Source organism: Oncorhynchus mykiss, chromosome 13 (genome assembly GCF_013265735.2).
Source record: "Oncorhynchus mykiss isolate Arlee chromosome 13, USDA_OmykA_1.1, whole genome shotgun sequence".
Taxonomy (NCBI): Eukaryota; Metazoa; Chordata; class Actinopteri; order Salmoniformes; family Salmonidae; genus Oncorhynchus; species Oncorhynchus mykiss.
The window spans coordinates 59463377-59535465 of NC_048577.1; the positions used below are offsets into that span (position 1 = coordinate 59463377).

Consider the following 72089-nt stretch of genomic DNA (forward strand, 5'->3'; position numbering starts at 1 on the left):
ATTTAGCAGGGAGAGAGGGACAGTGTGAGGAATAGAGAGCGTGAAAAGGAAACGGAGAGAGAGAGAGAGAGATAATGGAGACGGAGAGAGAGGCTGAAACGAGGCGGAGCAGATGCACTGTAAATTGCTGACATCTCCATTTATAAAGAAAAGCTGTTACATAAATAGTTGCACTTATTTATTTATTTCTATTTCACCTTTATTTAACCAGGTAGGCCAGTTGAGAACACCTTTATTTAACCAGGTAGGCCAGTTGAGAACACCTTTATTTAACCAGGTAGGCCAGTTGAGAACACCTTTATTTAACCAGGTAGGCTAGTTGAGAACACCTTTATTTAACCAGGTAGGCTAGTTGAGAACACCTTTATTTAACCAGGTAGGCTAGTTGAGAACACCTTTATTTAACCAGGTAGGCCAGTTGAGAACAAGTTCTCATTTACAACTGCGACCTGGCCAAGATAAAGCAAAGCAGTGCGACACAAACAACAGAGTTACACATGGAATAAACAAACGTACAGTCAATAACCCAATAGAAAAATCTATGTACAGTGTGTGCAAATGTAATAAGATTAGGGAGGTAAGGCAATAAATAGGCCATAGTGGCGAAATAATTACAATTTAGCAATTAAACACTGGAGTGATGGATAGTGCAGAAGATGAATGTGCAAGTAGAGATACTGGGGTGCAATGTAGCAACAACAAAAAAATAACAATATGGGAATGAGGTAGTTGGGTGGGCTATTTACAGATGGGCTGTGTACAGGTGCAATGATCGGTAAGCTGCTCTGACAGCCGATGCTTAAATTTAGTGAGGGAGATATAAGACTCCAGCTTCAGTGATTTTTGCAATTCGTTCCAGTCATTGGCAGCAGAGAACTGGAAGGAAAGGCGGCCAAAGGACGAGTTGGCTTCGGGGATGACCCGTGAAATATAACTGCTACGGGTGGGTGCTGCTATGGTGACCAGTGAGCTGAGATAAGGCATGGCTTTACCTAGCAAAGACTTATAGATGACCTGGAGCCAGTGGTTTTGGCGATGAATATGAAGCGAGGGCCAGTCAACAAGAGCATACAGGTCGCAGTGGTGGGTAGTATATGGGGCTTTGGTGACAAAACGGATTGCACTGTGATAGACTACATCCAGTTTGTTGAGCAGAGTGTTGGAGGCTATTTTGTAAATGACATTGCCGAAGTCAAGGATCGGTAGGATAGTCAGTTTTACGAGGGTATGTTTGGCATCATGAGTGAAGGATGCTTTGTTGTGGAATAGGAATTCAATTCTAGATTTAAATTTGGATTGGAGATGCTTAACGTGAGTCTGGAAGGAGAGTTTACAGTCTAACCAGACATCTAGGTATTTGTAGTTGTCCACATATTGTAAGTCAGAACTGTCAAGTGTAGTGATGCTAGACGGGTGGGCAGGTGTGGGCAGCGATCGGTTGAAGAGCATGCATTTAGTTTCACTTACATTTAAGAGTAGTTGGAGGCCATGGAAGGAGAGTTGTATGGCATTGAAGCTCGTCTGGAGGTTAGTTAACACAGTGTCCAAAGAGGGGCCAGAAGTATACAGAATGGTGTCGTCTTCGTAGAGGTGGATCAGAGAATCACCAGCAGCAAGATCGACATCATTGATGTATACAGAGAAAAGAATCAGCCCGAAAACTGAAGCCTGTGGCACCCCCATAGAGACTGTCAGAGGACCGGACAACAGGCCCTATGATTTGACACACTGAACTCTATCTGACAAGTAGTTAGTGAACCGGACGAGGCAGTTACTTGACAAACCAAGGCTGTTGAGTCTGCTGAAAATAATGGGGTGTTTGACAGAGTCGAATGCCTTGGCCAAGTCGATGAAGACGGCTGCACAGTCTTGTCTTTTATCGATGGTGGTTATGATATCGTTTAGGACCTTGAATGTGGCTGAGGTGCACCCATGACCCTCGTGGAAACCAGATTGCATAGCGGAGAAGGTACAGTGGTATTCGAAGACTTTAGAAAGGCCGGGTAGGATAGATATAGGTCTGTAACAGTTTGGGTCTATAGTGTCTCCCCCTAAGGAAATTGTCTCACTAAGGTAAGACAATCCCTTGGAGGTTCAGAGCCAGGGTAAGAGAACAGGGTCACATTGAGGACGACGTCTGGGTGGCAGACAGGCAGGCAGGCAGTATAACTGAACAGGGAACAGAAATAAGGGGGAGGACGGGAGACAGAGGGGTACAACAGTCTGTTTGTGGTTCAGTGTCAGATAAAACCAACACCCAGTCAGCCACAAAGGGCACCTCCCAACAGACTGAACCCCCCTGTCCCTGATGTCCCCAGCGTATGACATATGACACTGTGAAACAGGTGCTGACCTTGACCAGTGCCAGGCTCCACGTGTCTCGCAATCACGAACAACAAAGAGGGAACCACCAATCACCTTTGATGTAGTGTCCCGACTGGCCCTGTATAAAGCTCTCATTCAGAACAGAAATGGGTGCACCGTTCTGCAGCACATAAACAACACAGCATAAAGGTGTTTACATTAAAACCACATAGGTTTACTAAGTGAAAATGAACAGCCGTACTGTCCTTATTACTGCTGCCTGTGTTGCGAAACTGCCGTTAGGTGACCTTGCTGCATCAGTAGAGGACCGATAGATTACAATTATTCAAATGGTCACCCAGACTATTGACATTGACCCCCCCCACACCTTTGTTCTACACTGCTGCTACTCGCCTTTTATTATCCATGCATAGTCACTTTACCCCTACCGTCAAATGACCTCGACTAACCTGTACCCCCTGCACATTGACTCGGTACCGGTACCTCCTGCACGTTGACTCGGTACCGGTACCCCCTGCACGTTGACTCGGTACCGGTACCCCCTGCACGTTGACTCGGTACCGGTACCCCCTGCACATTGACTCGGTACCGGTACCCCCTGCACATTGACTCGGTACCGGTACCCCCTGCACGTTGCCTCGGTACCGGTACCCCCTGTACGTTGACTCGGTACCGGTACCCCCTGCACATTGACTCGGTACCGGTACCCCCTGCACGTTGACTCGGTACCGGTACCCCCTGCACGTTGACTCGGTACCGGTACCCCCTGCACGTTGACTCGGTACCGGTACCCCCTGCACGTTGACTCGGTACCGGTACCCCCTGCACGTTGACTCGGTACCGGTACCCCCTGTACGTTGCCTCGGTACCGGTACCCCCTGTACATTGACTCGGTACCGGTACCCCCTGTACATTGACTCGGTACCGGTACCCCCTGTACATTGACTCGGTACCGGTACCCCCTGTACATTGACTCGGTACCGGTACCCCCTGTACGTTGCCTCGGTACCGGTACCCCCTGTACATTGACTCGGTACCGGTACCCCCTGTACGTTGACTCGGTACCGGTACCCCCTGTACGTTGACTCGGTACCGGTACCCCCTGTACATTGACTCGGTACCGGTACCCCCTGTACATTGACTCGGTACCGGTACCCCCTGTACGTTGACTCGGTACCGGTACCCCCTGCACGTTGACTCGGTACCGGTACCCCCTGCACGTTGACTCGGTACCGGTACCCCCTGCACATTGACTCGGTACCGGTACCCCCTGCACGTTGCCTCGGTACCGGTACCCCCTGCACGTTGACTCGGTACCGGTACCCCCTGCACGTTGACTCGGTACCGGTACCCCCTGTACGTTGCCTCGGTACCGGTACCCCCTGTACGTTGCCTCGGTACCGGTACCCCCTGTACATTGACTCGGTACCGGTACCCCCTGTACATTGACTCGGTACCGGTACCCCCTGTACATTGACTCGTTGTTGTTATGTCATTTCCTTGTGTTACCTTTTGATTACATTTTTTTACTTTAGTTTATTCAGTAAATATTTTCTTAACTCTATTTCTTAAACTGCATTGTTGGTTAAGGGCTTGTAAGTCAGCATTTCATGGTAAAGGCTACACCTGTTGTATTCGGCGCATGTGACAAATAACATTTTATTTGATAGAGAGGCCATCAGTAAGGCAGAACAAGAAAAGTCCCAGCATATGTTAAAATGTTCCACTGCATAGAGAGATCAATATCAATACTGCTTCTGACTCTCTCCATGCCATGCTAAACAAATACACAAGACTGGATATCATGTTACATTTAGCCATCACTAAAACATCTCAATCTGTGCTTAACTCCTGACAGCCAGGCAATACTGGAACGCTTAAGGAAAAGTACTTTCAAGTACTACTTAAGTCGTTTTTTGGGGTTTCTGTGCTTCACCATTAACATTTGTGACAACTTATACTTCACTACATACATTTTTTTAAATGATGTAGTTTTTAGTCTGTACAGTTTCGCTGACACCCAAAAAGTACTCGTTACATTTTGAATACTTAGCAGGACAGTGAAACTGTCCAATTCACTCACTTACCAAGAGAAAAGCCCGGGTCATTCCTACTGACTCTGATCTGGCGGACTCACCAAACACACATGCGTCATTTGTAAATGTCTGAGTGTTAGTATGTTCCCCTGGCTAGCCAAAACGTGCTGTCTGGTTTGCTTAATATATAGAATGTGAAATGATTTATACTTTTACTTTTGATACTTAAGTATATTTAAAACCAAATACTTTTAGACTTACTCAAGTACTATTTTACTAAGTACTATTTTACTATTTTACTATTTTACTGGGTGACTTGAGTAATTTTCTATTAAGGTGCCTTTACTTTTACTCAAGTATGACATTTGGGTACTTTTTCCACCACTGAAAGCAATCACATAAATCACAACCCATTCCCACAGATGTGCAATCCCCGCCTTGCAACCAGCTGGTCACGTACCTTTCAGCTGGTCCGCCACCACGCTCTGTCCAACCCTCTCAGTGACCCGTCCGTTCTCCCGCTGGTACCGGTCATCCAAAAAGTTGGCGGTGGCCTCTGATAGGTGCACCTTCCCGGCCACGCCCAGTTGCTCCATCAAATTGGCCAGGTTCACGTCGTTGGACCACACGTCGAACTTAAATCGCTTCATCCCGAGGATACCGCACAGGACAGTGCCCGTGTGGACGCCCACCCTCATGTTAACCATCTCGCTCTTCTCCTGGCAGAACTGTTCGATGGCTTGGATCATGCCCAGCCCCATCTCTACGCAGCAGTAGGCATGGTCAGCCCGAGGTTCAGGGCAGCCTGCCACGCAGTAGTAGCAGTCCCCGAGGGTGCTTATCTTCTCACAGCACGTCAGCTCACACAGCCGGTCAAAACGTCCAAAGAGGTCATTGAGGAGCCCCACCAAGGCGTGGGCCGACTTGTTGGCAGACATCTTGGTGAAGCCTACGATATCCGCAAAGAGGATGCTGACGGGCTCCATGCGCTTCATGTTGAAGGGTCTGAAGATGATCTGGCCTCTCGGGATTGAGGTCTTATTCCTCTTGTTGTTCTTGGGACTGGAGATGACGGCCGCCGCGCCGCTGCTGGAGTAGCGCTTGGCCGAGCTCCCGCCCGCCAAGCCTTCCTCGTCGCCCTGCTTCATCAGGTCGTCGGCCACCCTCCGAGGCATCACCGAGTGGATCATGCGTTCTTTCAGCGCCTTCTCCACCTCCAGGTCCTTGCCGTGCATGATGGCCTGGCCCACCTTGAGGAAGGTACTTCGCGATCGCACCTCAGACATGATGAAAAGGTGGATGCCGATGGCATGGGCGCACAGGTGGAGCAAAGCTTTGGCTGGCCCCAGCCAGCGTAGAGTGTCCCAGTCAGACCCCTCCATGGCCTGGCTCCAACCATCCCCAGCAGCCTGGGTGAGGTGAAGCCATCCCAGAGCCTCGAAGAGCACAGAGTAGAGAAGTCCCAGTAGCACCGAGGCATAGAGTCGGACGTGGAGGACGCTGTAGAGTAGCAGCAGCACCTCCATGCCCAGGGAGAAGGTCCCTACTGGAGATAGGCAGGCGCTGCCCGTGGGTAAGTCCCGGTTGAAGGTCACATTTCTGGGCTCCATGCCACTGAAGTCCCCCACATCCTCCACCACATCCTCAGGAGGGAGGGTCTCCAGGTCCCTGAAGCCGGCTGTCTGGATCTGGGGTGCCAGGGTGAGGGCAAAAGTCACCACGATGAGCAGCAGTGACGCCTGGTTGTAGCAGCGGACGTAGATCCTTGTGAACGTCAAAAGGAAGAGGAGGAGGCAGAAGAGGAGGAAGCAGGCGGTGGGGACGAGGAAGGCAGTTCGGTCACACCGGTCGGGGTTGGCACTGAAGTACACCCCCCAGAGGAGGCTGGCGGCGAACAGGTAGAAGAGGACGTAGCGGAACCTCCGCTGGGTCTGGGGAAAGCACCTCTCCCTGCATGCCTCCTCCAGGATGGGAGAGTCAAACTTTGGGTCCCAGAAGTGCCCCGCAGACCTTTCGAACAGCTGGGGCATCTTCCTCTGGGTTCGCAGCCCCTTAACCACGGGCCTGAGAACCCCGGACTCTCCCGAGCTGCAGCTAGAGGAGATGCTGTACTTGCAGTGTTTGGACCCACTCCCCATGAAGCCTCCTCCCATGCCACCCAGCGCCCCGGCTCCTCCTCCGTGCTTGTGTTTGACACTACTGCTGATCCTCACGGAGACGCTGCCCTCGCCGCTTGAGTCACAGCTCACCTCTGTGTTGTGAGGCAGCAGCTGCTGATGTTGGGGGGATGCCATGTTGCTTTTTAATCTAACAGAAATTCGACAACAATAGAGCGAATTGCTATTTGCAAGGCAATGTAGGCTATGAATGTATTGAGTGTGGTACCCTCTAGACTAGAACAAATAAATTATGCACTAACAGAAAACATCTCCAGAGAAAAAGTCTGACAGTTAGCCTGTACTGAATTTTGATCTGTTAATTATTGCCCCTCATGACGTCAATACTCACATTCTTATACCTTCCCCTCTGTTTTGACGCACTTGTGTCGGCACAGTTCATTCTGTTCCAGTCCAAGTACTAACAACTGTTTTTGACTCATTGAAAAAGATTTGGGGAGAAGTCAAAATCTTACATAACATAATTATGTTGACTGTAGAAACCTAGTTGTGTAATACTACTTTAGTAGTATTCAGTAGCATTTCAGTAGTATTTCCAAGGCTCTCCCCTGACTAAATAGCCGACTGTAGACTACTGGTATATTGGGACAAATTCTTCAGATAATGACAACTGAAACCTGGATCAAATTCCTTCATGCTCTCACTACTTGGCTGCCTGCATAGCCATTCTTTGTACATGCACTGTCAAAATAATCCTCCATTGATTTTAGATCCCGTCTGCATTTATATTTGTCTCTACAGAACTGTAGCCTCCTGCCTGTCCTCTCTTATATGTTCTATATTACATGGTAATGCTTTTAAGCAAGTAGAATATAATGCATTCAGAAATTGCTTCCAATTTACAGTGATATATGAGAAAAATAATAATTTCAAACTTCACGCGTGAACACTTAGTGTGTATAGAACTTTATCCCATATTCCCCAAATGAACCCAAGCACCGTCGTTGTAAAGGCATTGCAAGAAAAGCCACAGTTACGGAACTATTGTTTGACATGTGCTGGGTTATTTAAGGCGGAAATGTCTTCCCATTAACAAGAAAGAGAAAACAAACACTGACGTCTAATGCCCATTATCCTTCTTTACCCACATGCTCTTGCTGTGATTGGGAAAAGGCCTATTCGTAAGTATTTCCATGGATGGAGCCCCGTCCTTTCCTGAGGTCCCTCTCCGGAATTTCCAAAGCTGCGCCTCCAATTCCCGGGGATCCACGCTGACAGAAGTGGGCAATTTTAAGAGGACAAGTTGGCAGAGCAAAAAGCTGCAAAATGTAGTAGACCTACAATTTAATTGGAGATCAAGTGTAAGCCTACACGCGCAAATACCTACTTTATTGGATCCATCCCATGCTCAGTCTGTGTTGAGTAAATATTGTTTTGATAATACAAGAACAGTCAAGTCAACATAACATTTATTTGAATTTCCTGATAACTGGCACTGATTTCTCCCATAATTCCACGAGTGACCGGCAATTGAATTGTCAGTAAACTTCAGTCTGCCATCCATACAGGGCCACGGCGGAAGCCAGTCTTGGTTGTATGTAGCCCCTTTCCGTCCTCCTTTGCTCGTTTGATGGAAACTTTTCCCACGCCACTATTCTTCCCATTGAGTCGCAGACGAATAGCAAGTGGAGAATATGGGCTAATTACCAGCTTTCTCCCTTCCTCGTATCCCCCGGACACCGAGTCCTCCCTGAACAGACAAGCGGCTCCTTGATCCCCCACTTTAACTCAATTGCATGAAGAAGCAGACGTCTGTTTCTTCTGTCCAAATACTTCAATTGTATTCAAGGCAGATTTGCGGGTTTCGCTATTTAAACGCACTTCCCGTCCGATCCTCTCTATCCCTTTGAGATGTTCTTCTATTCCCCGTTGTCTGGCCATTCACCGGTCTTTCTTTCCAGAAGAGGCACAATGGATACCGCTGTAAAGCGTTATGTGAGCTATCTAAGCACAGTTAAAAAAACAGCCCCGGTACCACCATCTTCACGGAGATTTCAGAATCCGCCGTCCACCCGCATGCATGTGTATAAATGTGTGCGACTGACTGTGGGTCAGAGAGGGACGAGAGTAGTGACAGGGGGGCGGACGTGTTTAGGTGCGTGCACGCAAAAGCGAGAAAGGGAAAGACTGGAGGGTGGCGAGCACGTATTCAGGGATAGGTGGGGTGTCCTTTTCTTTTTTACCCGCAGTGAGCGCGTCGGAGCGCGTCGGAGCACGCCCTCACCTCGCCAGCCACATTCTCGAAGAGATGTGGGCTTTTCACTCACTATCACAGATGACCACCGGTGTTTTTATCCGTAGTGTGGGTATTCGTGGAACCATGACAAAGTGAGTATGGAGGCGTGCTAGGGCGGGGTGCAGCCTTGAACAAAGACAGCAGCAACCCCCAGGGAGAACATCTCCCTTATGATATTATTAACGGTGCCATGTCCCCAGGCTTCAATATTAGGAACAAACTATTACAATCAAATGTCATGGGAAATGTTAGCCCACTAAATCTATTAATATCACCTGTCATTTCTATTGCTCTATTTATTCTCTATTTATTATGCACTCCTCCCCATGCATTCATTATAGACTTAGAAAGTGACATTGGAAGGTTTGTATAGGCTACTGTATGTAGGCTTCAACTGTAGTCTAGGAGTGAACTTTACAGTTGAGTATTGCAGTGGTGTAAATTACTTAAGTAAAAGTACTTTAAAGAACTACTGAAGCCGTTTTTGAGGTTCTACTAATATTTTTGACAACTTTACTACAATCCTGAAGAATATCATGTACCTTTTACATGTTCCCTGACACCCAAAAGTACTCATTACATTTAGAATGTTTAGCAGGAAGGAAGATGGTCCAATTCACACACTTATCAAGAGAACCTAGTCATCCCTACTGCCGCTGATCTGACAGACTCACTAAACAGAGAACATCCCTAGTCATCCCTACTGCCTCTGATCTGGCAGACTCACTAAACAGAGAACATCCCTAGTCATCCCTACTGCCTCTGATCTGGCAGACTCACTAAACAGAGAACATCCCTAGTCATCCCTACTGCCTCTGATCTGACAGACTCACTAAACAGAGAACATCCCTAGTCATCCCTACTGCCTCTGATCTGACAGACTCACTAAACAGAGAACATCCCTAGTCATCCCTACTGCCTCTGATCTGGCAGACTCACTAAACAGAGAACATCCCTAGTCATCCCTACTGCCTCTGATCTGGCAGACTCACTAAACAGAGAACATCCCTAGTCATCCCTACTGCCTCTGATCTGGCAGACTCACTAAACAGAGAACATCCCTAGTCATCCCTACTGCCTCTGATCTGACAGACTCACTAAACAGAGAACATCCCTAGTCATCCCTACTGCCTCTGATCTGGCAGACTCACTAAACAGAGAACATCCCTAGTCATCCCTACTGCCTCTGATCTGGCAGACTCACTAAACAGAGAACATCCCTAGTCATCCCTACTGCCTCTGATCTGACAGACTCACTAAACAGAGAACATCCCTAGTCATCCCTACTGCCGCTGATCTGGCAGACTCACTAAACAGAGAACATCCCTAGTCATCCCTACTGCCTCTGATCTGGCAGACTCACTAAACAGAGAACATCCCTAGTCATCCCTACTGCCTCTGATCTGGCAGACTCACTAAACAGAGAACATCCCTAGTCATCCCTACTGCCTCTGATCTGACAGACTCACTAAACAGAGAACATCCCTAGTCATCCCTACTGCCTCTGATCTGGCAGACTCACTAAACAGAGAACATCCCTAGTCATCCCTACTGCCTCTGATCTGGCAGACTCACTAAACAGAGAACATCCCTAGTCATCCCTACTGCCTCTGATCTGACAGACTCACTAAACAGAGAACATCCCTAGTCATCCCTACTGCCTCTGATCTGGCAGACTCACTAAACAGAGAACATCCCTAGTCATCCCTACTGCCTCTGATCTGACAGACTCACTAAACAGAGAACATCCCTAGTCATCCCTACTGCCTCTGATCTGGCAGACACACTTATCAAGAGAACATCCCTAGTCATCCCTACTGCCTCTGATATGGCAGACTCACTAAACACAAATGCTTTGTTTGTACATGGTGTCTAAGTGTGGAGAATGCCCCTGGCTCAGTGGCGACCCATCATTCAGGGCTGGTGGGGCAGAGTCCCACCTGGTTTGAGCCCTGCCTGTTTCAACATGTTATTTTAGCATTACTGTGTGACACATATCAGTTTGCAAACAATGTAAAAACACATTTGCAGGTGTTTCAGCCTGGTTCAGTGCTTTTTGTGGTGGAGGGGCAGCCAGCGGAAAATACAGAGTGTAGGGGTTAGTAATCTTCTATAGTTGTACCATGATTGGCTCAGTGTTCCGTCACTCATGGGGACACTACATCACTGCCAAATCTACAGGGAGAGCTAGAAAGTTCAAGCCCCTTGGGCACTGCCATAGATTTACATAGAAGTGCCCATCCAAAAAGGCTCAAGGTCGTTGGCCACAGATAAAATTACGTCAAATCACATTATATCTACCGTAGCTTTGATTGTACATGTCAACATCATACTTTCAAAATCTTAGCTAGCAAGTAAGACAAGTAGTCATCATCATGAATCACATTGACACTGGCAAATCGTTTTCAATCCTTGTCATATGAAGAGAAATTCTAGATAAAACCTATTGGTGGTCATCGGCCATTGGACATAAACATTACACAACAAGTTGGAAATTGCAAATTCAACAATGAGTGGGTTGGAAGGAATCAGTGTCAACTGCAAGTGTTGCAAAGCAATTAGTATTTCGCTTCCCCTGCCTGCTATTCCCCTGCCTGCTATTCCCCTGCCTGCTATTCCCCTGCCTGCTATTCCCCTGCCTGCTATTCCCCTGCCTGCTATTCCCCTTCCTGCTATTCCCCTGCCTGCTATTCCCCTGCCTGCTATTCTCCTGCCTGCTATTCTCCTTCCTGCTATTCCCCTGCCTGCTATTCCCCTGCCTGCTATTCCCCTGCCTGCTATTCCCCTGCCTGCTATTCTCCTTCCTGCTATTCCTCTGCCTGCTATTCTCCTTCCTGCTATTCTCCTTCCTGCTATTCCCCTGCCTGCTATTCTCCTGCCAGCTATTCTCCTTCCTGCTATTCCCCTGCCTGCTATTCCCCTGCCTGCTATTCCCCTGCCTGCTATTCCCCTGCCTGCTATTCTCCTGCCTGCTATTCCCCTGCCTGCTATTCCCCTGCCTGCTATTCACCTGCCTGCTATTCCCCTGCCTGCTATTCTCCTTCCTGCTATTCTCCTGCCTGCTATTCTCCTTCCTGCTATTCTCCTGCCTGCTATTCCCCTGCCTGCTATTCCCCTGCCTGCTATTCTCCTTCCTGCTATTCTCCTTCCTGCTATTCCCCTGCCTGCTATTCCCCTGCCTGCTATTCCCCTGCAAGCTATTCCCCTGCCTGCTATTCCCCTGCCTGCTATTCTCCTTCCTGCTATTCCCCTGCCTGCTATTCCCCTGCCTGCTATTCTCCTTCCTGCTATTCTCCTGCCTGCTATTCCCCTGCCTGCTATTCCCCTGCTAAAGTTTCCAAGATTTGCCCACAAGAAGGACTGCCGCACCACCTTCCTGTTCAAGTGAGCACAGCACAACGGTGAGTCCAAAAATGTATTGTATGTTGCTGCATAAGTGATGTAATATGCCAAGGAGAAATGTATACTGTAGCCAATAAAGTAATACTAAGTGTATGTTATTTAGTAAGCTGTTCGTAGCCCATGTGCCTCACCTTAATTATTTGGTCTCTTTCCCCCTCATAACTTTAGCCTACTGTTCTGACTGAGTGGTGCACATGTAGCCTATAACCTGTTTTAGAGAAACGTCATCATCAAGTATTGTAAGAGCTTTCATTGTCTGCTTATATATCCCCTGTACTTATCCTACTGTTCTGACTTGGTGGTGCACATGTAGCCTATAACCTGTTTTAGAGAAATGTCATCATCAAGTATTGTAAGAGCTTTCATTGTCTGCTTATACTGTATATCCCCTGTACTATAAGATCTGGAATCCTACAATGTGATTTTCTGGATTTTTTTTCTCATTTTGTCTGTCATAGTTGAAGTGTACCTATGATGAAAATTACAGGCCTCTCTCATCTTTTTAAGTGGGAGAACTTGCACAATTGGTGGCTGACTAAATACTTTTTTGCCCCACTGTATATTTTAGCAATTACATTTACTTTTGATACTTAAGTATATGTAAAACCAAATACGTTTACTCAAGTAGTACTTTACTGGGTGACTTTTACTTTAGTAATTTCTTTACTTTTACTCAAGTATGACATTTGATTACCTTTTTCCATCAAAGGAATATTGAGGCCATCCGCTTGACGTGCGAAGGGAAGTCCAGTTTTGAGTAACTTCCTGCTCCTTCCGGTTGGATTCGTGGGAACGACAAATAACCTGCCCTGCGCTTTGTTGTCAAGCACTGTATCCCAAACATAGAGACAGAAGAGAAGGGTGCCAGGCTTTCAGCCACGGCTATATAAAGAATCTCTAGGCAAACTAACACAGCAAACAACGGAGGGACATCTGACAGCCAGGGATAGGCCGTTGCTGCTACCAGCTCTGTCTCACATCACAACATGGGTTGCTCCTCTTTATTATTAAGAAGATAACTCTCATCTGCGAACACTTAATATGCCATGGGTGCAACTTTCACTGGGGATGCAGTTTTGTCCCCCCCAGTTTTATCATTGGAATGTGATACGAAACGAGGCAACGGTGTGCTTTAGGACCATGTGGACGCCTCCTATTGGTCGGGTAGGCTGTTTGGAGTGTTAATCCGACTGGATTACAAATTATGCCCCCCCCCCCCCCCCCCCCCCCCCAAAAACCAAAGTTTCACCCATGGAACATGCTTTAACCAACATGAAATGTATGCCCTTTGGGGCACCATATTCCCTATAAAGTACACTACTTTTAACCAGAGCCCTATGGGCCTGGATCAAACATAATGTACTACAAAGGGAATAGGTGCCATTTTTGGATGTGGTTAATATGACTGTATTATGCCCTGGTTTATTCACAACCACTTCTCCTGAGTTATCTTCCATCTCAGGAGATGTATTCTAGATATCCCCACTAATGTACACCCACCCTAAATGTAGGGCTCTATTAAATCTGTAAAGCTCATGCGTTACAGATTCCTCAATGATTGAGCCCTTAATGATTGAGCCCTTAATGATTGAGCCCTTAATGATTGAAGTTGCAGTATGTGACACACACTCACCTCACACTCCAGTAAAACCCCTGCTGAGTCAGCCCTTCACTGTAGACTGATGACTCAAATGGTGTGTGTGCGTGTGTGTGTGTGTGTGTGTGTGTGTGTGTGTGTGTGTGTGTGTGTGTGTGTGTGTGTGTGTGTGTGTGTGTGTGTGTGTGTGTGTGTGTGTGTGTGTGTCAGGTTGAGAGATCAGGCTGGCAGTGGGATTACTGTCTCCTGTTTGGTCTTTCCAGTCTGTAGCCCTGTAGGGTTGAGGATATCAGAGAGGAAGAGGGTGGATTATATTAAACAGAACAGAGGAGGACACCTTTAGAGCTCACCTGAACCTGGTCAGGCTTTATTTAGTTATTATTTCACCTTTAACCAGGTAGGCCAGTTGAGAACAAGTTCTCATTTACAACTGTGACCCGGCCAAGATAAAGCTTGGAGATGGATGAGGATTAGAGAGAGTGCTTACAGACACACTTGGCTAGTGTATAATAACATGTAAAGGTGGTAGAGAGATCACACATGGATGCAGGTACAAGTACGCACACACACACATGCACACAGAGACACATGTACAGGCAGTCAGGTAGCCAGACACACACAGACAGACAGGCATGCAGGTTATCCCCTCCTAACAGAACGAGAGGAAAATCCTCAGCCTGTCCAGCATGTTCACACCAGTAATGAGTTCAGACATTCTCAGACGTCAGAGTATTACACATTCCAGGGAGAGGAGATGAAGGAGAACGACAGATGAGGGAGGAAGAGGAAGGGGAGGGAGAGAGAGTCAGGACTTGAGAGAACTCAATCTGGAGGTGACTTGAGATGTGAAGAACTATGAATATGTATGTGTGTGTGTGTCTGCATGCATTGTGTGTCTCTTAGTTACCACAGTAAACGTAAACAACAACTACAACCAGAAGGCACCTTGACACTTGTATCCCCTTTCACTTTCCCTTTCATCAGAGAACAGTGAACCAAACTACTGTTGTGTAAATATACCTGTGTTCACGTCATTGGGCTTACCTCTCTTTCAAAGTGGGGAGCTATGATCTCACCATCAGGCTAAGCAGAATATATGCACAATGTAGACATGCTGAAACTGAATCATGCAGATACATTATGTACTGTCAGCTATTGTACTGAATTATGTGTACTGTCAGCTATTGTACTGAATCATGTGAACTGTCAGCTATTGTACTGAATCATGTGAACTGTCAGCTATTGTACTGAATTATGTGTACTGTAGGCTGCTGTACTGAATCATGTGAACTGTCAGCTATTGTACTGAATTATGTGTACTGTCAGCTATTGTATTGAATCATGTGAACTGTCAGCTATTGTACTGAATTATGTGTACTGTCAGCTATTGTACTGAATCATGTGAACTGTCAGCTATTGTACTGAATTATGTGTACTGTAGGCTGCTGTACTAAATCATGTGTACTGTCAGCTATTGTACTGAATCATGTGTACTGTAGGCTACTGTACTGAATCATGTGTACTGTCAGCTACTGTACTGAATTATGTGTACTGTCAGCTATTGTACTGAATTATGTGTACTGTAGGCTACTGTACTGAATCATGTGTTCTGTAGGCTATTGTACTGAATCATGTGAACTGTCAGCTATTGTACTGAATTATGTGTACTGTAGGCTACTGTACTGAATCATGTGTTCTGTAGGCTATTGTACTGAATCATGTGTTCTGTAGGCTATTGTACTGAATCATGTGTTCTGTAGGCTATTGTACTGAATCATGTGTTCTGTAGGCTATTGTACTGAATCATGTGTACTGTCAGCTGTTGTACTGAATTATGTGTACTGTAGGCTACTGTACTGAATTATGTGTACTGTAGGCTACTGTACTGAATCATGTGTTCTGTAGGCTATTGTACTAAATAATGTGTACTGTAGGCTACTGTACTGAATCATGTGTACTGTAGGCTACTGTACTGAATTATGTGTACAGTAGGATACTGTACTGAACCATGTGGTCTGTGTAGGCTACTGTACTGAACCGTGTGTACTGTAGGCTACTGTACTGAGTCATGTGTACTGTAGGATACTGTACTGAACCATGTGTACAGTAGGATACTGTACTGAACCATGTGGTATGTAGGCTACTGTACTGAACCATGTGTACTGTAGGCTACTGTACTGAGTCATGTGTACTGTAGGATACTGTACTGAACCATGTGTACTGTAGGATACCGTACTGAACCATGTGTACAGTAGAATACTGTACTGAACCATGTGTACAGTAGAATACTGTACTAAACCATGTGTACTGTAGAATACTGTACTGAGTCATGTGTACTGTAGGATACTGTACTGAGTCATGTGTACTGTAGGATACTGTACTGAACCATGTGTACAGTAGAATACTGTACTGAACCATGTGTATAGTAGGATACTGTACTGAACCATGTGTACTGTAGGATACTGTACTGAACCATGTGTACAGTAGAATACTGTACTGAACCATGTGTACAGTAGGATACTGTACTGTACCGTGTGTACTGTAGGATACTGTACTGAACCACGTGTACAGTAGAATACTGTACTGAACCATGTGTACAGTAGAATACTGTACTGAACCATGTGTACAGTAGGATACTGTACTGAACCATGTGTACAGTAGGATACTGTACTGAACCATGTGTACAGTAGGATACTGTACTGAACCATGTGTACAGTAGGATACTGTACTGAACCGTGTGTACAGTAGAATACTGTACTGAACCATGTGTACTGTAGGATACTGTACTGAACCATGTGTACAGTAGAATACTGTACTGAACCATGTGGTCTGTAGGCTACTGTACCACATATCTCTCTCTGCTGGACATGCCCTGTAACTACAGTTAACTACGAGGTCTACAAACGCCAAACCAAACGTGTGGAACACAGTGCACGGAGAGCAGAGCTGACAGAGGCACAGTATTGTACACATGCTTTATTTAGGGGAATCCATTTTTTATTACTGCAGGAAAATTCTCACTGATTTTTTTCTTCCTTTTTTCCCTTTTTTGTAATAAAACATTGTAAGGCCCTGTTGATCAACAATGGTCAGTGAAGGTTAGGAAGAGAGGGTGAGGATAAGTGACTAGTTTGTTAACAGAAGGGATTGGATGTCTAATGTTAGTGGAGAATAAAATGATATTGTTCAGACGAAGGCTGTTGCCAAAACGCTCTGCTGCTAAAAAAATACATTCAAACTTCAAGAATATTTCAGTGAGTGCAGATTTTTCCTTTTGTCCAGTACTTTTTGCCTTTTGAACCCGGCACCCAAAATGATTTTTGCTACTACAAACTTTAGAGTTGAGGACACCAATTACTCATTCTAATGTTGTTCGTGAGCCATGCACCTCCCATGCAGCATCAGAGGCCTGTTCAAGAGGATGTAATGTTCCAGAACGTTCAGATAGAAATGTTTTGAGTAGAACAAATCTGATAGAAATGTTTTGAGTAGAACAAATCTGATGGAAATGTTTTGAGTAGAACAAATCTGATGGAAATGTTTTGAGTAGAACAAATCTGATAGAAATGTTTTGAGTAGAACAAATCTGATAGAAAAGTTTTGAGTAGAACAAATCTGATTGCCTGTCAGATAGAACAGGGAGTCATATCAGCTCTATTCATTCTACTTCGATCAACAACATTTAGAATGTTTCACATCACTGAATAGACCCCAGTTGATCCCCACCTGGCTGTAGCAGGAGAGGAGTGACCTCAGGTCTGGAGTTCAGCTCAGCAGCCTCAGCTTAGAGTAGGATGAAGGTGCACCTAGACCCTGATCTGAGGTCAGTGTTGCATTCTTCTCCCTGATGGTTAAGGTTAGGTGAGGGTAAGCTGATCCTAGATCTGAGCCTTTGGGTGACTTCTACCCACAGCCCTCAACTCTCACAGAGGTCAGGGGTCAAAGGGCTGCCAATAGTCATGAATCTGTTCACTCGTCCCTTGTAGTTCTCTTCTTTACCTCTCCCTAAAGAGCAGAGGAAGTCCCACTGTTCTAGAGTGCATGAAGGCAATAAATTAAACTTGAACTAAAGGATGCATCCTCTGAGAGGGAGTTACTCAACAATCTTTCTCACAAAACCCAATACAACCTCTTGGCACTAGTTTGTGTGTGTTGCAATGTGTCATTATACTGTGTAATAAATATATAACTGTGTAACAATCTATGTTTTGTAATGATTGGCTACTCGTGTAATGTTGAACTATGTACAGTGGGGATGAAAGATACATAATTATTACAAGACCTGTAAATGGCTCGCTAACCTGCAGAAGAAATGGATAAAGACATACATGTCACACTCAAACACACATCATTTGGTTTATTTACTGTCACACCATGAGAAGGTTCTCCATCATTCATGTAACCTGTTTCCCTTTTATATCCTGTTGGTCATTCAGCTAAACAGCTGGCAAGCGTATCATTTTAAAGGAGAAAGAAAACTTTGAAATACAGTATTGAATTCCTATCAGACAATGGAAGATTCATGGATGGGTTGCCAGACTTGTTTGTGCTTTAGCCAACTCTTCTCTGTTTGTACTTTGTCATGCGATATGATAGAAGGGCTAAAGCACAAACAGACCTGGCAACTAAGCTAGCAAATGTATATACTCAAACAACAGCAAAGTAAGCATAGTTAAGAAGTGAATCAGAGTACACCCAAACCCCTACCCCATCACCCCACCCTACCACCAATAGGATGTGAAGATCATGACCCTGACATCTGCATTCAAGACACTGCTCATATCAAAGATAGTGGATAAATGAAGATGTCCCACTCAGGCCTTTTACCATTGAAAAAAATGGTCACAGTTCCGGTCTGCTTAAGGGGTGTTCTCCCATAGACACCAATGTGATAACAGCTGGGTCTGGTCTACTTAGTTCATGGACTGCATATGAACCAGAAAAAATAAGGGAGTAGGATGTCTCGCTTCCTCATTCGTCTCTGCTCATATCACAGGCTGTCAACAACCTGAGAGCGAGAAGAAGCATATAAAACAAAGATGGCCAAGAGAGTGGACCATCTTACAGCACCGTACATAGAGTTTGTTGGGACTGCACCATAAGGTTTGTCAGTTGTTTAAGGGAACATTGAGAAAGGTAAATACATGCACCTATGATATCATCAGTTATTAAATAAATACCATCTGTCATCTAACATGCAGTGTTAAAAGGCATCTTGACAGTGTTATTACACCTAAAGGCTGAGCTTATAATGCCTTCATAGGAGAGAAAAAAGATCCAGATCTAATGTCTGTGGAAAGGACTGAACCCAGACTTCAAAAAGAAAGACAAAGAACGTCGCAGAGAATTGAGACCTGCTGCAATGCATTTTTCAAATAAGATTTTGTAAAACAAATTGGCAACTCCTGTTTCCAATTTCCCATTTTATTCACATACAAGGGAGCTGGTGGTAGACTGTTTCAGTCTCACCATTTTGTATTTTTATACAATTTTACATATTTTTCCTGCAATCACAGACAGTTCATTGTGGTTGTGCAAGGGAGAGAGGAGGGAGATGAGTTATTCTGTAATCTTCTCATCTCTCCAAGCAACTATTATTCTCAGCTGCCAAATCATACACACAAACCCTTCCTCCCTCCATCTCTTCCTCTCCCCAAACCCTCAACACACCACCACCTCTTGTTCTCCTGAGAAACAACCCTCTAAATGAACCCTTCCCTTCTCTGTCTCCTCAAACAACAACATTACAGGCTTCTGACAAGACCGGGGGTCTGACCAGACCGGGGGTCTGACCAGACTGGGGGTCTGACCAGACTGGGGGTCTGACCAGACCGGGGGTCTGACAAGACCGGGGGTCTGACCAATGTCACCGTTCCGCTTTTTCCTTTATCACTCCTTCACACCTCCTCTTCTTCCTTTATTCTCTTCCCTCCTCCTCTCTCTCGTATTCTATCAGTTTTTCCGATAGCGGTTCTTAGGCTTGTCTCCGCATCCAGTGGCCTCGCAGGAGGACAGGCCGGGGGGGGCCTTGCCTGGGTTGATGCTGCTTAGAAGACCCGGCAGCTCACTGGTGATGGCCTTCTCGATCTTGTCCAGCAGGCAGCCGCCTGAGTAGGAGCACTGGGCGGACAGGGACTTGAAACTGCCAATCGGATTCACACCGAAGAAGTCCTGGTAGGCTTCACGGTTGGGCAGGTCGAACTTGCTCACGTTGGTCTTGGCCAGGATGGACTTGAAGATGAAGAACTTGTCCGGGTCGTCCACGATCTCCTTGAACACCAGGTCCGGGTCACTGAAGTAGCTCATCTTGTCCTTGAAGGTCTGAACGTAGCGGTCCACCAGAAGTGCATGGATGCGCACCCGGATGGCATGCTGGCGGATGAAGGCGATCTTGTTCTCCATGCGGTTCTCGATCACCTGGTTTAGGTCTTCCAAGAGGGAGATCTCCTCGCGCTTAAACAGCTCGCGACTGGTGTCGGGTGCGTAGTCGAAAGGCCAGAAAGAGCTGACGTAGACCCTTGGGGGCTCTGTGACGTTGATGAGGGGTGCTAGCGACCAGAAGAGGGCACCGTAGACACGCATCAAGTCCTGGGTGGCCAGGTTGTCTGCCTTGTTGAGGATGATGCGGATCTGGGACTCACGGCCCTTCAGCTGGCGGAAGAGCATCTCCAGCTCCAGGCCCACGTCCAGCTTGGTGGGGTCAAAGGTCACAAAGATGAGGTCGGCACGATCGATGAACCACTGGCACACATCGTTGAAGGGATAGCCTGGAGGGAGGAGGTAGAAACAGGGTCATTTAACATCAATGTCTTGAACAGTCAGGAGTCATGGTTGCATTCCATTTAACACCAATGTCTTGGACAGTCAGGAGTCATGGTTGCATTCCATTTAACACCAATGTCTTGGACAGTCAGGAGTCACGGTTGCATGCCATTTAACACCAATGAGGCTAGATTGATTCTAAATGTCAATTTTTCTATTTTAGGCATTTATCAGACGCTCTTATCCAGAGCGACTTACATCTTAAAATGAATGTAGATTATTATTACATAACACTCATTATTATTTATTGATGTAGATAGATGTATAGGTCTAATTGTGTAACATAAATCTTAGAGGTTGACAGGTTTTTAGGGGTCACCACTGTCTTAAAATTCCTCGGTCTATCTGATGATAAGAGGTGATCATGTTTAATATTTCATGTTCATGTGAATTTGAACGGAAGATACTGTAGCGATGAAACTTAGACAAACAGCCATGGCAAAGCTGTTGGACTGACAGTCGCAATGACTTGTGTTTGAGCCCCGGTCGTGCTGCCGCCTGAATTTGCTACAAGATCTTCAGCTCTCCTGCTCTCTGTGTGCCTTACCTCTCTCCTGCTCTCTGTGTGCCTTACCTCTCTCCTGCTCTCTGTGTGCCTTACCTCTCTCCTGCTCTCTGTGTGCCTTACCTCTCTCCTGCTGCTTGCGGTTCTCAATGATTCCAGGCGTGTCCACGAAGGTGACGCGCTCCAGCAGCTTGTGGGGCATCTCAATGCCAATCAGCTTCTCAAGAAAGCTCTGCCCAAACTTCTCCAGGGGCGAGAAGGAGCGCGAGCTGTCGGCCGCCATGACGATACCCTCTATGGAGCGGGTCTTCTCGCCGTGCATGATCACAGTGAACTCAGAGGTAGTGGGCTCAGCACCTGGCATACAGAGGGAGAGAAAAACGGGAGAAAGATGTGAGAGAGGGAGATGGAAAAGGGGAACAGGAAAGAAGAGAAGATGCAGAGAAGAATGAGAGAAGATGATAGAGCAGAAGAGGAGGAGTAAGTAGGTAGAGTGAAGAGTTAAGTACATCAGAAACCAGGTGAAAAACCTAAATGACTTCAATTACCTCAACTAACCGCACATTGACTCGGTACTGGTACCTCCTGTATATAGCCTCGTTATTTATATTTTATTGTGTAACTTTAAAAAATACTTTATTTACTAAATATTTTCTTAACTATATTTTCTTAAAACTGCATTGTTGGTTAAGGGCTTGTAAGTAAGCATTTCACAGTAAGATCTACTACACCTGTTGTATTCTGCACATGTGACAAATATATTGATTTGATATGAAAAACAGGTACATCAGAAACCAGGTGAAAATACAGGTGCATCAGAAACCAGGTAAAAAAACATGTATATCAGAAACCAGGTGAAGTTTGAAGGGGCTTACCTGTGTACAGCTGGTAGGGGCTATCCTTCAGGCCAAGCAGGTAGTTGATCATGGAGGACTTGCCTACACTCCAGGGCCCAAGGAACAACACCATGGGCTTGGAGGTGATCTCCCCATCTGTCAGGTAGAGAGAGGAGGTGGTGATGCTGGTTAGAGCCGTGGAGGTTCACTGCACTCATGACGACATGGAAGACCAGAGACATAGAGCCACTCCAGTACGTCTGAAACCTAATCTGATAAATCACAACAGCCTGTTCACCGGGAGTGTATTCAAATGGAAACAACCGCTGGCATACTGTTACCTACAATTACACTCAAATAAAGAGAATGAGACGCTTCCCTGAAAGTAAGTCGATGTTCATAAGATGGTCAACGAAAACTTGAGTTGTTCTAAGCTGGCCAGCTGACAACGTAGAAAATGTTTTGCAAAGGTTCCAGACCTCTCTGTGTCTGAGAACATGTTTCTCAACTGTAGGGGTCAGGAACCAGTGCAATGGCCAATGGGATGCAGGCTTGATGCTTCCTCAACCACAGGCTGCATGGTGCACATGCTTGTAGGTGACAGACAATAAAGTAGCATATGACAGCAAAGCTAGACCACGAGCAACTATAGAAATTGTAGTTTTTCACCGGAGTTGCTTTCATTAGTTTGATGGTGATGCAATTTCTATACAGAATGTTAGACATGCCCTGCATTGTGGCATTCCCATTTCTATGTCTGGCACAGAGCGCAGGCATGCACTGAGTGGACAAAACATTAGGAACACCTGCTCTTTCCATGAGAGAAACTGACCAGGTGAATACAGGTGAAAGATATGATTCTTTATTGATGTCACTTGTTAAATCCACTTCAATCAGTGTAGATGAAGGGGAGTAGACGGGTTAGAGAAGGATTTTTAAGCCTTGAGACAATTGAGACATGGATTGTGTGTGCGTGCTATTCAGAGGGTGAATAAACAAGACAACATATTTAAGTGCCTTTGAACAGAGTATGGCAGTAAGTGCCAAGCACACCGATTTGAGTGTGTGAAGAACTGCAACGCTGCAGGGTTTTTCACAGTCAACAGTTTCCCATGTGCATCACAAATGGTCCACCAACCAATGGACATCCAGCCAACTTGACACAACTGTGGGAAGCATTGGAGTCCACATGGGCCAGCATTCCTGTGGAACGCTTTCAACACCTTGTAGAGTCCATGCCCTGATGAATTAAGGCTGTTCTGAGAGGAAAATGAGGTGCATCTCAATGTTAGGAAGGTGTTCTTAATGTTTTGTACAGTCAGTGTATTGTACTTTGTCCTCAGTAGTGCACTATATAGGGTGTAGGGTGCAGATGCATCCCAAGTTTGTGCTGGGCAGAGGATTCACTAAACATAGTAAGACAGCCTAGTTACTGGACAAAAACTAAATATATCTTAGCAGCAGCATACTGCCAATGATCTCAGACAAACACAGAGGAGCAACATGGAAGAAAGAAGCAGAACAGCAACATGACAGACAGAACAGCAACATGACAGACAGAACAGCAACATGACAGACAGAACAGCAACATGAGACAGAACAGCAACATGACAGACAGAACAGCAACATGACAGACAGAACAGCAACATGACAGACAGAACAGGAACACAGACAGAACAGCAACATGACAGACAGAACAGCAACATGACAGACAGAACAGGAACATGACAGACAGAACAGGAACACAGACAGAACAGCAACATGACAGACAGAACAGCAACATGACAGACAGAACAGCAACATGACAGACAGAACAGCAACATGACAGACAGAACAGGAACATGACAGACAGAACAGCAACATGACAGACAGAACAGCAATATGACAGACAGAACAGCAATATGACAGACAGAACAGCAACATGACAGACAGAACAGCAACATGACAGACAGAACAGCAACATGACAGACAGAACAGGAACATGACAGACAGAACAGGAACACAGACAGAACAGCAACATGACAGACAGAACAGCAATATGACAGACAGAACAGCAATATGACAGACAGAACAGCAACATGACAGACAGAACAGCAACATGACAGACAGAACAGGAACATGACAGACAGAACAGGAACACAGACAGAACAGCAACATGACAGACAGAACAGCAACATGACAGACAGAACAGGCACATGAAAGGGTGAGTGTGAGTGGACATAGTGTTTGTTGGGCTGGTCAGGGTCAGGATGTCCTGTCTGTGTAGATCTATTTGTAATTCAGTCAGAAGTAAAAAGACTTAAAAAGTGTAAAAAAATAATAATAAAAAAAGGGAAAAAAGAGACTAAAAAGCAGGACGTTTTGTAGAAAAATGAACCCACTGTCTGTCGAATGTGTTGCGAAACTATTCTGCCACTCACAGTGGATGGAAAAGTTTAGTCCAAAACATGGGAGTGTTGCTGAATCTCCTCTTTTCCTCAGTTCGCTCCTCAATTCATGCAGCTTGGTTGGAAAGCCAGGTAATGGTAGTGATCCCTTCCCAAAACATGGGAAAGAAGTAAAGAAATGGTCAATTTTCATTCAAGGAGGGGTACTATAAGATTATCCAGTGATGACCAATTATACCCATGACGCCATCCAATCACAGTTTTTCTAAACCTCTTGAAAGCATTTCTTGGAATAACATTGTCCGATTGTCAGAACGGTGAACACAAGATATAGAACTGCATTTTAAATGCATTTTCAAAAACGAGTTTCCGATTCAAAACAGTAATTACATTCAGAAAAACGATATGAAACACTCAAAACTGCAAATGCATTCATCAAAATAACATAATGCCTGATTAAAGATGAGCACAACCTTCATATGTCTTCCGCCATGCTGACAAAACAGAACGTTAGTCTGTCTTTTAAAAGATTCCAGAAAATCTATGTATTTCTTTGCAGTCACTTGATAATATTGAGGCCTGATTCATTCCTTGGCACGTGTATCATCGCAGTCCAATTCCCTGTATTCTACCTGAGGCTGTTCTGCTGCCATAGACTGGAGAAGGTCTGGTGACTGTTCATCGCCAAGCAGAAAAACAAGCCCCAGCAGTAAAAAGGCAAGGTGAACACAGAGGTGGATGTATAACCTATGAAAGGAATGGATCGGCCTTCAACCAAACCAAAGCAAGCTTTGTAATGGGAGGTTGTCGGAGATGACCACAAAGTCACTTAGAAGCAACCAGATGTTATTGTCTGTATCTCTGCATGTCAGAATTACAGAGAGAGTCTGAAAGTTGATCAGATCTTTAGTATAGAACTTTCCCCAGGTTGTATAGGATTTAATACTGATGGTGCTTTTTACAACCTTGTGCCCTAGTATTTGTTCATTGTCAGAAGCACCCTTTCCCACCCTTACCTGCTTATTTTGCTTAAGCCAGTGCTGCACATGCACCCCCCCCCCCCCATTGCACCAACTGAACCCCGACCCTCCCCCAGACATGTGCATGCCCGTTGTTTACACTAAAGGCATGTTTGAATGCTGTAGGACTCTTTACATCTTTGATCCAATGGGGTAGTGCCTTTAAGCATCCCAATTGTAATGGACCAGACCTCAGGGAATCCTTTCATGTGTAACTGCAGATTGAGGATCTCCCCTTATTAATTGATTAGTATAGAATTAAAATACTGAGTTAGAATGGTATACTGTATTTACTTAGTATCAAGGGGAAATATGTCCCTCAATTGTTTTGTGAACGTTCAGTCATATAATCAGATTCATAAAATGACCTCGTACATTACTTTCATTTTCCATTACAGTAGGTCTTTGAAATGCAAATGATTTCTTCTCAAGTTTACAGCAGTTCAAAGTGATGTGAATGAAAATGCCTTTGTCACAACTGATGACAATTGTGACATACAGGATCATTTGTTTGCGCCAAACAACCAAACTGGTCCATACCAAGGACCAATGGCTGGGGTCCTGGGAGTGTGAAAGAGGGGGGTGAGCACTTCAGCCAGTGCCATGCTTCGGCAAAGGTCCCCCCACTATACCAACCTGTGTTCCCATCCCCCAGTGTTCGTCCGCCTGTTAGGTGAGGTGGGGATGAGGTGGGGATGAGGTAGGGATGAGGTGGGGATGAGAGAGGGAAAGTGAGAGGGAAGGAGAGATGTCGGGGCATGATGATGTTTAACTGGAAGTGTCAAACATGCAGATCTATAATGGATGAAGTTGAAGGTTACTGGACAACAGGTGGCGGGGGGGGGGGGGGGGATCTGTGGATCCAGATCAATCATTCCTTCCTGTGCACTGCACTCCACACAGTTCAATTCATTATGTGTTCCTTCCTGTGCACTGCACTCCACACAGTTCAATTCATTATGTGTTCCTTCCTGTGCACTACACTCCACACAGTTCAATTCATTATGTGTTCCTTCCTGTGCACTGCACTCCACACAGTTCAATTCATTATGTGTTCCTTCCTGTGCACTGCACTCCACACAGTTCAATTCAGTATGTGTTCCTTCCTGTGCACTGCACTCCACACAGTTCAATTCATTATGTGTTCCTTCCTGTGCACTGCACTCCACACAGTTCAATTCAGTATGTGTTCCTTCCTGTGCACTGCACTCCACACAGTTCAATTCATTATGTGTTCCTTCCTGTGCACTGCACTCCACACAGTTCAATTCATTATGTGTTCCTTCCTGTGCACTGCACTCCACACAGTTCAATTCATTATGTGACAGTTAGTCAAATTACAGTAAAGAGAGAGAGACAAAGCAACATCTTCAAGGAATTTCTCAGTCAAGGGAACAAACCATTGCTTCGATAACACCTGGCTCCCTTTAAACCTTTTTAACACAGTATCTGAGTATTCTGGGATGGCTTAGCACTTCCTATAAAACCTTTTATTCTGATTATGTCAGGAGGTTCAGTATTTGTATGAAGGTTAAAGACCATGCCAGGCCACAAGAGGGCGAGCTTTGCTTCAAGATGGGGAAGTGCAGTTGGGTCTGCACAGGTTGACCAAGGAAGGAGGGAAAGTCATCCCCCCGAAGACATGTTATCAAAAATAACATTAACACCTCCTATGAATATCCTGTTTATAATGCATTATAATGCATTTTCTAACGCCTTATGGGCTATGCATAATGCATTATAATGCACAACATGGGTTATAATAACTGCTTAGTAACATCTGTAACAATACTGCAATAAGAGTTATATTAAGGTACTTAACTTTTAAACCCTTAAAAAATCTTTAAAACAAAAACAAAAAAGTTGAACATGCCTACACTCAGTCACCATGTCAACCCAAACAAGGAAACCACACACACACACACACTTAGCCTGATCCCAGATCTGTTTGTGCTATCATGTCAACTAATAAATGAAAAGGTGACATGATAGCACAAACAGATCTGAGATCAAGCCAACACACACTAACAACCTGAAACAGTGTGCTAAGCAAAGCCCTCCCTGTACCTGAGATCTCATGTGCTCTGAGCTCGTTGTACTTATAGGCCTGTTCCATGGGCTTGATGGCTGAGTGGTAGATCTTACGTAACTTCTGAATAGCAGCTGGAGGGGGAGAGAAAGAGAATGAGGGGAGGATGGTAAGAACAGGGTTCAAATTACAGTGGGGGAGAGGAGAGGCTGGGCATCCCCCATAACAATTAGGACCACCATATTAATTTAAATATCAATGTCAGCCCCCCCCATAACAATTAGGACCACCATATGAATTTAAATATCAATGTCAGCCCCCCCATAACAATTAGGACCACCATATGAATTTAAATATCAATGTCAGCCCCCCCATAACAATTAGGACCACCATATGAATTTAAATATCAATGTCAGCCCCCCCATAACAATTAGGACCACCATATTAATTTAAATATCAATGTCAGCCCCCCCATAACAATTAGGACCACCATATTAATTTAAATATCAATGTCAGCCCCCCCATAACAATTAGGACCACCATATTAATTTAAATATCAATGTCAGCCCCCCCATAATTCTCAAAAAGATCAATGTCGGGCACCCCCAAGTGGCTTCGGGCAACCCCAAGAGTCTATATATTTTAAGTGTGGTATTGGGCACCCCCAAGAGTCAAAGTATTTGAACCCTGGTGTCCATGGTAAGAAGGAATGTATATGGAATGAGATAGAGGGAGGGAGGTAGAGTTGGTTCATGTAAGAAGAAAGGTAGAATGGTGAGAGAAGATAAGAGAAGATAAGACACGGGTAAGAGAAGGTAAGACACGGGTAAGAGAAGGTAAGACACGGGTAAGAGAAGGAAACATAATAAGATGATAAGGAGTGTAGAGGAAAGAAAGGAGACAGAGAGGTAGAGTACAGGAGTTTCAGTTAAACAGGAGAGGAAGAACGGTAAGAAAATGTTAGATTAAATAACCAACAAGTCATTATAGAATGAGAATGAGTTGGAGAGTTCAGAGAGAGAGAGAGGGAGGGAGAGAGAGGGGAGAGAGAGAGAGGGAGGGGGAGAGAGAGGGATGGAGATAGAGAGGGAGGGAGGGACAGAGAGAGAGGGGTGGAGAGAGAGGGGAGAGAGAGAGAGGGAGGGAGAGAGAGAGGGATGAGAGAGAGAGAGAGGGGATAGAGAGAGAGAGGGGAGAGAGAGAGAGAGGGGATAGAGAGAGAGAGGGATGGAGAGAGAGAGGGGAGAGAGAGAGAGAGGAGAGAGAGAGAGAGGGATGGAGATAGAGAGGGAGGGAGGGAGAGAGAGAGAGGGGTGGAGAGAGGGAGGGAGAGAGAGAGAGGGGAGAGAGAGAGAGGGGAGAGAGAGAGAGGGATGGAGAGAGAGGGGAGAGAGAGAGAGAGGAGAGAGAGAGAGGGGAGAGAGGGAGAGAGGGATGGAGATAGAGAGGCAGGGAGGGAGAGAGAGAGAGGGGTGGAGAGAGAGGGAGGGAGAGAGAGAGAGGGGAGAGAGAGAGGGGAGAGAGAGAGAGGGATGGAGAGAGAGAGGGGAGAGAGAGAGAGGGGAGAGAGAGAGAGGGATGGAGAGAGAGGGATGGAGAGAGAGAGGGGAGGGAGAGAGAGGGGAGAGAGAGAGAGGGAGGGAGAGAGAGGGATGGAGAGAGGGAGGGAGGGAGGGAGAGAGAGAGGGGTGGAGAGAGAGGGAGGGAGAGAGAGAGGGGAGAGAGAGAGGGGAGAGAGAGAGGGGAGAGAGAGAGAGAGGGGAGAGAGAGAGAAAGGGGAGAGAGAGAGAAAGGGGAGAGAGAGAGAAAGGGATGGAGAGAGAGAGGGGAGAGAGAGAGAGAGAGAGAGAGAGAGGGGAGAGAGAGAGAGAGAGAGAGAGAGAGAGAGGGGAGAGAGAGAGAGGGGAGAGAGAGAGAGGGGAGAGAGAGCGAGGGGAGATAAAAGGAAAACAGATTAAAAACAGAAGATTTGGGACTCGTTAACACTAACGATGTTACCCATTAGCGCTAATGGAGAAGAGGTCCATTAAGGCTCTGGCACCACGTGTTTCTTTCTCTAACTAAAGCTATAGGCTGCGTGCCAAAAACCACCCTATTCATTATATAGTGCACTACTTTTTTTACCAGAGACCTATGAGCCTGGTGAAAAGTAGTGCACTATATACGGACTAGGGTGTAATTTGGAACGCACACATACACAGGCAAGTACCCACAGACCCATAGAGGATCACCCATCATTACTTTCTAAGATGTGCTTCATTAACCCATAGATTAGTATAATGACACATCAGAGCAGGACAGGGAACATACTGAGTACATTTATCGAAACAGAAATATTCATTTTTCTCTGTAATAACACTACTGGTGTTTGACAGGTAATTAATAGACACGACAAATTCAAAACCAAATCTGCATCCCGAATGGCATCCTATTCCCTATTTAGTGCACTACTTTTGATCAAAGCCATATGGGCCCTGCTCAAAGGAAGTGCACTACACAGGGAATATGGTGCTATTTGGTACATGTCCCATGTCACACCAGGTGCAAAAATGTCTTGTGAATATCTGCAAAGTGCTCTACTGCATGTCTTCTTGTATCTCACAATATCTTTGTAATAATGCTAATGCTCAACAATGACATTTGATAACGTCAACAATATCTAAAGCTCTATAGCCTATTAAGATGTGATCATACTTGATATTTAGGGACAGGAGTTTTTCTTTACCATGTGACCTGACCAGGAACAACTGTAAGCCTCAGTAATATATTTAACCTATTATTTACCATGATAGTTTTCTGCTGCGTTCTCCTCAGAGGCCAGCCTCAGTGTCTCGTCGATGTGTGATCTGTCTCTCAGGATGTGGCTCAGGACATCCTCCACCTCCTCCTCTGTGGAGAGAAACAGCAGATCTGAAGTCAGTCTCTGCTAGTGAATCTTTGCACATTGGACTGGATTAACTGGCATGACAGATGAGGCTGGTAGGGGGGAAATGGGAAAGGTTTGTATGTGCTAAAACATTATTTGCAATCACAGCCCAAAAGTGGCATAATTTACTGGTATGACCCCCCTCTATGGCTGCTGCCTCCCAAATGGTTCCCTATTCCGTACATAGTGCACTACTTCCTGAGATTGTAAATCCTGTTTTAGGACAAAACATCTATATCACTTGCATTGGCAATGTAAACATATGTTTCCCATGCCAATAAAGCCCTTTAAATGTAACTGAATTGACAGAGAGAGAGGTGCTGACTGTTGTGTCGTAAACGTTCCAGTAGAGGCTCTACAGTGGCCAATTACCACCATGTTACATCAAGGGTCTTTTCAATCAGTAAACGCGCTATTGCTGGGGTCTACAGGGATGGGTGGCAATCTAGAAATAAAATGACCAATGGATTCTAAAGCATAAGAAACAACAACTACGAAATGAACAACTGTGTGTCAGTCAGTGGCACCATACAGTATGTGAATAACAAAGCCAGAGGATGAATAGAAGTGATATGTTCTGTTGTATAAACTGAGGAAAACAACCCTGTGTGATGTCAAATCCAATCAAAATCAAATGTTTTGGTCACATACACATGGTTAACAGATGTTATTGGTCACATACACATGGTTAGCAGATGTTATTGGTCACATACACATGGTTAGCAGATGTTATTGGTTACATACACATGGTTAGCAGATGTTATTGGTCACATACACATGGTTAGCAGATGTTATTGGTCACATACACATGGTTAGCAGATGTTATTGGTCACATACACATGGTTAGCAGATGTTATTGGTTACATACACATGGTTAGCAGATGTTATTGGTCACATACACATGGTTAGCAGATGTTATTGGTCACATACACATGGTTAGCAGATGTTATTGGTCACATACACATGGTTAACAGATGTTATTGGTCACATACACATGGTTAGCAGATGTTATTGTGAGTGTAGAAATTCTTCTGTTTCTAGATCCAACAGTGCAGCGGTATCTAACAGGTCAAATCTAATAATTCCACAACAAAACCTAATATCTAACAAATTCCACAACTAAACCTAATATCTAACAAATTCCACAACTAAACCTAATATCTAACAAATTCCACAACTAAACCTAATATCTAACACATTCCACAACTAAACCTAATATCTAACACATTCCACAACTAAACCTAATATCTAACAAATTCCACAACTAAACCTAATATCTAACACATTCCACAACTAAACCTAATATCTAACACATTCCACAACTAAACCTAATATCTAACACATTCCACAACTAAACCTAATATCTAACAAATTCCACAACTAAACCTAATATCTAACAAATTCCACAACTAAACCTAATATCTAACACATTCCACAACTAAACCTAATATCTAACACTTTCCACAACTAAACCTAATATCTAACACTTTCCACAACTAAACCTAATATCTAACAAATTCCACAACTAAACCTAATACACACAATCTAATAAAGGAATGGGATGAGAATATATAAGTATAAAATATATAGATGAGCAGTGACAGAGTATAAAATATATAGATGAGCAGTGACAGAGTATAAAATATATAGATGAGCAGTGACCGAGTATAAAATATATAGATGAGCAGTGACAGATGAGCAGTCGGACCAAAATGCAGCGTTGTGATGATTCATGTTTGTTAAATAAAGGAAAAACTATACATGAATAAACTACAAAATAATGAAATGTGACAACCTAACTAGTCCTATCTGGTGCAAACACAGAGACAGGAACAATCACCCACAAACACACAGTGAAACCCAGGCTACCTAAATATGGTTCCCAATCAGAGACAATGACTAACACCTGCCTCTGATTGAGAACCATATCAGGCCAGACATAGAAATAGACAAACAAGACATCCAACATAGAATGCCCACCCAGCTCACGTCCTGACCAACACTAAAACAAGGAAAACACGCACGAACGATGGTCAGAACGTGACAAGAGCGGCTAAGATACAATAGATAGTGAAGGATGACAGTACACATGAGATGAGTAATGCGAGATATGTAAACATTCTTAAAGTGGCATTATTAAAGTGACCAGTGATCCATTTATTAAAGTGGCCAACATCAGTTGTACTGCAAGCACCTTTCCTCAAACTCAGCCACAGGCTGCGTAGCTACCATACAAGTCCTCTCATATAAGCTGCAGGCAGGATATTCATAGATATTCCTGTCTATCTGTCTCCCAGGCCCAGAGAAATTCCTGTCTGTCTCCCAGGCCCAGAGAGATTCCTGTCTATCCGTCTCCCAGAACCAGAGAGATTACTGTCTATCCGTCTCCCAGAACCAGAGAGATTTCTGTCTATCCGTCTCCCAGAACCAGAGAGATTCCTGTCTATCCGTCTCCCAGAACCAGAGAGATTCCTGTCTATCCGTCTCCCAGAACCAGAGAGATTCCTGTCTATCTGTCTCCCAGAACCAGAGAGATTCCTGTCTATCTGTCTCCCAGAACCAGAGAGATTCCTGTCTATCTGTCTCCCAGAACCAGAGAGATTCCTGTCTATCTGTCTCCCAGAACCAGAGAGATTCCAGTCTATCTGTCTCCCAGAACCAGAGAGATTCCTGTCTGTCTCCCAGAACCAGAGCGATTCCTGTCTATCTGTCTCCCAGAACCAGAGAGATTCCTGTCTATCTGTCTCCCAGAACCAGAGAGATTCCTGTCTATCTGTCTCCCTGGCCCAGAGAGATACCGGTCTATCCGTCTCCCAGAACCAGAGAGATTCCTGTCTATCCGTCTCCCAGAACCAGAGAGATTCCTGTCTATCTGTCTCCCAGGCCCAGAGACATACTGTAAGTGGAGAGAAGAGGGGATGTTGAATGAGAGATATTTATATCCAGTTACATGGCTGTGGGATGAACAATTCCTCCAGGAGGGTTACATTTAGAAGTGTCCCCATTCATTAGCATTCTAGCATTCTGTGTGTGTGTATGTGTGTGCGTGCGTGTGTGTGTGTGTGTGTATGCGTGCGTGCGTGCGTGATCTCAACATTTGAATATCTATGTTATTTATTGCATGTGATCACAGCTGCTACTACAGTATGATCAGTTCTTTAATTAGACTGACTGCTGAAAATACAGGTTTGTTTCACGTAGCCATGGTTTCACAATAACACCATAGATAGTGTTTGTGTGTGTAGTGGGGGAACCCCCAGTTTCATAACAACCTGGGACAGGAGTGTGCACACACACACGCACACACGCACACTCTCTCTCTGCTCCACACCCTAACAACCCCATTGTCATAAAGAGGGGAGAACACGTCAGACTTTCTCTACCCCTCTGCTTCACCTCCTCCAAATATAACCCTCTGTTGTAGACTTATCAGCCTGTTAGGACTGTCCTTGTGTGCCCATTACCCAGGAACAACCATCATTTTATGGCCCCTGACTGTACCGTACAGGGGCCACTAGGGGCCCACAACCAGGTCAGGTTACACAGCAGCACTACAGCCATAGAAATATAACTACTAGAACAGGTTTTCCCATTCAAGTCAATATTCTGTGATGGGTGGACCAGTGGCCATATTGACTGTACCCACAGGAGTAATACCATGTCAGCCATATTGAGTGTACCCATTCTGAGGTGGTCGGAGGGGCTTTGACTGTTCTAGTAATTATATTTCTATTTTTATTTTATTTATTTTTTACCCTTTTTCGTGGTATCCAATTGGTAGTAGTTACTGTCTTGTCTCATCGCTGCAACTCCAGTACAGACTCGGGAGAGGTGAAGGTCGAGAGCCATGCGTCCTCCGAAACAACCCAACCAAGCCGCACTGCTTCTTGACACAACGCACATCCAACCAGGAAGCCAGCCGCACCAACGTGTCGGAGGAAACACCGTACACCTAGCGACCTGGTCAGCATGCACTGCACCCGGCCCGCCACAGGAGTTGCTAGTGCCGGCCAAACCCTCCCTAACCCGGACGACGCTGGTCCAATTGTGCATCGCCCCATGAGCCTCCCGGTCGCGGCCGGCTGCGGCAGAGCCTGGACTCGAACCCAGAATCTCTGGTGGCACAGAGATCACTGCGCCACCCGGGAGGGATGTAATTATATTTCTATGACTACAGCTACAGAGCAGAGCTATATTTATGGGCAACTGGGATATCACCCTGTTTCATACTGCTACACCCAGGGGGTCGTGAAACTCGGATGCTGCCTTCGTTGTTGGTCCTATCACGGGAGATCGGTATTTGACTCTTAGTCGAGACTGCACCCTAAACTATACGAACAGAACAAACTGCACCCTAAACTATACGAACAGAACAGACTGCACCCTAAACTATACGAACAGAACAAACTGCACCCTAAACTATATGGACAGAACAGACTGCACCCTAAACTATACGAACAGAACAGACTGCACCCTAAACTATATGGACAGAACAGACTGCACCCTAAACTATATGGACAGAACAGACTGCACCCTAAACTATATGGACAGAACAGACTGCACCCTAAACTATACGAACAGAACAAACTGCACCCTAAACTATACGAACAGAACAGACTGCACCCTAAACTATATGGACAGAACAGACTGCACCCTAAACTATATGGACAGAACAGACTGCACCCTAAACTATACGAACAGAACAAACTGCACCCTAAACTATATGGACAGAACAGACTGCACCCTAAACTATACGAACAGAACAGACTGCACCCTAAACTATACGAACAGAACAAACTGCACCCTAAACTATACGAACAGAACAAACTGCACCCTAAACTATACGAACAGAACAGACTGCACCCTAAACTATACGAACAGAACAAACTGCACCCTAAACTATACGAACAGAACAGACTGCACCCTAAACTATACGAACAGAACAGACTGCACCCTAAACTATACGAACAGAACAGACTGCACCCTAAACTATACGAACAGAACAAACTGCACCCTAAACTATACGAACAGAACAAACTGCACCCTAAACTATACGAACAGAACAGACTGCACCCTAAACTATACGAACAGAACAAACTGCACCCTAAACTATACGAACAGAACAGACTGCACCCTAAACTATATGGACAGAACAGACTGCACCCTAAACTATATGGACAGAACAGACTGCACCCTAAACTATACGAACAGAACAAACTGCACCCTAAACTATATGGACAGAACAGACTGCACCCTAAACTATACGAACAGAACAGACTGCACCCTAAACTATACGAACAGAACAAACTGCACCCTAAACTATACGAACAGAACAAACTGCACCCTAAACTATACGAACAGAACAGACTGCACCCTAAACTATACGAACAGAACAAACTGCACCCTAAACTATACGAACAGAACAGACTGCACCCTAAACTATACGAACAGAACAAACTGCACCCTAAACTATACGAACAGAACAAACTGCACCCTAAACTATATGGACAGAACAGACTGCACCCTAAACTATATGAACAGAACAAACTGCACCCTAAACTATACGAACAGAACAAACTGCACCCTAAACTATATGGATAGAACAAACTACACCCTAAACTATATGGACAGAACATACTGCACCCTAAACTATATGGATAGAACAAGCTACACCCTAAACTATATGGATAGAACAAGCTACACCCTAAACTATATGGATAGAACAAGCTACACCCTAAACTATACGAACAGAACAAACTGCACCCTAAACTATATGGATAGAACAAACTACACCCTAAACTATATGGACAGAACAAACTACACCCTAAACTATATGGATAGAACAAACTACACCCTAAACTATATGGACAGAACAAACTACAACCTAAACTATATGGATAGAACAAACTACACCCTAAACTATATGGACAGAACAAACTGCACCCTAAACCATATGGACAGAACAGACCACACCCTAAACTATATGGATAGAACAGACCACACCCTAACTATATGGCTAGAACAGACCACACCCTAAACTATATGGCTAGAACAAACTGCGCCCTAATCTATATGGCTGGAACAGACCACACCCTAAACTATATGGCTAAAACAAACTACACCCTAAACTAAAGGAACAGAACAATGGATGCAAATTCTCTACTGCATTGTTTCTCCTTCGTAACTGAACATATTGACAAAGGATTTACCTAGACAGTAAACAGAGAAGATATTTATTATTGAATCATACACTGTTATTTTTAACTGAATCATCTCAATAACACAAAGTCATAAATGACATCCTGTCAGCCAGTACTGTTCATTTTCACCTGTCAATCAGTCATGGTTACCAAAATTGTACCTCCTAAAAATGTTGTCAGAATGAACGTGAAAAAGCCAGACATCAAGTTCTCTTCCCTTCAAACATGATCAGACCACATGCATTCCTCTGTACTTCACCCTCAGTCCAGTCACCACCAAATGTTCGCCCACAAACGTAGAGCAGAAAATGTTCCAAAGCTCTGGCCCTGGGAGGTATAATGTTGGAGATGTCTGTCCAGATCAAGCTGAACCAAGGATCAAAATAAATAAAATCTAGTAATATTGCTCTTGGCATGGTTTTGTCATCTGAGCTGGAAACTAAACTACGAGGAGGGGCGTGGGCCTGGAGAATGGAGGTCATGCCAGGTTACTTGTGTAATTGTCACAAATCACACGGCTGGTGGTGACCGATGTGGGGCAGAGGCTCAGAGAAGACCTCATCAATAACTGGACCACAAAACTGGTCACATAAGTCAGACTTGGTCAAAGAGGAGAGACTATTTTTGGACAGCTGTTGGTCAAATCAAATCAAAGTGTATTTGTCACGTGTGCCGAATACAACAGGTTCACCTTAGAGTGAAATGCCGAATACAACAGGTTCACCTTACAGTGAAATGCTTACTTACAGCCTCTAACCAACAGTGCAATTTCTAAGTAAAAAAAAGAAGGTATTAGGTGAACAATAGATAAATAAAAACAGTAAAAAAGAATGAAAAATAACAGTAGCGAGGCTATATACAGTAGAGAGGCTATATACAGTAGAGAGGCTATATACAGTAGAGAGGCTATATACAGTAGAGAGGCTATATACAGTAGAGAGGCTATATACAGTAGCGAGGCTATATACAGTAGAGAGGCTATATACAGTAGCGAGGCTATATACAGTAGAGAGGCTATATACAGTAGAGAGGCTATATACAGTAGAGAGGCTATATACAGTAGCGAGGCTATATACAGTAGAGAGGCTATATACAGTAGCGAGGCTATATACAGTAGCGAGGCTATATACAGTAGAGAGGCTATATACAGTAGAGAGGCTATATACAGTAGAGAGGCTATATACAGTAGCGAGGCTATATACAGTAGAGAGGCTATATACAGTAGTGAGGCTATATACAGTAGAGAGGCTATATACAGTAGAGAGGCTATATACAGTAGAGAGGCTATATACAGTAGCGAGGCTATATACAGTAGAGAGGCTATATACAGTAGCGAGGCTATATACAGTAGAGAGGCTATATACAGTAGAGAGGCTATATACAGTAGCGAGGCTATATACAGTAGCGAGGCTATATACAGTAGCGAGGCTATATACAGTAGAGAGGCTATGTACAGTAGCGAGGCTATATACAGTAGCGAGGCTATATACAGTAACGAGGCTATATACAGTAACGAGGCTTTATACAGTAGCGAGGATATATACAGTAACGAGGCTATATACAGTAGCGAGGCTATAACAGTTGCGAGGTTACATACAGTAACGAGGCTATATACAGTAGTGAGGCTATATACAGTAGAGAGGCTATATACAGTAGTGAGGCTATATACAGTAGTGAGGCTATATACAGTAGTGAGGCTATATACAGTAGCGAGGCTATAACAGTAGCGAGGCTATATACAGTAGCGAGGCTATATACAGTAGCGAGGCTATATACAGTAGTGAGGCTATATACAGTAGCGAGGCTATAACAGTAGCGAGGCAATATACAGTAGTGAGGCTATATACAGTAGTGAGGCTATACACAGTAGTGAGGCTATATACAGTAGCGAGGCTATATACAGTAGCGTGGTTATATACAGTAGCGAGGCTATAACAGTAGCGAGGCTATATACAGTAGCGAGGCTATATACAGTAGCGAGGCTAGATACAGTAGTGAGGCTATATACAGTAGTGAGGCTATATACAGTAGCGAGGCTATAACAGTAGCGAGGCTATATACAGTAGCGAGGCTATATACAGTAGTGAGGCTATATACAGTAGCGAGGCTATATACAGTAGTGAGGCTATTTACAGTAGCGAGGCTATAACAGTAGCGAGGCAATATACAGTAGTGAGGCTATATACAGTAGAGGCTATATACAGTAGAGGCTATATACAGTAGCGAGGCTATATACAGTAGTGAGGCTATATACAGTAGTGAGGCTATATACAGTAGCGAGGCTATAACAGTAGCGAGGCTATATACAGTAGCGAGGCTATATACAGTAGCGAGACTATATACAGTAGTGAGGCTATATACAGTAGTGAGGCTATATACAGTAGCGAGGCTATAACAGTAGCGAGTTTATAACAGTAGCGAGGCTACATACAGTAATGAGGCTATATACAGTAGCGAGGCTATAACAGTAGCGAGTTTATAACAGTAGCGAGGCTACATACAGGCACTGGTTAGTCAGGCTGATTGAGGTAGTATGTATATGCATTGTAGGTATGGTTTAAGTGACTGTGCATATATGATGAACAGAGAGTAGCAGTAGCGTAAAAGAGGGGTTGGCGGGTAATGGGTGGTGGGTGGCGGGACACAATGCAGATAGTGCGGGTAGCCAATGTGCGGGAGCAACGGTTGGTCGGGCTAATTGAAGTAGTATGTACATGAATGTATAGTTAAAGTGGCTATGCATATATGATAAACAGAGAGTAGTAGCAGTGTAAAAGAGGGGTTGGGGGGGCGGCACACAATGCAAATAGTCCGGGTAGCCATTTGATTACCTGTTCAGGAGTCTGCTGTTGGTCAAGTTTGGTCATTTGAATAGAAATTCAGTCCTATATGTGAGAGGGGATTTTATGTCATCACTGTACATGTGGAGCACACAGAGTATCCCTTTTAAAGGATTGTGACATTCTGGGGACATGATCCCATCTAGTACATATTACAGATGGACACAATCTGAAATACATCTATTACAACATATGTAATAGGAGTGTCATTACACAGTATAGAGCTTTATAACCTGCCTTGAGTGTCAAGGCAACACAACTTTACTTCTGCCATAATGACTGCTCCTTGTGCTCATTTAATTGAACAAACACATAAACAACACTATATTTAGTTGTTTTAATTTTCCTCAGTTGGGTGTACATTTGATTTGAGACACTGAAATGTTCACCGATCTACATGAATAATGAATCATATGGAAATCAATTAATACCAGAACACAGACTTTCACATTTGTGTCTTCATGTCTGTAATTGAAACCATTCAATCACAAATCAGTATTTCTCACATTTAACATCATTCTAACACATATCTTGAATGACAACAGATTTAAGCTATCGAGTGACTTCCACAGTCCAGTGATCTTTTACAGAAATACTTGGAATGAAAGTAGAACATCTAAGCCATGTAGGATCCCCGGGGCAGTCGACCAGCTGGATCTCAGGTTTAAAGTTCCAGAAGAAACCAGCCAGGATGAGGATACGTGACCTTCTAAACTCCCCTCTCCACTTAGCTGGGGTGGGAAATCCGCCTCACCCCTATCATTCAACACCTCACCCCCAACACTGCCCACATGCCCCCAGGCGCTAAAGAGATCCTCTGGCTAACTGGACTGTTCCTTGGCTACACCAGGGTCATGTTCATTAGGGCATGCAGCGTTATCCGTTTCAAAACATTCTGCAACAGAAAATGAAAATGAGTGTTTCTTATTGGACAAGGAAGTGCCTTTTTTTGTCCACTTTTTCTGTTTGGTGCCTAATGAACACAACCCCAAGTCATGATACCAACCATGGGAGGACTGAGCCTTCCTGGTGGGCATGGTGTTGAGGCCAAAGGCCTGGACCTCTGACTCTAGTTGCAAGACTTGGACTCAATCCACAAGATTATTGGCCAAGTCTCAAAAGAAAGCTGCATCAAATGACCCAGAACAACGACGTAGTGGCCACTGGGCATCGGAGTTATTTGTTAACTAGCTCCTGCAGTTAGCATATTTTATTGACATTTAGACTGTTGATGATTTTCATTTTCAAATGAACATACTCAACAGCATCAGCTCTGATTGGGAGTCGTAGAGTACATCTGCTGTTAGAAGGTACGGATGGAACTGTGTTTACACTGAGCAGACATTAAAAACGGCAAACATCCGTTAAGCTTTTAGTGCAGTGGGCTAAATCAGGGTCACACACAGTGTTTCTTAGCAGTCTTAAACACATCTACAAAACTATCCACCTCACACACATGGCTACGGGCTAAAAATAAAAAGCACCTGTACCATGTCAGATACAGAGTTGAAATGTATTCCATTTTGAGTTTGCATCCCAATAGTACACTTTATATACATCACAGTAGACTGAAATATAACAAAACCCAATAGTACACTTTATATACATCACAGTAGATTGAAATATAACAAAACCGTGTGAAATACAAACACAGGATTTTCTAAGTAGAAAAAAAAAATGTTTATTAATTATGAAATTATGAAAAATTTGAATAACATTCCACCCATGAGGCCACTAGGTCGTTTGACTTCAGGAAAGAGCTACTACCACATAAAACCCAGAGGAACAGGCGTCCCATGTTAAACATACAAACACACTCCTCCTATAGACACAGGCCTCCTGCTGCTTTGACTCCGCCTCCCTACGCTCTCCACCAGTGTCAACTGTTGAATGGCAAAGACAGACACTGTAGCATTGTGTCAACGCTAACCAAGGGAAGTGATTACGGGGGGCCTTGAAACTGTCTTGTGCCAGAGTAAGAAGGGAGAGGATAGTGAATGCTACAACACGCCACAGCAAATAATTGTTATGAGCATATTCTACCGCTCAGACTTTAAATGAATGCTAGACAGATGCTCCTTTCAGCGCCGGTAGGCTGCTGGTGGCAGCGCCATGGTAGTGATGACACATGCTGCCTGGTTAAGGCTTACTTCTTCACTGCCCATGATAGTGGAGTCAACCTGCTAAAAATAAAGACTGCACAATGTTTCTCTCAGCACGGCCCAAGAACAACCAACAACCAAAGGTTAGCAGGGTGGAACAAAGGGAGGATAGGACAAAATAGTGCCTTTCAACAGCTTCAACAACAATAGTGTATTGTATCTGCATAAAGAGTGTCTTTGATAGTCTGATACCTGGTACAGAGATCTGTTAACGTGGTCTGGTACAGAGATCTGTTAAAGTGGTCTGGTACAGAGGTCTGTTAAAGTGGTCTGGTACAGAGATCTGTTAAAGTGGTCTGGTACAGATGTCTGTTAACGTGGTCTGGTACAGAGGCCTGTTAACGTGGTCTGGTACAGAGGCCTGTTAAAGTGGTCTGAAACAGAGGGAAGTTACAGTGAATGAAGATCGGTGAGGCCTGGGGATGTCTGTGAGTCTCCAAACCGGCTAACACTCTAGGTCTTAAAATAGTGGAGAATTCTCTGCCCCCCTCCCTGACCCATTGTAGGGCTATTTCTGGCCACAGGGGGTACCAGCTCCAAACGCTTTAGCACCTGTTGCTACCCCCCAGCAACCAACCATGCCCTGCACAAGCCTCTATGTGTTGTTGTCAGCCATTTTTGTTATAAGCCCGGGAATGAACCACAGAAACTCTATATTAAATAAATGTTCTTATTTTTTTCCTTAACTTTTTTGGAATAGGAGTTGGGCCTAACTTCACTAATTTTACAGTCTATAATGATCATTCACAGAATGACTTGTCTCTGTAACGATGACACTAGATCAGTGTCACATGGGTTTGACAGTCATGTGTGGATCAGAGTATTCCATCCATGGAGATGAATAGTGTGGTTAATAATGATCTCTTGGTAATGAAAGTGTATTTTAGACAGTGATGCTGCTCCTCTCTGATGGAAATCCCCTGGCCCGGTGTAAAGGTTGCCTAAAACTCCCCGTGGCCCAGAGTAAATCCGCAGGGTTTAAAGACCTAGCGGGCTAATCATGTCAACGCTAATTTAATTGACCTCTGCTCCCTGGTGGTGCAGCAAGCACAGCAGAACTTTATCTGGAGGTTTTACACTGATATTAGATGTGTATGAGAGCACACACTCAGACACGCACTATAGCACACACACACACACACACACACACACACACACACACACACACACACACACACACACACACACACACACACACACACACACACACACACACACACACACACACACACACACACACACACACGGACAAGACACTGCAATCGAAGCAGGACGTTTACAGTGCCTTGCAAAAGTATTCACCCCCCTTGGCATTTTTCATATTTTGTTGTTTTACAACCTGGAATTAAAATAGTTTTATTTACACAACATGCCTACCACTTTGAATATGCATAATATTTTTATTGTGAAATAAATAAGAAATGTGACAAAAAAACTGAAAACTTGAGCTTGCAAAACTATTCACCCCCCGAAGTCAATACTTTGTATAGCCACCTTTTGAAGCTGCAAGTCTCTTGGGTTATGTCTCTATGAGCTTGGCACATCTAGCCACTGGGATTTTGGCCCATTCTTCAAAGCAAAACTGCTCCAGCTCCTTCAAGTTGGATGGGTTCCGCTGGTGTACAGCAATCTTTAAGTCATTCCACAGATTCTCAATTGGATTGAGGTCTGGGCTTTGACTAGGCCATTCCAAGACATTTAAATGTTTCCCCTTAAACCACTCGAGTGTTGCTTTAGCAGTATGCTTAGGGTCAATGTCCTGCTGGAAGGTGAACCTCTGTCCCAGCCTCAAATCTCTGGAAGACCGAAACAGGTTTCCCTCTATTTAGCGCCATCCATTATTCCTTCAATTCTGACCAGTTTCCCAGTCCCTGCCGATGAAAAACATCCCCAACGCATGATGCTGCCACCACCATGCTTCACTGTGGGGATGATGTTCTTGGGGTGATGAGAGGTGTTGAGTTTGTGCCAGACATAGCATTTTCCTTGATAGCAAAAAAGCTTACGTTTAGTCTCATCTGACCAGAGTACCTTATTTCATGTGTTTGGGAAGTCTCCCACATGCCATTTGTCGAACACCAAACGTGTTTGCTTATTTTTTTCTTTAAGGAATGGCTTTTTTCTTTCCACTCTTCCTTACAGCCCAGCTCTGTGGAGTGTACGGCTTAAAGTGGTCCTATGGACAGATACTCCAATCTCCGCTGTGGAGCTTTGCAGCTTCTTCAGGGTTATCTTTGGTCTCTTTGTTGCCTCTCTGATTAATGCCCTCCTTGCCTGGTCCGTGAGTCTCTTGGCAGGTTTGTTGTGGTGCCATATTCTTTCCATTTTTTAATAATGGATTTAATGGTGCTCAGTGGGATGTTCAAAGTTTCAGATATTTTTTTATAACCCATCTCTGATCTGTACTTCTCCACAACTTTGTTCCTGACATGTTTGGAGAGCTCCTTGGTCTTCATGGTGCCGCTTGTTTGGTGGTGCCCCTTGCTTAGAGGTGTTACAGACTCTGGGGCCTTTCAGAAAAGGTGTATATATACTGAGATCATGTGACAGATCATTTGACACTTAGATTGCACACAGGTGGACTTTATTTATTGAATTATGTGACTTCTGAAGGTAATAGGTTGCACCAGATCTTATTTAGGGGCTTCATAGAAAAGGGGGTGAATATATTGGCCTGCACCCCTTTCCGTTTTTAATTTTTTTTAAATTTTCTGAAACAAGTTATGTTTTTTCATTTCACTATTTTGTCTATGTCCATTACATGAAATCCAAATAAAAATAAATTAAAATTACAGGTTTTAATGCAACAATATAGGAAAAACACCAAGGGGGTGAATATCTTTGCAAGGCACTGTATGTGCAATCTTTACATACCTGAGAGTACTAGAGAATATAATGTAAGGTATTGCATACTTTTGTTACACGATACAGTGCATTGCGAAAGTATTCGGCCCCTTGAACTTTGCGACCTTTTGCCACATTTCAGGCTTCAAACATAAAGATATAAAACTGTATTTTTTTGTGAAGAATCAACAACAAGTGGGACACAATCATGAAGTGGAACGACATTTATTGGATATTTCAAACTTTTTTAACAAATCAAAAACTGAAAAATTGGGCGTGCAAAATTATTCAGCCCCCTTAAGTTAATACTTTGTAGCGCCACCTTTTGCTGCGATTACAGCTGTAAGTCGCTTGGGGTATGTCTCTATCAGTTTTGCACATCGAGAGACTGAAATTTTTTCCAATTCCTCCTTGCAAAACAGCTCGAGCTCAGTGAGGTTGGATGGAGAGCATTTGTGAACAGCAGTTTTCAGTTCTTTCCACAGATTCTCGATTGGATTCAGGTCTGGACTTTGACTTGGCCATTCTAACACCTGGATATGTTTATTTTTGAACCATTCCATTGTAGATTTTTCTTTATGTTTTGGATCATTGTCTTGTTGGAAGACAAATCTCCGTCCCAGTCTCAGGTCTTTTGCAGACTCCATCAGGTTTTCTTCCAGAATGTTCCTGTATTTGGCTCCATCCATCTTCCCATCAATTTTAACCATCTTCCCTGTCCCTGCTGAAGAAAAGCAGGCCCAAACCATGATGCTGCCACCACCATGTTTGACAGTGGGGATGGTGTGTTCAGGGTGATGAGCTGTGTTGCTTTTACTTGCATTGTTGCCAAAAAGTTCAATTTTGGTTTCATCTGACCAGAGCACCTTCTTCCACATGTTTGGTGTGTCTCCCAGGTGGCTTGTGGCAAACTTTAAACGACACTTTTTATGGATATCTTTAAGAAATGGCTTTCTTCTTGCCACTCTTCCATAAAGGCCAGATTTGTGCAATATACGACTGATTGTTGTCCTATGGACAGAGTCTCCCACCTCAGCTGTAGATCTCTGCAGTTCATCCAGAGTGATCATGGGCCTCTTGGCTGCATCTCTGATCAGTCTTCTCCTTGTATGAGCTGAAAGGTTAGAGGGACGGCCAGGTCTTGGTAGATTTGCAGTGGTCTGATACTCCTTCCATTTCAATATTATCGCTTGCACAGTGCTCCTTGGGATGTTTAAAGCTTGGGAAATCTTTTTGTATCCAAATCCGGCTTTAAACTTCTTCACAACAGTATCTCGGACCTGCCTGGTGTGTTCCTTGTTCTTCATGATGCTCTCTGCGCTTTTAACGGACCTCTGAGACTATCACAGTGCAGGTGCATTTATACGGAGACTTGATTACACACAGGTGGATTGTATTTATCATCATTAGTCATTTAGGTCAATATTGGATCATTCAGAGATCCTCACTGAACTTCTGGAGAGAGTTTGCTGCACTGAAAGTAAAGGGGCTGAATAATTTTGCACGCCCAATTTTTCAGTTTTTGATTTGTTAAAAAAGTTTGAAATATCCAATAAATGTCGTTCCACTTCACGATTGTGTCCCACTTCACGATTGTGTCCCACTTGTTGTTGATTCTTCACAAAAAAATACAGTTTTATATCTTTATGTTTGAAGCCTGAAATGTGGCAAAAGGTCGCAAAGTTCAAGGGGACCGAATACTTTCGCAATGCACTGTACAAATGTACTGTAATGTATTACATACAGTGCCTTGCGAAAGTATTCTGCCCCCTTGAACTTTGCGACCTTTTGCCACATTTCAGGCTTCAAACATAAAGATATAAAACTGTATTTTTTTGTGAAGAATCAACAACAAGTGGGACACAATCATGAAGTGGAACGACATTTATTGGATATTTCAAACTTTTTTAACAAATGGAGTCTGCAAAAGACCTGAGACTGGGACGGAGATTTGTCTTCCAACAAGACAATGATCCAAAACATAAAGCAAAATCTACAATGGAATGGTTCAAAAATAAACATATCCAGGTGTTAGAATGGCCAAGTCAAAGTCCAGACCTGAATCCAATCGAGAATCTGTGGAAGGAACTGAAAACTGCTGTTCACAAATGCTCTCCATCCAACCTCACTGAGCTCGAGCTGTTTTGCAAGGAGGAATGGGAAAACATTTCAGTCTCTCGATGTGCAAAACTGATAGAGACATACCCCAAGCGACTTACAGCTGTAATCGCAGCAAAAGGTGGCGCTACAAAGTATTAACTTAAGGGGGCTGAATAATTTTGCACGTCCAATTTTTCAGTTTTTAATTTGTTAAAAAAGTTTGAAATATACAATAAATGTCGTTCCACTTCATGATTGTGTCCCACTTGTTGTTGATTCTTCACAAAAAAATACAGTTTTATATCTTTATGTTTGAAGCCTGAAATGTTGCAAAAGGTCGCAAAGTTCAAGGGGGCCGAATACTTTCGCAAGGCACTGTACATACTGTTGGTACACTATACAAATATACTGTATTGTATGCTGCATGCACTATTCAAATTACTGCCAGTGCTTTAAAGGTTAGATTCTCTTTATTCTCTGTGTCACGCCCTGGTCTTAGTATTTTGTGTTTTCTTTATTATTTTGGTCAGGCAAGGGTGTGACATGGGTTAATTATGTGGTGTGTTTTGTCTTGGGGTTTTGTAGGTATCGGGATTGTGGTATAGTGGGGTTGTCTAGAAAAGTCTATGGTTGCCTGAAGTGGTTCTCAATCAGAGGCAGGTGTTTATCGTTGTCTCTGATTGGGAACCATATTTAGGCAGCCATATTCTTTGAGTGTTTTGTGGGTGATTGTTCCTGTCTCAGTGTTTGTTGCGCCAGATAAGGCTGTTTAGGTTTTCATGTTACGTTTATTGTTTTGTATTGTTCGTGTTTATCTTTTATTAAACATGTATCAAAATAACCACGCTGCATTTTGGTCCGCCTCTCCTTCGACACAAGAAAACCGTAACACTCTTATCTGTCCCCCAGTGACCCTTGGACCAACTAAGTTTATGAACTTCATGAACCTCTCCTACAGTACTTAATATGGCCCCCATAATAATGGAGCATGCAGTCATAGCAGGGAATAACAGGGCTCAGAACTGGTACTTTCATAGTATTGATTGAGAGAGAGAGATGAATCTGCCACCAGTATCAGGAATATTGTAACATTTCCTTCTGTTGGCGCATCAGTGAGATAATGAACTGCTAAAGTTGAGGCGTGACACAGAACTTCCCCCAGCCCTGGTCACTAAAGCCTGAAGAACATCAGGGCGTGTCTCACCCGTCCCCAAAAGCCCAGAGCCTACACCATCATCGGCAGCTCTACCCGCAGCATTCTGACTGGAAGTGCTGCCTGTTGCCTGTCGGAATGTTTCTCCAAACTGAACTACGGTTGCCTGGCAACAGGCTCAACTAGGACTGACACATGGTCCGGGTGACAGACGTCCTGGGGTTCATATCAGAAGGTTCGCCTGGCGCCTTGGGGGGTTAATTTAGAGAGTGCAGAGGTACGGGGGCTGATGCAAACTACAGTAACGACATCCAGAGACAACAGGCAAGAAGTCCTCTCTCTCTGATCTATATTCTACAGCTCGATGCTGGATGTTGGCTAGAGGGTGTGGATGATTAGGCGGGGAGGTGTTAAGTCCAGATGTATTTTCTAAAGCTCTATATTCTGGGTAGGGTAGAGGGTTCGATCTATTTTCTACAGCTCTATATTATGCTGGGCTATACACTAAGTGTACAAGACATTAGGAACACCTGCTCTTTCCATGACATAGACTGACCAGGTGAAAGCTATGATCCCTTACTGAGGTCACTTGTTAAATCCACATCAATCAAATCAAGTTGTTATTGTCACATGCTTCGTAAACAGCAGGTTTAGACTAACAGTGAAATGCTTACAATCAGTGTAAATTTAAGGGGAGGAGACAGGTTAAATAATAATTTTTAAGCCTGAGACAATTGAGACATGGATTGTGTATGTGTGTCATTCAGAGGGTGAATGGGCAAGACAAAAGAGAGATGAGGTTGGTGGCACCTTAATTGGGGAGGACGGGCTCTTGGTAATGGCTGGAGTGGAGTAAGTGAAATGGTATCAAACACATGGAAACCATGTGTTTGATGCCATTCCATTTGCCCCATTCCAGCCATTATCATGAGCCCATCCTCCCCTCAGTAGCCTCCACTGGTGCCTTTGAATGGGGAATGGTAGTAGGTGCCAGGCGAACCAGTTTGAGTGTGTCAAGAACTACAACGCTGCTGGGTTTTCCACGCTCAACAGTTCCCTGTGTGAGTCCATGCCCAGATGAAATGATGCTGTTATGAGGGCAAAAGGGGGTGCAACTCAATATTAGGAAGGTGTTCCTAAGGTTTCGTACACTCAGCGTATGTAGGCTTGAGGGTGAGGATCTATTTTCTACATCTCTATATTATGCTGGGCTATATGTAGGCTAGAGGGTGAGGATATATTTTCTACAGCTTTATATAATAGGCTATATGTAGGCTAGAGGGTGAGGATATATTTTCTACAGCTCTATATAATAGGCTATATGTAGGCTAGAGGGTGAGGAGGATTAGGGAGGTGTTAACAAGTCTGAAGCAGCTACTCAAGAGGCCGCTGACAAACCACATGACACTCAATGATGCATTCCAAATAAGGGAAAGGGGTTAACTGCATTGAATGCATTGAACCAAAATGTCTTACACATAGGGATGCAACGTTCAGGAGTTCTTGTCAAATAGAAATGTAATACACAGAGTGGGCGCTCTCTTCAAGGTGAGAATTAGGCCTGCTCTTTACTTCCTATTTCTATGAGCAACTTTCTGAACATGGAGCGGATTTTCTGACCCTATAACCCCCTTCTAATTGTTGCAACAGAATGTAATGGTCCTTGGGGTATGTTGGTTGTAGTGGTGGTCTGATACTGGTAAAGAAGAAGACAAGTCCCATATCCTATCAGTAGCTGTAAGTGTGGTCGCCAAGCAACAAGCCAGTATCAGGTAAAACTGCCATGTTGGGAACACACTACTACTGGTTGTTTTCACTGTCTTAGGTTTACATTCCTGTTCAGTCTCAGACAGCCCTCCGTGCCGGAGACCAGTTGGCCTGCTTCACTAAATGGATGCAGGAGTGATTATGAGAGTGTTTTGGCCGCTCTGAGTGCATTCCAAACAGCCCTCTGTCACCCCCCAACATCTTGATTCAGAATAAGGACCCGTCTAGCCTCATGATAGTTGTGATACAGCCATCTTGGAGAACCAGGTAATCTAATCTGTGTTCTTCCTGGTCAGGTCACATGATCAGGAAACAGTCACACTCATATGTCAGGAATCATCACACTCATACTCATGTACATACCTTAAAACACATTTAAACTCCAATACACAGGGTACACAAGCTCTCTCCATATGTACAAACCCATACATAGACTCCAGACGAAGGGCAAACCAATTGTCAACGTGTGTCAAAAATGGAGACACAGAGTTCATGCCATTTTACAGATAAAGAACGTTCGAAGGACTCCTGGACCGGGGCTGTTTTTAGGGATACATCTTAAAAGGATTTCATGGCTTAAAGGCTACGCTGGCCAATGTCACAGGCCACAGTGTAAGCACTCTTGGTGACGTGGTTCTGGATGCTAGGAGCTGGCCGATGGAGGGCATGTCCGGGTGGTAATTCCACAGAAGGGGGGCGAGGACCATGAGGATCAGTCTGAGGACACAGTGGAGTGACACGGGATGGGGGGAGGGGGGGGGGGGCACTTTACGCTGGGGTGTTGATCTGACTCTACTCTCCCAGCAGTCCTGTCATTGATCCACAGAGACTCACCAGGTGACCGACCTTGAGGCTGAGGGGACTGAGGGGCTTGTCCAAGAGGGGGAGGAGGGGGTCGGGTGTCCCCACTGCCGGCACTGGAGGGATGCCCCGGGCCCCCGGGCCTACTGCTTGCCATCAATGGGGGACACAGAGGGAAAGATTTGCCCGTGTCACCCCATATCTCCTCATACTTCAGGTCGGGCCAAAAGCATTCTGTTTCGTGTTACTTCTCTGATTAGTAGGGAAAAGAAAGGGGGAGACCTGTACAACTGAATGACTTCAACTGAAATGTTTCTTCAGCATTTAACCCAACCCCTCTGAATCAGAGAGGAGCGAGGGGCTGCCTTAATCGACATCCACGTCACCCACGCCAGGGGAACTTGCTCAGGGGCAGAACAACAGATTTTTACCTTGTCAGCTCAGGGATTCGATCCAGCTAGTATTATGGATTCTAGTGTAAACAGTCAGGAACACAGGACAATACAGCAATCAACTGTTAACACTTATCTCCCACTGACTTCAATGCATAAATTATCCAAAATCAGGATTCTGCTTTAAGTAAGAGAAGAGAAAATGGTCCAGTTAGCACAACAGGAAGACCAACCCTGGTCTGAATGAGCAGAACAGTGTCTGAGCACCACTCCTGGTTAAACAGGTGGCCTGTAGAAATAGCCATTAACATTGTCAGGATAACAAGTATCCCTTTGTAGCAGTGATGAATCCAATTAAAGGAGCCATGTCATTTATAATCATTGCAGTAATATAATTTGCTGATGACATACAATAGCCTAACTGAACATGACAGTGTGGAATTTCCATCTGGACGCTCCAATCTCTTAACCAGTGTATCACTCCAACACTTCCGCTACAGTACAATACTCTTAGTCGTTACCACTACTGTTTCCATGGGCTTTGAAGGACCTCATGCATACCAAGGAAACAACATTTACTGGCAACCATTTAGTTAAATACGGACAACATCCCCACAGTTCAGTTTTACAGTGTAATCTAGGCGATGCTAACATGAGCCTAAAGTAGGCTAATGCTAACCTCGTTAGCCCAGGGGAACTTCCTGTCAGTCCTTCTCCACTCATATGAACAAGCCATCCACAGGAACAACAACATCACCCTACAGTAGCGCTCCATGGAATCAGTGTCAGTGTTACACACTAACAAACCTAGCTATAGGAGGACATTGTAATAGCTGGAATGGGATAAATGGAACGGTATCAAACACAGACATTCCCTTTCCAGCCATTACAATGAACCCCTCCTATAGCTCGTCCCACCAGCCTCCTCTGCTAGCATTAGCCACCTTGCTTTGCTATTCAACGCTACATAGCTAGCCACCCACGCTGCTGGACCAGACTAGGCCCAAGCTAAGCTAGCAGGGGTTGTGACTAGAGGGAGTACAGCTACAACCGGAAGTTACTTTCGGTAGCAGGTTAGGAGACCATTTTAACTAACCCTAACCCTTTTCCTAACCTTAACCTAAGTCTCCTAACCTGCCACGTTAATTCTCCTAACCTGCTGTATAAATTCTCCTAACCTGTTACGAAAAAGTAACTTTCAGCCGTAGCTGTAGTCCCTCTAGTCAGAACCTCTAGCAGGGTCTGTGTGCTCCTGCTCCGGCCTCCTCCCTCCTCCGGCCCCGCCTGACTCGATAATGCATGTCCCTATAAGGCCAGCTGCTGGGAATAAATTGTCATTGGGGTGACAGCAGCTGTGAAGGCAATGTGGCTAAAGGGTAGTACTGGGTCTGGGGAGGGTGGAAGGGGGCCGAGAGTGGGAGGGATGTGGGACCTATAGTGGACGGTGTCCGGTTACGGGACGCCTGCCTTCCAAATCTAGACATCTGACAGCAGGCTGGGATTGGGATAGGAAAGCATGTTGCCCTGGTGCTGAGCGGAGCCCAAGGACAGACAAGGGTAACAGGAAGAAACGGTTTTACTTTCGAGAGATCCCTCCACCACATTTCTGGAGAGAGGCTGATCTGGATGTAATCTGGGCATTTTATTTCACCACAAAGGCAGATAAAGCTATGGACAATACATGGAATCACTTGAAAATACAAGTATGTATTATATATGAATCATCCAGTAAAATGTAAAGCTAATCAGTCAATAGATACAAGCATCAAACATGTCCCTACGACATCTACTTGTCAGCAAGGACAGAGAGGGGAGGGAGAGACATTCTAAGAAAGGGAAAGAGAGAGGGGGAGAGAAATGTAAGAAAGAGAGGCAAAGTGAGAGAGAGAGAGAGAGAAAATAATCAAAGAAAGTGAGAGAGTGATACAGTGAGGGAATACAAGCTCTTCTCTCTAGTACAGTCTGAGACGTTCCATCAGCTGGTGCCATGCTTTAGGACAGCTGACACACCGTCACCACGCCAAAAGCCTCTGGTTTATTAAAGTCACACCGACTGTGTGTGTGTGTGTGTGTGTGTGTGTGTGTGTGTGTGTGTGTGTGTGTGTGTGTGTGTGACCAATAAAGATCTCGATGAGGCTTAATAAAGAAATATATGCACACACAGTAAAAATAACAAGAGACAACAAGATGTGCCAAGTTGGCACCATTTTAAAATGTGTTTTTCTAAAAAGATGAGACCTTAAAATATTCTGTCCTGATTGAACTCAGCATTCTACCACATTTAATTTGCAACCCTTTTAAATAGTGCTGCAGGGTAGCAGAGAGAGAGGGACACGGGTGTCTATGCTCATGCCTGCGTCCAGGTGACCGCCACTGTTTGAAGGACCCCTGCACGTCCTGACTTAAACTACAACACAAAATACAAAATCTACATTTCTACAGTACCTTCTCTGTCCCTATAAACCCACACCACTGACTGACAGAAGAATCTATCTGCTAAAAGCCCGAAGAGTAAGACAGTTTAGTCCACTGAAAAGAATGTCTGGAAGTATCGGTATAGAGATCTCAGACTTTCCCAGTTTGAATAAAAATAAAGTATGTTGGATCAGTAAAAATGGATCCAGTGTGTGTGTCTACAAGCCAGTAAATTGACTGGACAATGAAAGCATGCAGACAGCCAAGACATCCAACCCAACCATGCCACATCTCATACATTTGATACATGAGCTGTACCCCAGGACATGTACAGTCCAGCACTGTAGTCTTCCAACGACCAAAAGCACTAATAAGCCTATAAACACACACCCATACAACATCTATTTATATCGACATCCACATAAACATATAAAACGGTAGATGAGGTGTGAGGCCCCTTACCTGCTAAGGCCAGGACAAGCAGGCTGAAGAAGCAGCAGATTGAGACTATACCCTTCATGATGGCTGCCAGGAGAACTCTGATAGCCTCACTGACTATATATACCAAGGTAAGAAAGTCAAAGGGTATGAGGTAGCACAGGGGGCGGGACAGAGCGAGAAAGAGAGAGGGCCGTTGGGTGGAGGGTGTGTGTGTGGCAGGCATCACGGGCGTCAGAGCTGCCACACGGGGCCTTGAGCGTAGCGGCAGCTGACTGTCTTTCGTTTAGATAGACAGGCAGTTTGGGCACTGAGGTCAACACATTAAGGACAGAGGTTTAGCATTTCCTTGTCAAATCATTCCTCAATTATATTATACAATGGTATATGGATTAAAATAGCATGTAATATTAGATTCTGTACAAACTGGGAGTGCTGATACATTCATATGGTTGAATGAGTGGCAAAATCAACTCATTTACAATCTACACCCACTGAGCAAATGATGATCTTTTAGGATTTAGGGATAATTAAAATAATAATTACGATAAACCGTATTCACAAATTACACCCATTATCTGATCAACATGAAAACAGAACAAGCAGCAACGCCTTGTCAACAACAGAATGCAATTAGCAAGTACTGTATCTGTGACAGTTGTATCACTTTTACTACACAAACTATTCACAATAAATCATTTTCATTTAACGAGGTTGATTGTGGCGTTGAAATGAGCTGTCGAACTCACTCTAGGTCTGTTAAAAATAAAGAATTATGTCCATTTGGATGCCATGTTTGGGGGTTATCAATCATAAATGTGACAGAGCTTGACTGTGTGTGCGTGTGTGTGTTTGTGTATGGGTCTTTGTTTATGGCTGTGTGTGTGTGTGTGTGTGTGTGTGTGTGTTGGCTGCCACAGCAAGACCACAGTCACCCTGGCTCTCCAAAACAGCGTGATGGGGGCTTAGTATTTTATCACAGTGAACCAGACACTGTGGTGAAAATAATCTCACAACAACTCAGTCGGAGTTAACGTCTAACCACAAATTAATCCTCAAATATGGAGGGTTAAAAATGGTACTTCAAAATTGATTAAAGCCCAAAAATTGATTACATTCTTGCTCTGTACTGTACAGTACAACGCCTTCTGAAACTGGAGAAGATGGTGGGCTTTAGTTTGACCATGGAAGTTTGGTGCTGGTTAGATGGACTTGTTGTATCACGGGAGGAAATGCATGAACGTGTCTTACATAGGAACATCTCTTTCTTGAGGACATAGGGTACACATTCACCCTCCCTGTTAAATAGAGCGGAGACTTACAGAGTGTGAGTGCTCTATTCTGAACACCACCAGGCATTGGGCAGAGGTAGTAGACAACTAACATATCAAATGTTATTTGTCACGTGCCAAATACAACCTTACAGTGAAAGTCTTACTTACAAGCCACTAACCAACAATGCAGTTAAAAAAAAATACAGATAGGAATAAGAAATAAAAGTAACAAGTAATATAACAATAGCGAGACTATATACAGGGGGGTACCGGAACAAAGTCAATGTGCGCGGGAACCGGTTAGTTGAGGTAATGTAGGTAGAGTTATAAAGTGACTATGCATAGATGATAACAACAGAGGGTAGCAGCGGTGTAAGGAGGGAGGGGGCAATGCAAATAGTCTGGGTAGCTATTTGATTAGGTGTTCAGGAGTCTTATGGCTTGGGGGTAGGAGCTGTTTAGAAGCCTCTTGGACCTAGACTTGGCGCTCCGGTACCACTTGCCGTGCAGTAGCAGAGAGAACAGTCTATGACTAGGGTGGCTGGAGCCTTTGACAATTTTTCGGGACGTCCTCTGACACCGCCTGGTATAGAGGTCCTGGATGGCAGGTGATGTGGACACCAAGGAACTTGAAGCTCTCTGTCCGCTCCACTGCAGCCCCGTTGATGAGAATGGGGGCATTTTTTTTCTGTAGTCCACAATCACCTCCTTTGTCTTGATCACGTTGAGGGAGAGGTTGTTGTTGGCACCAAATGGCAAGGTCTCTGACCTCCTCAAAGTGAACATACAGTCGTGACCAAAAGTTTTAAGAATGACACAAATATTAATTTTCACAAAGTTTGTTGCTTCAGTGTCTTTAGATATTTTTGTCAGATGTTACTATGCAATACTGAAGTATAATTACAAGCATTTCACAAGTGTCAAAGGCTTTTATTGACAATTACATGAAGTTGATGCAAAGAGTCAATATTTGCAGTGTTGACCCTTCTTTTACAAGACCTCTGCAATCCGCCCTGGCATGCTGTCAATTAACGTCTGAGCCACTGATGGCAACCCATTCTTACATAATCAATGCTTGGAGTTTGTCAGAATTTGTGGGTTTTTGTTTGTCCACCCGCCTCTTGAGGATTGACCACACGTTCTCAATGGGATTAAGTTCTGGGGAGTTTCCTGGCCATGGACCCAAAATATCGATGTTTTCCCCGAGCCACTTAGTTATCACTTTTGCCTAATGGCAAGGTGGTCCATCATGCTGGAAAAGGCATTGTTCGTCACCAAACTGTTCCTGGATGGTTGGGAGAAGTTGCTCTCAGAGGATGTGCTGGTACCATTCTTTATTGATCACTGTGTTCTTAGGTAAATTTGTGAGTGAGCCCTCTCCCTTGGCTGAGAAGCAACCCCACACATGGTCTCCGACATCCGACGAGCGTCAGCCTGTGTAATATGATTCGATCTTAGTCCTGTATTGATGGTTCGTCGGAGGGCATAGCGGAATTTCTTATAAGCTTCCGGGTTAGAGTCCGGCTCCATGAAAGCGGCAGCTCTAGCCTTCAGCTCAGTGGGGATGTTGCCTGTAATCCATGGCTTATGTTTGGGGTATGTACGTAGTCACTGTGGGGGTGACATCCTCGATGCACTTATTGATAAAGCCAGTGACTGATGTGGTGTACTCATCAATGCCATCGGAGGAATCCCGGAACATGTTCCAGTCTGTAATAGTAAAACAGTCCTGTAGTTTAGCATCTGCTTCATCTGACCACTTTTTATAGACCAAGTCACTGCTGCTTCCTGCTTTAATTTTTGCTTGTAAGCAGGAATCGGGAGGATAGAATTATGGTCAGATTTGCCAAATGGAGGGCGAGTGAGAGCTTTGTATGTGTCTCTTTGTGTTGAGTAAAAGTGGTCCAGAGTTTTTTTCCCTCTGGTTGCACATTTAACATGCTGATAGAAATTTAGTTTAAATGGATTAAAGTTTCCCTGCATTAAAGTCCCTGGCTATCCCACACTACATTAATGCCATAATTTACACAACAATGAAGAGGTTGTTTCTCCCCCTAAAACAAAGACACACAGCACCCATCAGATGGAACGTACCATGTGTGGTGTAAAGTAGATCTCCACAGGTGGTTAGTTACTTACTTCACTGGTGTCGAGCCGCAGCAGGTGAACAACATTGTGAGTCTGTGGCTGGGGGTAGAGTTAGGAAAAGACAGGGGTCTAGCCATTCATGTAGGCAGGATACGTTCCTGTCCTGGCCCTGCAGTGCACTATAGTGCCGGTTGTTCTCAGAGGCACACTCGGGTTCCTCCCTGGAGTTCTTCCATAAATATAGTATCCAGAGAGGATGACCTCCGACCCCAAAGAGAAGACTGGCTCTGGTTGCATGGATGGCCGTGACTGGAGAGGAGCTAAGCATGGTTAATTGACTGAACCTAGCTACTTAACTACCTCAACAAACGCGCAATTTCCCCATGTCCCTTCAGGCCATCTCTATGCCAGGATACTGTCCTTCTTATGGGTGACTTTTGTTCTCACCTCTCGGTGTGTGTGATGTTCATGTTCTCCAGACTCAGATCTGTCTCGTTTACACATGGTCTGTACATTCTGTGCCTCCGCGACCATGTGCATGTGCTCCGCAACATAATCTCGGAACCTAATCAATCAATTCATGTTATTTGTTTGTTTCAAGACCAAACACGTCCATGGATCATTCTGGGGATACATTGGCCAAATATAAACAAAAACATTTTTGTTTTTGTATCCAAATAAAATGCAGATAATGGGGCTGGATCGACCACTAGGAACATCCATCCTCACCAGACCCTGGTCCCTGACAAGGAAACCACTGGACAAAATAAACCGTGGAAGACCAAGGAACACCTAGATGGAAGAACAGAAGTATTCATGGAAAGAAGCAAACAAAATGGTGGTGGAGATCATTCATGGATGACCTCTGCTCACCATGGAATAAAACAGTTGAAGTCAAGTCTGTCACAAGAGACTAGCTCCAACTTCACAGTCTGGTACTATCATGTTTATTTATGTCGTGTTCCCCTGCTCAGATGTTGCATGCATCAACCAATGGTTGTGTGCCACGTCAGACTGTGCTGTCACGCACGAGATTGCTAGAACATAAAATACCTATCCAGGCATTGTAAGTTCTGGCATGCTCCAGCAACGTCTGTGCAGAGAAACACAACCTTAGTCATTGTGAACATTCTCCACCTCCTGCTGTGTTGACTTGACACTACCCCAGTCTAGAATGTGCTGATTGTTTTGTGTGTATTCAGACCAGTATGTATTTTGTGTGTATTCTAATGACCAGGAGTTTCCCTGAACATGTGACCTAGCAATCCAGGTACATGTTGAGACCCAGTCAGACCAGGTACATGTTGTAGCCCAGTCAGACCAGGTACATGTTGGGGCCCAGTCAGACCAGGTACATGTTGGGGCCCAGTCAGACCAGGTACATGTTGGGGCCCAGTCAGACCAGGTACATGTTGGGGCCCAGTCAGACCAGGTACATGTTGGGGCCCAGTCAGGCCAGGTACATGTTGAGGTCCAATCAGGTCAAGTGATAAGAAAAACTCCTAGCCCTACCTAGAATATCTCTGAATAACAGAGCACCAGGATTGTGATCCAATTCCCTTTCAATTCCAGGAGGTGAACTAAATTCCAATTACACATTTTCCTAATTGAATAACATTGAGAATAGGAATTTCAGTGTACTTCTTGAATTGAAATGGAATAGACTCCAATCCTGCAGAGCACTGATGTCAAAAGGTGTCCCTTGGTTTGAGAACTTGTAGTTTCAGAAACATCTAGATTCAGAAACTTCTAGAGCTTCAATTATAGCTTGAGCAAACAATGGAGTCATTGAGAATCTTTTCTTTTGACAATCAAATCTGCCATTTGACAGCTGCTAATTTCCACCCAGACAGCATGGATAGTGCCTGTCATAACATGGCGAGTGTCACTATCCCTGCAGTACCATCATGGGGGCATGATTCAGAGTGGGTCTGGGCACCAGAACACTTACCATTCCAGAATTCCAATGGGACATTTTTGAATGGTGATCACATATCTGGTGTGAACCTGTGAGCTAGACAGGCCGAGAAAGAACGAGTGAGGGAATGAGAGACAGAGAGAGACTGAAAATGAACACTGCATAGACACTGAAGTACTAGAGGACAGTGACATGCCACCTACTGGAGTCACTAGTGCTGCAAACTGTCACAGACGCCGATGGTGACGGTGGGCCATCTTTATTTAGCACCAGACCAGCCTGACTGTGGGTCTGCCCAGGGGGCTTCTGGCACGACAACCAATCACAAAAGGGACACATGTACATAAACCAGAGAGCTGGAGTGAACCAACAGGAGGGAAGGAAGGAGAGCGAGAACCTGGGCCACGTTCAATAAAACCTGTTTCATGACTACAGAACACAACCCTTTTTTAACCCTTCGCTATACAGTGGGGCAAAAAAGTATTTAGTCAGCCAACAATTGTGCAAGTTTTCCCACTTAAAAGATGAGAGGCCTGTAATTTTCATCATAGGTACACTTCAACTATGACAGACAAAATGAGAAAAAAAAATCCAGAAAATCACATTGTAGGATTTTTAATGAATTTATTTGCAAATTATGGTGGAAATAAGTATTTGGTCAATAACAAAAGTTTATCTCAATACTTTGTTATATACCCTTTGTTGGCAATGACAGAGGTCAAACGTTTTCTGTAAGTCTTCACAAGGTTTTCACACTGTTGCTGGTATTTTGGCCCATTCCTCCATGCAGATCTCCTCTAATATAACTTTTTGGTAAAAACTCAACTCGTCGTGTTTGGAGGACAAAGAATGCTGAGTTGCATCCAAAGAACACCATACCTACTGTGAAGCATGGGGGTGGAAACATCATGCTTTGGGGCTGTTTTTCTGCAAAGGGACCAGGACGACTGATCCGTGTAAAGGAAAGAATGAATGGGGCCATGTATCGTGAGATTTTGAGTGAAAATCTCCATCCATCAGCAAGGGCATTGAAGATGAAACGTGGCTGGGTCTTTCAGCATGACAATGATCCCAAACACACCGCCCGGGCAACGAAGCGGTGGCTTCGTAAGAAGCATTTCAAGGTCCTGGAGTGACCTAGCCAGTCTCCAGATCTCAACCCCATAGAAAATCTTTGGAGGGAGTTGAAAGTCTGTGTTGCCCAGCAACAGCCCCAAAACATCACTGCTCTAGAGGAGATCTGCATGGAGGAATGGGCCAAAATACCAGCAACAGTGTGTGAAAACCTTGTGAAGACTTACAGAAAACGTTTGACCTCTGTCATTGCCAACAAAGGGTATATAACATAATCTCAATAATAAGTATTGAGATAAACTTTTGTTATTAACCAAATACTTATTTTCCACCATCATTTGCAAATAAATTCATTAGAAATCCTACAATGTGATTTTCTGGAATTTTTTTTCTCATTTTGTCTGTCATAGTTAAAGTGTACCTATGATGAAAATTACAGGCCTCTCTCATCTTTTTAAGAGGGAGAACTTGCACAATTGGTGGCTGACTAAATACTTTTTTGCCCCACTGTTACATCACCGGTGTCATAGAAATTGCACTGCCGTAAAAATGTATTACATTTAAAATCAGATATGTAACAGTTAAACTGCTCTTAAATGCTAATGTGCTAGCTACACAAAGTGATAGTGATAAACAGAAACGAGACCAACTTGTAAAAAATGAAGTACAAACTTTATTATTCTGTCTTTACAAAAGGCACAAGCCTCTTCTTTATCCACCCACAATTTTCTTCTTAAAAAAAAACTCTAAATATAATAGCTTCTCAACGACCGTGTGGACTGACTGTCCAACAAAACACAAGACAACAGATAAAGAGGAGCTGGGGAGGAGAGGAGTGCGTGAGTGACGGAGAGGGAAGACAGGATGAGAGTCTTGTGTTGACTACAGACAGACAAAGAGATGGGGGACAGACAGACATGGGACAGGGGTTGTATTCACTAGGGCACACCGTAGCAATGGAAAATTAAAACAACGGTTTCTTATTGGGCAAGGTCAGGTAGTATCTCCCTGTTTCAGTCCATTTTCTTCCGTTTGGTGCCTAATGAATACACCCAGGGTATATGACCGGGTCAGACACAGGGAAAAGGGGAAATACACAGCTGTGTGGTTTTAGTCTCACAACATATCAAGAGCTTCAGCCGAGGAGAGGCCCCCTTTCAGAAAATAAGAGGAACCCTCTCCCATATATAGTACAGTAAGTGCTTTAGAACCGTAACCCCCCCCATTCACTGACCTCCTCCCTGACCCCTGCCCACCTCACAGGCAATCTGTTATGTATCTAACAGAGATATCGTATAGAAGATACACAAAACATCTATGGGACAGTGCTTGGCATCAGCAGAGAAAATGTTTGAACACAGGTACTGAAAAGGGCTACTACGGACATAGCATAAAGCGTAACCAAACAAAAACAACAACATTTTCTTCAGCAATCAATAGGACTGGATCAGAGGACCGCCCCTACCGATCCAGATTATAAGGTTTATAGAGGGCACGCCTCAAGAATCACTGACCATTTCCAAATAATGGAACTCAACATGGCTAAGTTGGTTTTTTTCCTGGGTGAACACAGTGGTTGCGTTCCAGGCTGACTAAATTACAGTCACAGTGCATGCAGCAACCTATGGCTGCGTGCCACCTCACTGACTTTCCAGTCCGGCATCAGTTGGCGGTGTCATTTTGTGGTAAGCTGATACAAAAACACCTATCCAGGCATTGTGAGGTTCTGGCATGCGACTGCAATGAAGTGGCCTTGAACGTGGCCAGTGTGAATCCACTGTAAATACCAAGAAGGAAGGATAGGAGGGAGATGCGTCTCATCTGACCAGCAGTAAAAGGACTCCCTCTACACTCAAAGGGAAGACATAAGGGACAATCAACAAATCAATACAATTTACCATCAAATCATTTTACATTAAAAACGATTCCTCTGCGATTGGCCGTATTGTGGCCAAAAATAACCTCGGACAAAACCGTTGCTTTTTGCTCTTGAAAAGTGCCAGTTAGAGATGCTAAAGGTACTGGTGGAATCTTCTGGAATGTCTAAAAACAATGCATCCACATCTCCTTTTGGAAACCGCAGCACACTAAAACAAAGCATAAGCCACCAAGTGTGTATTTATATTGGGAGGTTCTGGACATAAAGGTTTACAGTATCAATCCTATTGAACAGTGTTCAGGCGTTCTCTATATAGGTGTGGCCAGCCTCTACCTCTTTCTCGCTCTGACTCCAGGGTTGAGTTAAGGCTGGCCTCACAGTGCCTACCCTGCACATTAGAAGCTGTGTTATGGCAAACCGCTGCCCCTCTCTCGCTCTCCACACACCTCAGGCAGCGTGTTATCCTGGGTGCAATCCAGATGGGCTTATTCTCAACAATTTCTGTAAGTATTGTAAGGATCTGACAATCTGCACAGAATCTGGGTCTCTCGAACCCACCATGACTGTACATGTGTGTCTGCATTCCCCCCTCACTCCACAGGATAGGAGAACCCCCAAAACAACAAGGTTTCAATCAGGTCAGCCTGGGAAAACTCAGGCTTTTGAAAAAGTGTCTGTGATCCCTGTAAAACCACTGTCATATCTGGGGCACAACAGAACCATCATAGACAGACTTTACAGAGAGAATGATACAATTAAAACAGACAATAGCCAGGGATGCTAACTGGTCAGGGCTCAACAGAACCATCATAGACAGACTTTACAGAGAGAATGATACAATTAAAACAGACAATAGCCAGGGATGCTAACTGGTCAGGGCTCAACAGAACCATCATAGACAGACTTTACAGAGAGAATGATACAATAAAAACAGACAATAGCCAGGGATGCTAACTGGTCAGGGCTCAAAGGAGCCGAAACATTTTTGTTTTGCACGGCGACACGCTAGAAATCTGTGGAAACCGCAAGAAAATGTGTCTATTTTCAGTGTGGGGTTGTCACAATATCAACATTTCACTAATGACGTGATACCACGCCAAGTATCACGGTGCCGAGTAGTATGGTGATACCAGAGATACCTGACCCCCCCCAGGACGCGTGTTCCTATTAGTGGAAACATATGAGTCAAATGCAACTCACAAACATCAGAGAGACGTTTCCAAAACTCAAGGACAAATGATGGGAGGAGCTTTATCAGATGATGGGAGGAGCTTTATCAGATCTGGGACCATTAATTGCACAGGGGGGTGTGTGTGTTCTCCTACAATATCAAACAGAGGCCTGTCCCAAACACAGGGCTTTCCTAACCCCGGACACAACCCACCTAATTACAGCGTGGAGCTGGATACACCAGCCTACCCTGTGTACAACAGCAAAAACACACAAAGGCTTTTAAAACTCAAGATGTACTCATCGATTAGCTTATTCAACAAGCTAGATGCCAAAATGTCAGAAGCAGCACACGAAAGGGTGAATCGCTGTTACAGGTTTTCATCTGTACTACTAATTAGGGGAGAGTGTCACCTATAAAAATGTCTACTGGGAACCCAGCCCAGTAAAACGTGTGATGGCACAGAAAGAGAAAGAGGGAACCGGAAGTGCACTCCTCCTCTTTCCATAGTAAGCTTAGCTTTAGCTTTGTCTCCTAACAGCACCACTGAAATGAACAGACCTCTAGCTGCGTCAATATGGTCACGTTTCAGTTCAATCCCTGTGATTTATTGACCAGAGCCCCCGAGCACAACACAAGATCAAAAAGAAAACCTGTAACGCAAACTCTTACAAATTCTTTGTAAAGTACAACAGAAAAACGACAACATTTTCTCTTACTAGGGAGCGAGTCTTTAAATGCTCACAGTGTCTCATCGCTCAGGGGAGATTCCCCTGGGTAGAAATATGGTATATGAAGAGATACAGGAAGTAGAGGATTTCTTGTAGAAATTATCTCTAGTATGGGGGGTGTGGGGTCACCTGGGACGTCTGTGCTGCTGGTTGGGGTACACCTGTCCTGTCCAGGCGTGCTCTCCTGCTCGCTGGGCAGAAGTTGCTTAGTTTGTTTTGGAGAAGGTGAGAAAGAGTCTCCATTGGACAACTGAGCCAAGGGACCGGGCTGGACCTGGGTGTGACACTTCCATCCTCAGGCAGCCCTCTGGAGGAGCTAGACCCAGAGAGGGAGTGGGTTTAATGGGTGTTTCGTGACCGATTGGAAGGCTGTTGGCCGCTTGAGCTATGTTGAACTGTCAGGTCAACGCATCACCTTTCTACTGATGTTTTTTGTCCGGTTTGAGAAAAAGCAAGAAAGCAGAAAAGGGAGACAGAAAGAAGTGTGTATGTGTAATTATCCAGTTACAGTAGACTATCCTAGTTCAGTGTGTGTGTGAGTCTGATCCGTCTATCCAACCTAATAAATGGCCATATAATCAGAGTATTGTGGGTGTTGTACAGGGCCCCCTCTCGTGGCCCCTGTGTGTGATGGGAGGCCTCAGGGCAGTGAGCAGTCCTCTGGCCACTCGCTGTCGGACGCCGTGTCGGACCCCGCTGTGTCTGTGAGGGCGCGTCCCTGGGTGACGATCACCGCCCGGCGCTGTTCCTCCTCCCCCACCCTCTCCTGGATGCTCTCAATGTGCTGGATGGCCTGGAGATGGAGGGAGGGAGAGACAGATATGGAGGGAAGCAGAGAGTGAGTGAAAAACAGCAGTGGCAGACGCAGTGACTACACCACCATCTGGTGTTCACATGTGGAAATGCACTGACAATTGCCACTTTTTATGGACACTTTCCATAGAACTACCAAGTGTTTTACAAACTGACAGAAGAAAAATCTATCTGCAAAATACCAAAGATAACAGTTGCATAAATTCAGAGCGCAGTTTTTTTCTCCCTGGGTTTGATACAACTACAATTTCTCCACTAGTGTTCTTCTTTGGCTCACCTGCACAATGGTGTCCAGGTTCTGGCGAGACGTGGAGGCTGTGTTGATGACAGAGGCCGGGCCCATGGTTACCACGGTGACGTGATGGGGAGGCGGGGCTGGTGCGGGGGCTGGGACGATGACCGTGGGGTGGTGGGTGGGGGCGGGGGACGACCTGGGGGCCAGCACCTGGAGGGACGGGAGGATGAAGAGGTCACACAGATATACATTGTGCATGTTAGAAATTGACTACAGTAGAGTCAGACTACAGAATTACAAATCACCTTGCATCCCAAATAACTACAGTGTATTCAGAGCCCTTGACTTTTTCCACATTTCTGTTATGTTAAAGCCGTGTTCTAAAATTGATTACATTGTTCGCCCCCCCCTCACCAATCTACACATAATACCCCACAATGACAAAGAAAAAACACAGAGTAAAGGGTCTGAATAGTTATGTAAATATAATATTTCAGTTGTTTATTTTGAATACATTTGCTAAAATGTCTAAAAACCTGTTTCGTTATGTCCTTATTGGATATTGTGTGTAGATTGATGAGTAAAATAATACATTTTATCCATTGTAGAATAAGGCTGTAACGTAACAAAATGTGGAAAAGGTCAAGGGGTCTGAATACTTTCTGAATGCACTGTGTTCATGGGATCAAGATGAGTGATTCTGCACCTCTCCTTGCCCAAACCGATCCCCGAAAACACACTGGTTGACACTCGCACTCAGTGAAAGTGAATTTTTAGAAAGAGCAAGACATTTGGTTCAGTCATCCTAAAGCGCCACATGATGACTAACAACAGATTATATCCCAGCTTTATTATTTAATAACATGAAAATACACCAGCAGACTCATCTTCCCAACACCCCTTTCCTAGGGGCTTCTGCTGCCCTCTGGTGAACAACAATACAACTACCATACACCTTACTATGTTACTCTCCAGCCTGAGCCCTAGTGACACTGTCATCATGCTGTTCCCTATTCAACCTGAGATGCCACCGTGAGGGAGGGAGAGACCGTCACCGCAGAGATGGGATTTCTAGAGCCATATAAAATGAACAAAATGCATCAGTGATTCGTATTTTCCTTCCACTTCCTGAAGAGGCAACAGCACAGGAACGCCCGTCTGTGTGCGCATGTTTGTCTACCACTTCGTGTAGCCGCTAGTGGTGATGCTAATGTCATGACAACCATCTTCTGGTAGATAGAAATGGTTCCCAAAAACCTTGGGAACCATAAAAAGTGGCTTGTATCATGATTATTTGCATCAATCGAGGGGACGTCTGTTTTGTAAACTCTGCCATCAAATGAGCGCTACAGAGACATTGCTACCCAAACAACAGTCTCTAGCTGGTGTGCAGCTCAATTAAAGGGTAACTACACCCCAAAATCAACCTTTCTTTTTCCACACCTCAAAAGTTGTCTCCTGGTGTGGTCTAAGTATTATTGTGGACTTACAACATCCAGTTGTGTAGTTTTTCTTTTAAAAAATGTGTGATTTTGAAAGCAAAACAGAATCAGGAAAAAGCAATAACAACAAAAATATGGGACTAGAATGATTCCCGGGCTCTCAAGGATGTGACTGAAACGTAGTGATCTGTGCGCCAGTAATGGAGAGTCGGCTGTTAATGTGTCAGAGCTGTTGACCGCGGTAAACCTTGAGCTCAGCTATATGTTACTCTCAGACGGGTGCTGTGTTGATGCGTTTCCACTGTGGCGATTTAGAGTCTTCCTGACGCCTCTGGAGACAATAATGTATGTCACATCAGTAGTGTGTGTGTGTTGATATGCGAGTGTGATTGTATGTCTCTCAGTCTCTTTCTCTCACCTGTGGGCTGTGGGCTGGGGTGCTGGCTCTCTCCTGCTGCTCGGAGTGAGTTCCTAACACATGTTCAGGCTGAGTACCACCAACCACAACACAGCAGACCTGAGTGGTTAACAGAGGTAGGACTCAGACTGGAGACAATAACACGGCCATTACTGAATATGCACCGTCATATCTATTATCTCTGCGCAACATTGCTAATGAGTATGGTCATTAAAGCCTTGGATTGGTCTTTATATACTGAACATAAATATAAACGCAACATGCAACAATTACAAAGACTTTATTGAGTATAAGGAAATCAGTCAACTGAGATAAATTAATTAGGCCCTAATTTATGGATTTCACATGATTGGGAATACAGATATAAATATGTTGGGGGAAAAAGAAGGGGTGTGGATCAGAAACCCAGTCAGTCTCTGGTGGGACCACCATTTGCCTCATGCAGCGTGACACTTCTTCTTCACATAGAGTTGATCAGGCTGTTGATTGTGGCCTATGGAATGTTGCCCCACTCCTCTACAATGGCTGTGCGAAGTTGCTGGATATTGGCGGGAATTGGAACATGCTGTCGTACACGTCCACCCAGAGCATCCCACACATGCTCAATGGGTGACACATCTGGTGAGTATGCGGTGAGTATGCAGGCCATAGAAGAACTGGCACAGTTTCAGCTTCCAGGAATTGTGTACAGATCCTTGGGACATGAGGCTGTGTACTATCATGCTAAAACATGAGGTGCATTTTATAGGCCTTCCCAATGGTACTATGCATTGGCATTCAAATAGACTGAATTTGACAGCCTACCGGAGAGATGTTGGCGATGCAAGCACACTGATAAAGCCTGTCCGTGTAGGCTACCAGGAGCATGAATCTCACCCTGTCCATGTAGGCTACCAGTAGCATTAATCTCACCCTTCCATTTAGGCCACCAGTAGCATTAATCTCACCCTGTCCATGTAGGCTACCAGGAGCATGAATCTCACCCTGTCCATGTAGGCTACCAGTAGCATTAATCTCACCCTTCCATTTAGGCCACCAGTAGCAATAATCTCACCCTCGCCATGTAGGCTACCAGTAGCATTAATCTCACCCTCGCTATGTAGGCTAACAATAACATTAATCTCACCCTTCCATTTAGGCCACCAGTAGCATTAATCTCACCCTCGCTATCTAGGCTACCAGTAGCATTAATCTCACCCTCGCCATTTTGGACACCGATTATGGCCGATTACATTGCACTCAACGAGGAGACTGCGTGGCAGGCTGACTACCTGTTACGTGACTGCAGCAAGAAGCCAAGGTAAGTTGCTCGCTAGCATTAAACGTATCTTATAAAATACAATCAATATTAACATAGTCACTAGCTAACTACACATGGTTGATGATATTACTAGTTTATCTAGCTTGTCCTGCATCTAATCTAATTGCATCTAATCGATGCGGTGCCTGTTAATTTATCATCGAATCACAGCCTACTTCACCAAATGGGTGATGATTTAACAAGCGCATTCGCGAAAAAAGCACTGTCGTTGCCCCAATGTGTACCTAACCATAAATATCAATGCCTTCCTTAAAATCAATACACAAGTATATATTTTTAAACCTGCATATTTAGTTAATATTGCCTGCTAACATGAATTTCATTTTAACTAGGGAAATTGTGTCACTTCTCTTGCGTTCCGTGCAAGCAGAGTCCGGGTTTATGCAGCAGTTTGGGCCGCCTGGCTCGTTGAGAACTGTGTGAAGTCCATTTATTCCTAGCAAAGACCATAATTAACTTGCCAGAATTGTAAATACTTATGACATAACATTGAAGATTGTACAATGTAACAGCAATATTTAGACTTAGGGATGCCAAATTAACATGAATTTCATTTTAACTAGGGAGATTGTGTCACTTCTCTTGTGAAGTCCATTTATTCCTAACAAAGACCATAATTAACTTGCCAGAATTGTAACAGCAATATTTAGACTTAGGGATGCCAGAGAACACCAAGATTGGCAAATTCGCCACTGGCGCCCTGTGCTCTTCACAGATGAAAGCAGGTTCACACTGAGCACATGTGACAGACGTGACAGTCTGGAGACGCCGTGGAGAACGTTCTGCTGCCTGCAACATCCTCCAGCATGACCGGTTTGGTCAGTCATGGTGTGGGGTGGCATTTCTTTGTGCTCCATGTGCTCGCCAGAGGTAGCCTGACTGCCATTAGCTACCGTATGCTGGTGCGGTTGGCCCTGGGTTCCTCCTAATGCAAGACAATGCTAGACCTCATGTGGCTGGAGTGTGTCAGCAGTTCCTGCAAGAGGAAGGCATTGGTGCTATGGACTGGCCCGCCCGTTCCCCAGACCTGAATCCAATTGAGCACATCTGGGACATCATGTCTCGCTCCATCCACCAATGCCACGTTGCACAACAGACTGTCCAGGAGTTGGCGGATGCTTTAGTCCAGGTCTGGGAGGAGATCCCTCAGGAGACCATCCGCTACCTCATCAGGAGCAAGCCCAGGCGTTGTAGGGAGGTCATACAGGCACGTGGAGGCCACACACACTACTGAGCCTCATTTTGACTTGTTTTAAGGACATTACATCAACGTTGGATCAGCCTGTAGTGTGGTTTTCCACTTTAATTTTGAGTGTGACTCCAAATCCAGACCTCCATGGGTTGATAAATTTGATATCCATTGATAATTTTTGTGTGATTTTGTTGTCAGCACATTCAACTATGTAAAGAAAAAAAGTATTTAATAAGAATATTTCATTTCATTCAGATCTAGGATGTGTTATTTTAGTGTTCCCTTTATTTTTTTGAGCAGTGTATATATACAAATCGGCTGATTAATCAGTATCGGCTTTTTTGGTCTTCCAATATCGGTATCGGTGTTGAAAAATCATAGTCGGTCGACCTCTAGTTTTGTGTCATGTTTTTCAAACGAGAAAGCAACAACAAAAAACTGTTTCCTTTGTCATGGAACACCAAGTTGAAGTCAATATGCTGTTGACCTCAACAAACTGGCCCAACACCCGTCAATTGAAACGCTGGGAAACTCTCACAGAAACGGATCAGAAATAAAAATCATTGGATAATTATATTGGAGCAGGAGAGTTTATAAATAGCCTATTTTCAGGGACTTTTTAATGACCAAATTGAGGAAATGACTGATTTTCAACTCAAGGTTTTCCAGTACTTGATTTTCTGAGCTCCAAATTCAAGTACTTCAATCACTTCAAACAAGCACGCTGTGCAAACCCTGAATACGGAGGTTCCTGGTGTGTCTCTGTTCCTACCTCCTCCTGTCTCAAATGCTCCTCCAGCATCATGCGGACAGAGCGCTCCTTGTCCAGCTGCTGTCTCAGCTCCACCATCTCCCTCCGCAGGTCATCCGTCTTCTCCTCCTCCAAAATGTCTGGGGAACCGATCCCTTCATCCTTCTCCTCCGCCCCGCGCCTCCTCTTTGGGGAGGAGCCGCTGAACTCCTGTTGGAGCAAGAGAGGGAGCGGAGGGAGGGAGGGAGAGTAAGTCATGGAGGACTAAGATAGGGTTGATTTGGACTACGACGGGTGAGTCCTTCCATTGTGTTTGATGAACAGTCTATGAACTAAGGAATGGACACAGGAAAGTAAACTGAATTTTAAGAGCTGAGAATAGTAGAACATTTCATCTACTGAGGCCAGATTACTATTGTTAAAAAACAAAGTAATGATTCTGAGCACAGTAGTGTGTCTAGAGAGCCACATGCTGGAAGGAACAACTGCGTATCTAAACTTAATGGGGGGGGGTTGTAGTAGTGACACCAAATGATGACGGTGTCTCACCTGAATGAAGCGTTTGAGCTGGCTGTTCTGTTGCAGTAGCCGTGTCTTCTCCTGCTCCAAAGCGAAGATGTACTCTGCTGTCTGCTGCAAGATGGCCGCCTGTAGAGGAGTGAACACTGTTATAACTACGACAAAATGCTACATAGCAGTAACAAGAGCCTCTTGACTGGTGCTGTAGCAGCAACTAGAGCCTCTTGACTGGTGCTGTAGCAGCAACTAGAGCCTCTTGACTGGTGCTGTAGCAGCAAATAGAACCTCTTGACTGGTGCTGTAGCAGCAACAAGAACCTATTGACTGGTGTTGTAACAGCAACAAGAGCCTCTTTACTGGTGCTGTAGCAGCAACAAGAACCTATTGACTGGTGTTGTAACAGCAACAAGAGCCTCTTTACTGGTGCTGTAGCAGCAACAAGAGCCTCTTTACTGGTGCTGTAGCAGCAACAAGAGCCTATTTACTGGTGCTGTAGCAGCAACAAGAGCCTCTTTACTGGTGCTGTAGCAGCAACAAGAACCTATTGACTGGTGCTGTAGCAGCAACAAGAACCTATTGACTGGTGTTGTAACAGCAACAAGAGCCTCTTTACTGGTGCTGTAGCAGCAACAAGAGCCTCTTTACTGGTGCTGTAGCAGCAACAAGAGCCTCTTTACTGGTGCTGTAGCAGCAACAAGAGCCTCTTTACTGGTGCTGTAGCAGCAACAAGAACCTATTGACTGGTGTTGTAACAGCAACAAGAGCCTCTTTACTGGTGCTGTAGCAGCAACAAGAGCCTCTTTACTGGTGCTGTAGCAGCAACAAGAACCTATTGACTGGTGTTGTAACAGCAACAAGAGCCTCTTTACTGGTGCTGTAGCAGCAACAAGAGCCTCTTTACTGGTGCTGTAGCAGCAACAAGAGCCTCTTTACTGGTGCTGTAGCAGCAACAAGAGCCTATTTACTGGTGCTGTAGCAGCAACAAGAGCCTCTTTACTGGTGCTGTAGCAGCAACAAGAGCCTCTTTACTGGTGCTGTAGCAGCAACAAGAGCCTCTTTACTGGTGCTGTAGCAGCAACAAGAGCCTCTTTACTGGTGCTGTAGCAGCAACAAGAACCTATTGACTGGTGTTGTAACAGCAACAAGAGCCTCTTTACTGGTGCTGTAGCAGCAACAAGAACCTATTGACTGGTGTTGTAACAGCAACAAGAGCCTCTTTACTGGTGCTGTAGCAGCAACAAGAGCCTCTTTACTGGTGCTGTAGCAGCAACAAGAGCCTCTTTACTGGTGCTGTAGCAGCAACAAGAGCCTCTTTACTGGTGCTGTAGCAGCAACAAGAGCCTATTTACTGGTGCTGTAGCAGCAACAAGAGCCTCTTTACTGGTGCTGTAGCAGCAACAAGAGCCTCTTTACTGGTGCTGTAGCAGCAACAAGAGCCTCTTTACTGGTGCTGTAGCAGCAACAAGAGCCTCTTTACTGGTGCTGTAGCAGCAACAAGAGCCTGTACAACTTCAAAGGGAAGACTTGTCTATCAACTCATCAGTAGGTGTTACAGGTCTGCTTTAAAGTTAGTGAGCCCCTTGTTCTATTACAGATGTGTTTAGTTTTTACCATCAAATCTTCATTTAATCAGAACCAGTCTTTTTGATCTGACATAACAGGTTTATATTTACCAATACCATATGTTGGTGTAGAGGAAATTATTCTTGTAGTAGAAAAACAGAATTAAAAAGGAATTAGTGCAGGTGCAAAAATAAGAGAACCACAAGTTGCATTGGTTAAATCAAGTAGGTATGTAGAATCAGGTGGGTAAAATAAGAGAACCACAAGTTGCATTGGTTAAATAAAGTAGGT

The 72089-nt window shown here is 44.5% G+C and overlaps 3 protein-coding genes across 7 annotated transcripts in view; all 3 read right to left on the bottom strand.

Annotated features, from left to right (window-relative positions):
- Window positions 1-8689, bottom strand: part of LOC110516720 (adenylate cyclase type 9) — an 89240-nt gene extending 80551 nt beyond the window's left edge. Inside the window, exons 1-2 of one of the 2 annotated variants that reach the window (XM_036941748.1) lie at window positions 7866-8683; window positions 4822-7749 (exon numbers count right to left, since the gene is read on the bottom strand). In XM_036941748.1, the coding sequence (XP_036797643.1) occupies window positions 4822-6655 (1834 nt within the window). In that variant the 5' untranslated portion in view covers window positions 6656-7749; window positions 7866-8683. Of the gene's footprint in view, window positions 1-4821 lie in introns of both variants that reach the window. The other variant, XM_036941749.1, reaches the window with a different exon arrangement.
- A 9415-nt stretch (window positions 8690-18104) lies between these two features.
- LOC110487012 (sarcalumenin) lies at window positions 18105-53564 on the bottom strand. Of its 2 annotated transcripts, XM_036941750.1 has the most exons (7): window positions 53434-53564; window positions 30156-30260; window positions 27410-27505; window positions 25979-26008; window positions 21976-22092; window positions 21224-21457; window positions 18105-20540 (listed from the first exon to the last, which is right to left on the bottom strand). In XM_036941750.1, the coding sequence occupies exons 1-7, from the start codon at window positions 53489-53491 to the stop codon at window positions 19726-19728; spliced, it is 1455 nt and encodes a 484-aa protein (XP_036797645.1). In that variant the 5' UTR covers window positions 53492-53564; the 3' UTR covers window positions 18105-19725. The 2 variants fall into 2 exon arrangements, with proteins under 2 accessions (XP_036797645.1, XP_036797646.1); XM_036941751.1 differs by lacking the exon at window positions 25979-26008.
- Window positions 53565-60413: 6849 nt separating this feature from the next.
- LOC118938337 (transcription factor AP-4-like) overlaps window positions 60414-72089 on the bottom strand; it is a 19330-nt gene continuing 7654 nt past the window's right edge. For 2 of the 3 annotated variants that reach the window (XM_036941754.1, XM_036941752.1), the window contains exons 3-7: window positions 70266-70364; window positions 69738-69926; window positions 66453-66551; window positions 64635-64802; window positions 60414-64337 (exon numbers count right to left, since the gene is read on the bottom strand). In XM_036941754.1, coding sequence (XP_036797649.1) covers window positions 64185-64337; window positions 64635-64802; window positions 66453-66551; window positions 69738-69926; window positions 70266-70364 — 708 coding nt within the window. In that variant the 3' untranslated portion in view covers window positions 60414-64184. The remainder of the gene's footprint in view (window positions 64338-64634; window positions 64803-66452; window positions 66552-69737; window positions 69927-70265; window positions 70365-72089) is intronic. The other variant, XM_036941755.1, reaches the window with a different exon arrangement.

Coding starts and splice junctions, on each gene's coding strand:
- LOC110487012 (XM_036941750.1), bottom strand. CDS start 53,491: ATGAAGGGTATAGTCTCAATCTGCTGCTTCTTCAGCCTGCTTGTCCTG. Junction 27,506..30,155: donor CGCAGCAGAAAACTATCATG/GTAAATAATAGG, acceptor CTCCCCCTCCAG/CTGCTATTCAGAAGTTACGT. Junction 22,093..25,978: donor ACTGGGGGATGGGAACACAG/GTTGGTATAGTG, acceptor TCTACCTGACAG/ATGGGGAGATCACCTCCAAG.